This window comes from Mytilus trossulus, chromosome 2 (genome assembly GCF_036588685.1).
Source record: "Mytilus trossulus isolate FHL-02 chromosome 2, PNRI_Mtr1.1.1.hap1, whole genome shotgun sequence".
NCBI lineage: Eukaryota > Metazoa > Mollusca > Bivalvia > Mytilida > Mytilidae > Mytilus > Mytilus trossulus.
Window position 1 is genome coordinate 58,810,449 of NC_086374.1, and position 72,089 is coordinate 58,882,537.

General features: G+C 31.9%; 4 protein-coding genes across 10 annotated transcripts in view; 2 read left to right on the plus strand and 2 right to left on the minus strand.

The window, feature by feature from the left end:
• Window positions 1-7,020: 7,020 nt before the first annotated feature.
• On the minus strand, window positions 7,021-20,687 carry LOC134707646 (17-beta-hydroxysteroid dehydrogenase type 2-like; the record flags this gene model as incomplete). The annotated part of the gene is made up of 7 exons (XM_063567599.1): window positions 7,021-7,200; window positions 9,581-9,832; window positions 11,456-11,649; window positions 13,757-13,909; window positions 14,759-14,953; window positions 20,431-20,523; window positions 20,666-20,687. Coding segments are annotated over 7 exons (1,011 nt in total), but the record flags the coding sequence as incomplete, so codon positions are not given.
• A 9,020-nt stretch (window positions 20,688-29,707) lies between these two features.
• On the minus strand, window positions 29,708-37,843 carry LOC134705274 (D-beta-hydroxybutyrate dehydrogenase, mitochondrial-like). 2 transcript variants are annotated; one of them, XM_063564024.1, is made up of 7 exons: window positions 37,722-37,843; window positions 37,472-37,564; window positions 34,533-34,727; window positions 33,341-33,493; window positions 32,009-32,202; window positions 30,544-30,795; window positions 29,708-29,934 (listed from the first exon to the last, which is right to left on the minus strand). In XM_063564024.1, exons 2-7 carry the CDS (start codon window positions 37,539-37,541, stop codon window positions 29,833-29,835), a joined length of 966 nt encoding a protein of 321 aa, XP_063420094.1. In that variant the 5' UTR covers window positions 37,542-37,564; window positions 37,722-37,843; the 3' UTR covers window positions 29,708-29,832. The 2 variants fall into 2 exon arrangements, with proteins under 2 accessions (XP_063420094.1, XP_063420093.1); XM_063564023.1 differs by lacking the exon at window positions 37,722-37,843 and having other exon boundaries at window positions 37,472-37,711.
• Window positions 37,844-39,831: 1,988 nt separating this feature from the next.
• LOC134707644 (cilia- and flagella-associated protein 77-like) lies at window positions 39,832-50,329 on the plus strand. Of its 4 annotated transcripts, none has more exons than XM_063567597.1 (7): window positions 39,832-40,061; window positions 41,881-41,986; window positions 42,731-42,974; window positions 43,286-43,388; window positions 43,833-43,853; window positions 48,221-48,331; window positions 49,436-50,329. In XM_063567597.1, exons 1-7 carry the CDS (start codon window positions 39,966-39,968, stop codon window positions 49,562-49,564), a joined length of 810 nt encoding a protein of 269 aa, XP_063423667.1. In that variant the 5' UTR covers window positions 39,832-39,965; the 3' UTR covers window positions 49,565-50,329. The 4 variants fall into 4 exon arrangements, with proteins under 4 accessions (XP_063423667.1, XP_063423666.1, XP_063423665.1 ...); XM_063567596.1 differs by lacking the exon at window positions 43,833-43,853 and adding an exon at window positions 43,934-43,954; XM_063567595.1 differs by lacking the exon at window positions 43,833-43,853 and adding an exon at window positions 46,344-46,370.
• A 4,347-nt stretch (window positions 50,330-54,676) lies between these two features.
• Window positions 54,677-72,089, plus strand: part of LOC134707647 (FAD-dependent oxidoreductase domain-containing protein 1-like) — a 24,134-nt gene continuing 6,721 nt past the window's right edge. For 2 of the 3 annotated variants that reach the window (XM_063567600.1, XM_063567602.1), the window contains exons 1-7: window positions 54,677-54,753; window positions 56,781-57,176; window positions 57,711-57,840; window positions 59,719-59,818; window positions 67,261-67,355; window positions 68,391-68,566; window positions 71,761-71,906. In XM_063567600.1, the coding sequence (XP_063423670.1) occupies window positions 56,802-57,176; window positions 57,711-57,840; window positions 59,719-59,818; window positions 67,261-67,355; window positions 68,391-68,566; window positions 71,761-71,906 (1,022 nt within the window). In that variant the 5' untranslated portion in view covers window positions 54,677-54,753; window positions 56,781-56,801. Of the gene's footprint in view, window positions 54,793-56,780; window positions 57,177-57,710; window positions 57,841-59,718; window positions 59,819-67,260; window positions 67,356-68,390; window positions 68,567-71,760; window positions 71,907-72,089 lie in introns of all 3 variants that reach the window. The other variant, XM_063567601.1, reaches the window with a different exon arrangement.

Genomic DNA, 72,089 nt, shown 5'->3' on the forward strand with positions numbered 1-72,089 from the left:
TTGTAAAAATACAAAAATGTACTAGTATTAACTTTGGTCAACAAGAGTTACATGTATCTTAATAAATTGCCTGTACCAAATAAAAATGTCTTCCTATTAAAATGTTCCTGTCAAATATAACATAGCATACATTATAAATAGCAAAATAAAGTTTATTATCTCAGTAGTAGAAATAAAATATTGTTTTTTTGTCATAGACATAAAAATAAAAACGATATCTTACGTGTGAAACTATTCCTGTTGTTTTACTCCTAAAAAAATACAAAACAATTACTGGTTATCAATTACATTGTATCAAAACGAATGGCGAACGAGGACAAAAGATAAGGATCTGTGCCTTTCATCATATATTGATGCAATGTGATAAAATGAATAACTTAGTACTCTGAAATTGATAAATATATATTACACTCGTGGCTGTACATTGGTATGTCTGTCATTCGCTAGGCGCGGTCGTGAATTCGAGTGTTGCTTGGTTACATGGTGAAATATTTTAAGCATTTTAAGATAAGTATATCAATTTTATTCTTTACAATTTTTTTAACTTCTGTTATTTAAAAATACATTATTAATAAAACCCATCCTAGATACCAAGATTGAATTTTGTTTTTCCAACAGACGCGCGTTTCGTCTACAAAAGACTCATGAGTAACGCACAAATCCAAAAAAGTGAAAAAAGGCAACAACAAAAAAGAACGAAGTTAAAGAACATTGATGACCAAAATTCCTAAAAGTTTTGTCAAATACAGCTACGGTAATCTATTACTGAGGTAGAAAAGCCTTCGTATTTCGATAAATTTACATTTTTTGTAAAAAGCAATTTATAAATATATCTATATCAATGATTATTCATATCAGCACAGAAAGGGTGACCACCAGTGGCATCGAAATAGTGATTGTGAATAAACTTATCATAGATACTAGGATTACATTTTGTATTCACGCCAGACGCGCGTTTCATCTTCAAAAGACTCATCAGTGACGCTACCTCTTTTTTAATATAAAAAAGAAGGTTTATATCGTTAGTTTTCTTAATAATTGGTGTACAATAACACTGATTGCACATGGTTTTTTTTCGAAATATGAATCTAGAGTTTTGGTTTTTTTTTTATATCGACTAAAATTTGTTATCTCTAGACACAGCTGGGATTCGTTAATATACAGTGTATTTGTTGAGTTTAATTTTCAGTATTTTAGCAGACAGTCGATAGTCCAATGGATGTTTTAATGCATCCTTACTTACCGACTTGATTTTTGCATGTACTCATATGAAGCAGAATTCTACAAAGCCCGTTAGAGACATGCAAAGAAACAAAATGTAGTGTGCGCACAAAATGATATATTGTGCGCCCAATTTAAATATATGTTGTGCGCATAATTTAAGTAAACCCGTTTTCATTTGACCTTAACCTCATTTTATTTACCATTGAACAAGGTTCAGTTTCGTGGTTAAGTTGACCACTTAGATGACATATGTAATAGCTCTTCAATGGTTTGATGCATGAAACGCAAAGCTAATTATCTGTGCTTTGGTCTATTTCTCTGATATTTAAAGCATTCACATGAAATTAAATATATTTGATTTATGGAATGAATGTAATGTATATATATTTTTTTCTGGTCCGTATCATCTGACCTTGATCTTATATTCATGGTTTATTGGTCTATGTTAATTCCAATAATTCATATGTTGTATGTTTTTCGCATACGATGGTAAAGGTGTATAGTACAATTGTATTTCGCGTATAGAATAATTATAGAACCCGTTTGTCGTATAATGTTTGTTTCTGACATACTTTCAGCAATTGATTTATGAGATAAAAATGTGTTTTTCGCAAGGATTGCTGCCTGAAAAGGTTTTTCTCATCTTGACATCATATAGATAAAGGAAGATGTGGTGTCATGTACATTTAAGAATTGAATGCTTCTTTTTTTAAATTCGTTCGGTGTAAAAGCGTTGACCTAAGTACATGACACGAAACATCCTTTATTATCAAAGTCTATATAAAAGAGGGAGGAAAGATACCAAAGGGACAGTCAAACTCGAAAATCTAAAACAAACTGACAACTCCATGGCTAAAAATGAAAAAGACAAACAGAAAAACAATAGTACACATGACACAACATTGAAAACTAAAGAATAAACAACACGAACCCCACCAAAAACTAGGGGTGATCTCAGGTGCTCCGGAAGGGTAAGCAGATCCTGCTCCACATGCGGCACCCGTCGTGTTGCTTATGTGATTACAAATCCGGTAAATAGTCTTATTCGATAGGTTTAAGTTCGATGGTGACCTCGACATAATTCTAATCGTTTCTACCGTCACTGATGAGTCTTCTGTAGAGAAAACACGACGCGTCTTATGTAGACGAATAGCGATGAGTCTTTTGTAGACAAAACACGCGTCTGTCGTATTAAATTATAAGTCTGGTACCATTGACAACTGTTGGCATGTCGAAATGTTCTATTGTATTGTTTATTTGTGTATTTCACTGCTTTGAATGTTCTTACATTTATTTGAACTGTAATATTGTACCGCTAACATTGTTGTCATTTGAACATTACATTTCATATTGTCATAAAATCAAGTTCAACTCGCCATTTTTTCTTAAAATTTCCTGTGCCAAGTGGGGAAAATTGCCGTTGTCATCTTATAAATAAAAAAAAGAAGATGTAGTATGATTGCAAATACGACAACTCTCCACAGGGAACAAACATGACGCCGAAATTAAAACTATTGTTCACTGTACGGCATTCAACGATAAGCAAAGTCCATACCTATAGTCAGCTATAAAAGGCCACGAAATGACAATGTTTCAAACGATAAAACTAATGGCCTTATTTATGTACAAAAAATTAACGAAAAACAAATATGTTACACATAAACAAACGACAACCAATGAATTCCAGGCTCCAGACATGGGATAGGCACATTTATTCAGAATATGTCGGAGTTAAACATGTAAGAGGGATCCCAACCCTTCCCCTAACCTCGGACAGCCAGTGTTATAAAAGTACAAAATAATAACGAACATATAAAAAAAAAAGGCTTAACTCATCAAAACAACAAGTTGACGGGGCCGGGTACTTGTACATCCCAACAGTAAATAGACACTTGGTAAAGATCTGAGAGTATTCGCAGTTAACTGACAGCTAGTTCAAAGCAACTTACAACTTATAAAAAAAAATAAGACTAAATTATCAATCCGTACATATCCAACATCCAATGGATTTAGTGTAAAGACGTCATTAACAGTCAGACAAAAACATGACCTTGTGCAATGCCAAGATACAGATATCGACAGATTGTAGTTCCATGAATATGTGTATATATATAACATACTAGGAAAAAGTAAAATCACAAAAATACTGAACTCAGAGGAAAATCAATTTGGAAAGTCCATAATCACATGGCAAAATCAAAAAAACAAAACGCATCAAAAAAATGGACAAGAACTGTCATATTCCTGACTTGGTACAGGCATTTTCAAATGTAGAAAATGGTGGATTAAACCTGGTTCTATAGCGATAACCCTCTAACTTTAATAACAGTCTCATCAAATTCCGCTACATTTACCTGATGCGTTAAATAAACACAATTAATACAATAGTCAAAATATGGGTACATCAGTCATCATCGTATAACAATTTTAAAAGGAACAATTTAACAGGACACAAAAACATCTACTATCTACGAATGCATGGATTGAGTTGAGTGCCTGACGTCTGAAAAATTATATACGTCAAATAAATTTGTCGTTCAATGTGCATACAAACAATTTTAAAATTTACATAGGCAATGTACGCATACAGGGTTAAAAAATCAAAAGTATGTAAGAATAAATTACAAAAATAGATAGAGATTCAAACTAGTCGAAAAGTTATACATAGAATTTATGAGAATCCAAAACTTTTAAAAGGAACAATTTAACAGGACACAAAAACATCTACTTTCTACGAACACATGGATTGATTTGAGTGTCTGACGTCAGAAAAATTATATACGTCACATAAATTTGTCGTTCAATGTGCATACAAACAATTTTAAAATTTACATAGGCAATGTACGCATACATGGTTAAAAAATCAAAAGTATGTAAGAATAATTTACAGAAATAGACCGAGATTCAAACTAGTCCAAACGTTATACATAAAATGTATGAGAATTCCAAAACTTTTAAAAGGAACAATTTAACAGGACACAAAAACATCTACTATCTACGAACACATGGATTGATTTGAGTGTCTGACGTCAGAAAAATTATATACGTCACATAAATTTGTCGTTCAATGTGCATACAAGCAATTTTACTAGGAATAATTAGTTTTGTGGTTCTTTTTTGTGTGTGTTGCATTGTCATTTGGTTTTTGTTTCCAGTGATTCTGTTGTTTTGTTGTTTTCCTCGCATATTTGATATGTTTTCCTCAGTTTTAGTTTGTAACCTAGAGTTGTTTTCTCTAAACCTAATTATGACTTTCGAACAGCGGTATACTATTGTTGCCTTTATTTTGCCTATTTTTAAAGAAACCCTTAAGTATTTTTCCATTCTATCGCTTTGAAATAGATACATTAAATCCCCGTTCCGTGTGTAAGCTCCATGAATTTGAGCGCACAATAAATAATTTAATGCGCACAGTATAATTAAGTTTTGCGCACAATATGTTTAAGCTGTGCGCACAATATGCTTAAGTTGTGCGCATAAAATTTAAATTGTGCGCTCACTATATTTAAGTTGTGCATACAAAAAATTATATTGTGCGCACAATAATATATTTTAATTTTGTTTCAATGCGTGTCCATAGCAGGTCTCCTTAGAACTCATACCGACCATTCCTCAGGAATAGATTACCTTAGCTGTATTAGACCCCAAAAAATGGGCCTTTTTGGACTTCAATGCTCTTCGACTTCGTACTTGATTTGGCCTATTCGAGCTTAACTGGTGAATCTTTTGTAAACGAAACGCGCGTCTGGCGTTAATATAAAATTTCAATCTTGGTATCTATGATGAGTTAATGCCATAAGACAAAAAAGAAGAAAAACATTCATACTTCTTTGAAAAGTAAAATAACAAAAATACCGAACTCCGAAGAGAATTCTTAACAGAAATTCCCAAAGACAATGCCAAAATCAATAGTTAAAACACATCAAACGAACTGTCATATTTAATTTTCATCTATAAGTGATAGCACCATGACCAATATTAATACAAAGCCGCACTCACTAGGATAAGGGATGTAAAATTTCTGACTTATTGTAAAGAGAGTGTATCTCGCTCTAAGCACGTTAAAAAAAAACATCCAAAAACTCAGGAAAATCTAGAGGAGGTTAAATGAATACAAAACAGAATAAAAGAGGAGTGAATTCAGGCACTCGAGTCTATGTTACACAGCATGCAAACCCCGTCGTACATACTTACTCTTGCTAAACACTACTAAAGTTAAGATAAAGCCTTCGTGATAATGAATATCTCATTACTTGGCAGATCTCTTGCAAATGAAATTCAAACTTTATTATTTCGTACCTCCGATTGGAAGCACTTTTATGATGACAGTAAATAAACTCCTGACGATGAAAAAAAATCCTTTTATATCAATAACTTATTAAATATGAATATATAGCTCGAAGATTGTCGGAATTTGGACTTTGTATAATAACATGACTTATTTAGACCCAAAGAGAGAGAAATAACTATGAAATAAAAATTCAATCAGCTATCTCATCATTACTTTCGTATAGCGCCATTAAGCGGTGCGGTATTTTGAAATATGCAGTTGAGTCCGGATGTTCTAATGTTTGCGAAGTATCGGATGCGTCGAGTAGTGTCAATGCAATGCTGCCAGCATGTTGAATATTCTTCAAGGCATTTTTATGTATAGATATGTGACCTTTGCATGGTAAAACAAACGGTATATTCCTTTATAACTTCCCCTCATTTTCAAATTGCAGTTCAAATTGTTTGTCCTTCACTAGAGGAGTTTACCGTAAAAATTGTGGATGTTATCGTCCAGTGTATACAATTAATTTTTCCATTAAACAACCAACAATTAATATATCAGATTAACATAAGACATCAATCTTGGTATTCACTGTTTTAGACAATGTGAAAGCAAAAAAAAATTGATTTTAGCAATTTAATTGGATAACTTTTGTTGGTTCTTCCATCCCAACACTCCATGTATCTTACATTTACTTTGCATGATAATGGAAAATAGACAGGAAGTCGGCCAAAGTTTAACTAGAATGCTGTATTGTCAATAATGTACTAGCTGCTTTTATTTTATTGATTTCAATTACATGGGTCGATTTAATTTTTTCAATTGGTTTAAGGAAACCTATAAAATACTGTCTACCACACGAACATAAGTGTAATTAAATCTGTTTGGCGCTTTGATTATCAATACAACACTATTCTATTCTTCTGAAACGGTCAGTGAAATCCTTTACAGTTGTACACACGACGTATTTTGGGCTACTCAAAGTGGTCTATGAACAGAATCGTCACCTTTTCGGATTTTGCGTTTGATATAAGGCAATTTGTATAGATATACATTTGATGAACATATTTGTTTTGCGCTGATTTTTTTTACATAAATAAGGCCGTTAGTTTTTTCGTTTGATATGTTTTACATTGTCTTATCGGGGCCTTTTATAGCTGACTATGCGGTATGGGTTTTGTTCATTGTTGAAGGCTGTATAGTTGTTATTGTCTGTGTCATTTTGGTCTTTTGTGGGTAGTTGTCTAATTGGCAATCATACCATATATCTTTTTTTATATATTCCTTGTTCTTTTATATTTATTTTATATTTTCTAAGGTTCCTTGGAATGATGATACAGTATTGTCTGAACTGTTTGATCACAGAACTTAATAAGATGCACAAACTTATTCATGTGCACTCCAAGATGAATACACGAACATTGCAGTTAAGAAATCTGAGACGCATCCATGTAGGCCAAAAAAAAACATGTTGAAGATAAGATTGGTGTTGTATCAATTTATCTATTCATTAGCTGCTGTATTTATATATCAATTACATTATTAATGATTGTCATATTTATCTATAAATTTCTTCACTAACAACATCATATGTATATAGACTAATTGGTTTGTTCAGATATGGATTTATAACATCCTGTATGACGGCTTATGAAATAATCCGAGATGAACTCTGGCAAATATGGACAGAGGATAGCATATAGCTGTAAAATAAAAGCAAAAACATTACTTAATTGTTACAGTTGTTATTTCAAATACAAAAGACATGTCATTTCAGTATAGCACCCACCAAACAGAATAAACCATAAGCGACAATTGTAATTAATCTATCAGCTTTTATTGAAATGCATATTTGATTTTATTTTCAATGAACCTAAAATATAATGATAAAATAGAAGAGGTTTTTTTTTTTCCTTATTTTTTGTTTTTGGTGTTTGTATTTATACTTAATTTAAATACTACATTATTTTTTTATCATTTCGATAATCTAATGCATAATCTCTTATTATCATCAGAGATAATCGTAATCTCAAACTCAGTACATCGATAGAAAATACTGTACAGTTTTTCGAAATCCGTATCAAATTAAGACATAATACGGTGTGTGATATTAACCAAGAAAGTAATATCAGTTCTTAATCAATTATAATAATAATTCACAATCAAGCAATTTTAGATAGCATGACGAAGTACTACATGTTTGGGGTTTGATAAATAGTTATCAAAGGTACCATGATTATAATTTAGTACGCCAGACTAGCGTTTCGTCCACATAAAACTCATCAGTGACGCTCATTTCAAAATATTTATAAAGCCAAACAATTCAAAAGTTGAAGAGCGTTGAGGATCCAAAATTCCAATACGTTGTGCCAAATAAGGCTAAGGTAATCTATGCCTGGGATAAGAAAATCTTTAGTTTTTCGAAAAATTTAAAGTTTTGTAAACAGGAAATTTATAAAAATTACCACATTATTGATATTCATGTCAACACCAAAATGTTGACTACTGGGCTGGTCATATCCTCGGGGACGAAACGTCCACCAGCAGTGGCATCGACCCAGTGGTGTAAATAGTTATCAAAGGTACCAGGATTATAATTTAGGACGCCAGACGTGCATTTCGTTCACATAATACTCATCAGTGACGCTCATATCCAAATATTTATAAAGCCAAACAATTAAAAAGTTGAAGAACATTGAGGATCCTAAAATCCAAAACTTTGTGCCAAATACGGTCTCGTTAATCTATGTCTGGGATAAGAAAATCCTTCTTTTTTTTCGAAAAATTCAAAGTTTTGTAAACAGGAAATTTATAGAAATGACCACATAATTGATATTCATGTCAACACCGAAATGTTGACTACTGGGCTGGTGATACCCTCGGGGACGATTCGTCCACCAGAAGTGGCATCAACACAGTGGTGTAAATAGTATAAGCATTTGCAAACGGTATTGATACCAATTACGTTATACGACATACAGATTAGGGTTGTGATTTGTACTTGTTTGACTTTATAACTATTTTGATCTATTAACACCACTGGGTCGATGCAATTGCTAGCGGACGTTTTGTGCCCGAGGGTATCACCAGTCCAATAGTCAGCACTTGGGTGTTGGCTTGATTATCAATTATATGGTCGTTTTTATAAATTTCCTGTTTAGAAAGCTTTTGGAATTTTGGATCCTCAATGCTGTTCAACTTTTTCATTGTTTGGCTTTAAAAATATTTTCTTATCCCAGGCATAGATTACTTTAACCTATCAAACAAAAGGTTTATTTTTTTTAATTTTGGGTCCTCAATGCTCTTTAACTGTGTGCTTGTATGGCTTTATAATTGTTTTGATCCGAGCGACACTGATGAGTAGTATGTAGACGAAACGCTCGGCTGGTGTATCAAATTAAAATCCTGGTACCTTTGATAACCAATTAAGCCTTTGCAACCGTGACTGATGTCGATATATGCACGGATGTTTGATACAGTACAAGTTATCTGCATTTACTATTCTAGGTCATTCAACTCTTGTCATTTTAGTATTAAAAACATATCGATCGGGAGGATCTTGAAAAGAAATGAAATTAAACAGCATGCTGAGCCTTACAATTTGGTAAATAATTTGGTGCTTTTTAAGATGTATATTGAGTGAAAATATTTTTCTTTCAACATAAATACCAACAAGAATGTGTCCCTAGTACACGGATGCCCCATCCGCACTATCATTTTCTATGTTCAATGGACCGTGAACATGGGGGAAATCTCAAATTTGGCATTACAATTAGAAAGATCATATCATAGGGAACTTCTGTGAAGTTTCAAGTTGATTGGACTTCACCTTCATCAAAAACTACCTTGACCAAAAAAAACTTAAACCTGAAGCGGGACAGACCGCACAGAGCAGAAAACATAATGTATAAAAAGGAGGCATAATAAGCAAGCTTAGCAACAGGTGAGAAATTTATATTCAATTCGCACAAAATGCTCCTACCCATCCCACTCTTGAAAATCAAACAACATTTCTTTTTATTATGACCAGCTTTCAATTCAAAATACCACCTAGCAAAACAACTTGTATAATTATCAACTTACGACATATATGTCACACAAGCCAGTTCCACCAGCAACAAGATATCGTGGTTTAGGACTAATATTGACTAAGGCATCAACCATTACATCCATTATAGGAACGACATTTTCTTCCGCATTGGCGTCAGTATATTCTGAGTTGAGCCCTAAAAACATCTGGTACATCAAATACGGGTACTTTTCACCATAGGTTTCTTTCATTTCCGGTGTAGACGCATTCCACATGTCATCAATATTTTTTTTCAACCGTTCACACTATGATTAAAATAAAATCCATGTAACTATGTTAATGTTCATTATATTATTTCATTAATCATGTAAATAGTATGTATTTCAGCTTGGCTTAATAAGTTTAATCATTGAGTACCACCTTTGAGTGAAAAATGATACAATTTTGAATTAGTTAATAAGTAATCTTGTCAGAGTTTAATTATGGATTAGTGTTTTGTTATTTCTATTTAGTCATGGCGTTGCCCTCTGCCTTTATATTGCCATCTTTGATTCTGCTATTTATTTACGACGTATAATATCTAGAATTTTCATGTTATAACAATTTGTTTGTTAGGTCTTTCCACTTTTCTTAGTAAAGACATTTTGTATTTGTTCTGAATATTTTTGTTCCGCCTTGCGATTAATATTTGTATCGCAATATGTCACACTTAGATATTTCTTATATTGTATCGTACAGTGTTTTAAAGTTCACCCTGCTAAAATAAAAGTTTGTCAAAATCCCAAATCACTGTTAAACTCTTTCGTTACAAAAATGGATACGGACAAAATTATTATTATTCTGAATCTTTTCTTTATATCTCGGGAAATTTTGGTTAATTTGGATTGAATCGATTAGACGAAATTTTATAGGAGTTATCTACCTCAACCAAATACATGTGTCGGTATGGTTTTGCAACTCATATACTAGTACTTTGTGACTCTATAATATTTTGGTTTTAGGCCCCTGGACGTCCTAACTTAGAGAAAATGAGCTCAAGGTCTTGTTCTGCCTTTTCACTTTTCCTAGTTTTTCCATTTTCTCTGACACTTTTAAACATATATATAAAAGGACAAATTTTGTTAATACGATAAATTTCTGTTTCGTAATATTTCGCTTTGATATTTCTTATAATGGATCGTACAGTGTATTTTTGTTTTTAAATTTGATCTGGCAAAGCCGAATAATTTTCTTTGTAAGAGTTATCTCTCCATTTACTAATTGTCTTGTGTGTGCATCTCCTTCGTTCTCAAAAAGATATCAACAAAACTATTTTTCCTGAATTGTTTGTTACAACATCGGAAATTTTGGATTGAAGCGATCAAGTGAGTTCGTAACGAAAATTCAATTCCATTCCGAACAGGACTATTCACCGGGTTTGTAATAAAATTAGCAACACGATGGGCGCCATGTGTAATGCAGGATCTGCTTACCATTCCGGAGCATCTGAGATCACCCCCAGTTTTTCTCGGAGTTTGTGTTACTAAACCTTTATTTTAATGTTGTGTCTTGTGTACTATTAGTTATTTTGGTGTAATCAGGGGTGTACAGAATTTTACACCGTTGTTGAACATTCACACACCCTGAGGCGCATTTATTTTATTTATAACGAATATTTATTAAGTAACGAATTTATTTCTTACGAACAATTCCTTTACTGATTTTGAAGCCAGGATGTAAAATTGTAAAAATGGTAATATTTTTTCAATGTCCATGTTGCTGCACATTGTCAAATACCTTTTTACTTATTTTTGGAAAATTTCAGAAAATTTTTGTGTTCTTTTGAATTTTCAAAACAAAACAAAAATTTAATTTTTTTAGTTACTAAGCCAAAAAAACACCAGTTATTTATACATTTAATAACACGATATAACAAAACCTTGTCTTACCACTTCATCCGAAGCAAACCCAGTAGCATGTGAAAACGCTCCAGGTTCTATCATAGATACGCCCACGCCAAACTTTCCCATTTCTAATCGTAAGGAATCAGTGAATGTCTCTACTCCATGTTTAGTAATATTGTAGTTTGAAAGACCTGGCCATGAAAACCTGCCAGCTACACTGGATACATTCACAATTCTGCCTGAAAGAGATAAATTGAAGCAACAGAAGAATATCACTGTTCAATGGTGATAAATCGATAATGATGCCAGGAGAAATCCGGTCACAATTCAAAGCCGCTAAAGGGTGCAATCAACAGTATTTTTCTATGACGTCACATTTTTAGGGACCATGCATAAGTGACCCTTAGTGGTGGACTGATTAATAAAGATACTTGTATAAAACTTGATATCACTGGAATCAGAATGTTCTCTAGTTTATAATGAAATAAAAATAATGTGTACTTTTAATATATTAAAAACATTCCATCCAATGAACATAGGGGAAAAAAGCTCTAATTTTGACAGAAAAAACTTGAAACCAGGTCATGTGCACAGACATGAAGACATGATCCATGCACATTTTTCATAATCAAAACTGTATGAAATTTGTAGGTTTTTACCTGGCCTTTCAAAAAAATCTTGTTTCAGGGTACGGTTTCCTGCTCCGAAAAGAGCTACAGTGGCTGCAAATAAGTTTTCAATTTTCACTGCCAAAAAAACAGGATGTTTACAAAGTTGTCTCCCCTCAAAACATGTAAAGTTAATTTAATTTTTAAAAATATTTCAATCATTCAACCTGTTTTAATTGAAAGCTAATTAACTATTTTTTACAATCAAACACAAAAAACATGATACTTTTGTACCAATTGAGTTAATAAACAGGGGTTTCCCTCCATGGTTATTTTTAGTCAAGGAATAACCCTTAGTTTTTTATACGAAACTGTTTATAGCACCCAAAACAAATTAACACAGACAACTGAACTGAAACAAACGGAAACATACATAGAAACGGACTTTTTGATAAATACTGGAATACTTGTTACAGGACATTTAAGGGATCAAATGTGTTTTGTATGGCTAGCCAAACCTACCGGTTATAAGGCAATGTTTACCATACCGAGATAATACTACATTCCAGAATTACAGTACAAACAAACGCAAGAAAAATCAGCACAGAAAAATACATGAATAGAATAATATAATAGGACATTACAAAATGTAACCGCAGAATAAACGGACAATTTCAATACGTTTACGGCAGCGAACCAGTACGCACCAAACTGTTTATAAACGACACATCACGTGCGATCAAATGACGTATGTTTGTGACATGTTCATTATCACTGATAAATTTAAAAGACATAAAGATAGATGCAAAAATATAAAATTGGGATTGAGTTTAAAAAGGTATTCCTTTTTGTAATTTACAGACTGTCACTTCAAATGTACATTAAAAATTCCTTATACCTTCATATGTGATTTTTACCCAGCCTATCCGATGTTGTTTGTTTTTTTTTTTTGGGGGGGGGGGATTCGATCAAATAGGCGTCTTAAACTTGAGTTGAGGTAAGAGGATTTTTGTTCCATGTTGAATAACTCATTGTGACTTTGAGTGTAATGTAAACGCTGTTCCTATACTTTATACGTGTTTTAGTGCTTTGTCATGAATGGATAACAATTAACCTCTGTTATTTTTCTTCATTTTGTATTCAATAAATGCCTGCAGAAGGATCTGAAAAATGGGTTGATCAGGAAATGAGGTGGATAACATCTGTTGAAAACATGTAAATAACTCTACGGTACAATATGTAGCTTAACTTAACATGTTTAAAGGTCTCCTTAAACTTTGCTCAAAATCTTTAGTACTCTTTATATGCATCACATACAGCGTCACAGTTGCGGTCTGAACAGAAATTATATCAGATTTGTATTCATCCCGAATAGAAAAACGGATTTGTAATCAAATAAATGTCTATGAATGCAATCAGAAACTTTTACCGTAGATATATCTTAGTTAGTTTTAAAATTTTGAGCTATTGGAGCTTAGCTACCTAACACATCTCTACAGATTTCGGGCGTAAATGGAGATAAAAAGTTAGACGTTCATCCTCTCTCCATCTTCAAAACGGCTGTTTTCAGTCCGAATGCTATAAGCATAAATAGAAAATATAAGCTTTTTGTTCTATTTCACGAAGATATATTTCTTCCTTTGAAAGAAAAAATCAATTTCTTGTTTGTGTTTATGTTTATGTTTTAAACATCAAATCTTTTATATATAAGCCCCGAGTTCATGAAAATGGAGCCTACCTTTAGATTTTCGAATCATTGGTAGAAAAGCTTTGACGATTGCGATTTGACCGTTCAGATTAACTTCCTGACATTTTCTATAATGGTCTAGTAAACAGAACTCGATGTCTCCGGGTATACCAAATCCTGCGTTGTTTATAACTCCCCATAAACCTGTAAAATATAGATCGTTTCAATTCATAATGATATGATCACATGTCTCAATCAACTACATTTTTGGTAACATTTTCATTACAAAAGAAGTAAATTACCTGTGAACTTTTTTCCTGGACATTAGATTCCAAATAAAATATTTGAAATACTAAATGAAACTATTAACAATATCGCGAATCACTTTTAGACACTCTTTCTTATACGTGTTGCGTATTTTATTCTATGATCAACTTAAACTTACCATGTTTAATATGACGGGTGTCACTGTTGGAAACGCATCAGTTGCTGACCGTGTAGAATTTTGACCGCCAACTTTAAGCAAATGTTGTTGAAATACGCTTTTAAAATGTTTATGTTGTTGTTTAACAAATCTTAAGTCATAGATGTACCTAATAAATAATCGAGATATACGAACATAATGATTGCATGACGTGTTGACTATTCGCTCTATTTAAAAGGTTCGAAAAACACTTGGGAAACATTTTTTATGATCAGAACTTGAACCATCATCTAATGTCTTTGCAATGACCCTACTTTCTTGAAACAAAAATAACAAGAGACATCAGACTTACTATTTCCTAACACACATTTTTCATCGTTTGTTATTGAGGTACGGTACACCAGTTTAGTTATGGCTCATGGTTATCTACAAGTTATATGTTTGACACCATGTCAGTTCTTTACTACGGAAGCATAATAACAAATCATCAATTGTGTTGGTTTTTTTTTAATTTGGCGCTTACGACATACTTAGTAGTTTAGAATTGAAAAATTCTGTGTAATGCATTCGATGTCTCATTTGCGTATATCTTACAATTCTGAGTTTCATAAAATAATCAATAGATAAACCTGTGCCTATTTTTTGAACATTATCAACTGCATTCTGTATTTCGACTGATTTTGTGACATCTAACTGTATTAAATGCAGATTGGGTAACTTTCTATTCTTTAATTTGTTTGCTCCTTTGCAATTTATATCTAATACACCAGCAAACACTATAAAGCCATCTTTAGCTAATCGAACAGCGATGAAGTGTCCAAAACCTATAAATATAGAAAAATTAAATGGATATGACAATACTATTTTGTCAATGTTATCTTCTATGGAGTGAAAATTTAAAAAAATAAATAAATAAGCAAATGTATACGTTTGTATAGATACATCGATGTGTTTGAAACAGAAACGTAATCGACACAACCATCTCACTGCTTAAAACATTGTTGTGAAAGAGTGACGAAAGCTACCATTGGGCCAGTCAAACTCATAAATCGAAAATAAACTGACAACGCCATGGCTAAAAACGAAAAATACAAGCAGACAGCCAATAGTACACATGACACAACATAGAAAATTAAAGAATTAGCAACACGAACCCCTCCAAAACCTAGGGGTGATGTCAGGTGCTCCGGAAGGGTAAGCAGATCCTGCTCAAATTGTGGCACCCGTCGTGTTGCTCATGTGATAACAAATCCGATAAATAGTATAATTCGGTAGGTCACATTCATGAAAGGGAAAGGGGTTGTAGTTACGACGTAAGGAACATATCCGATATCATTTGTGAATCGGTTATCCAATAACGGTCAACCAACTCGTGGTGGTGTCCGTAAAATTTACGAAGGAATTATTTCAACTTCATCATTTGGAACTCTTGGTTTAATAGCTACCTTGTGAGCATCAACCCTTTATCAAGAAAATCATGATAGGAAATGCAAGCACGGGAATATCGTATCAATTGGGAGATATATACCCTGTATGCAGGTGCTGCTGGAATGTTGCTTCTTATAAATGGAAAGTTCACAATTGGAAAGCTGAAATCATCTCTTTTGTCGTATTTTTTTTAGTTTTCAACGGACCCTCATTGATATTATAGACATACCCGTATCGCATCCAGTAATGAGAACCGCTTTATTATTCACAGGCAAAAGTTCTATAAACTTTGATCAATATAACAGCTCGTTATTTTCAATACTAACAAAGAAATAATGTACACATAATAGCCAGTACAAATGCTGGTGGTTTAAAAAGATAAGAAAATGAACATTAACATTCGTTATATAATGTAGTCATCCTAATATCCGATATCTCTAAATTATTATACCTATCTCTGCATATCTAAAACCATGTCAATAGACTATTGCCCTTTATGCACTGTCTTTATCAAAACATAGTTAAGTTAGTCATGCTAGTGCAGTTGACCGAGAAAATGCAATTATTCAAAGATAAACGATGAAAATTAAATCTTAAACGTTATTTTTTTATTCGTAACAGCTACACACCAAGACAATTAAAAGAATTCATTCCCATAGTTATTAACCTTTAATTATATTACACATGTTGAAGACGATAGACAATCAATATCAATAGATAATGCATATTTTAAGGTTTTTCTTGTCGTAGAACACACCGAGGGGTGTCAGGATTGATCAAATGAAAGACCGACCGGAGGGAGGTCTTTCTTTGAACAATCCTGGCACCCCGAGGTGTGTTCTACGACAAGAAAAACCTCAAAATATGCATTATCTGACTTATATACCGTCAAAAATATTTATTAATTTTATAAAGATTTGTAAAACTTTGTATTCTATTTTACCGACAACACTGAAGTGGGATATTCCTTTCTAATGTGTTCAGGTTTTAATATGCCCTGCGGCTCACTTAGAATGTGAAATAAAACTCACTAAATAATTTAGATATAAACCTTTTAAAAATTATTATCCATACACAATAAAAATATTACTGTAACTGCATGCAGTAAGACACAAATGTTTAGTTACCATCCGATAACGGTGTATGACAATTAAAAGACACATTGTAAGTAATTTATTGTACCTCTTAGCTTATGGAAAAGGGGGAGGGGTATGTTTTTTTATATTTGCTATGTTATTTTTATCGCGGAAAAGTGGTTATTATTTTTTAACAATTTTACTTGAATTGAATGAAAAATTTAGAAAGATTGTCTTTTGAATAGCAATATATTTATTAAAAGATAATCAGGATATGATTATATACCCTCCGCACCCGCCCCTTTTTTTTTAGTTACATTAATTTTATTTAATAGAATATGATATTATATTATTAGTTGATCATTTGATAAAGTAAAAGGTATACATAAATTTAAAAAAGTAAAGAACTGACACGAAGACAAATATACATACATGTAGGTCACGGTATGATTTCCTATTCAGTGTGTATCGTTCAGAACATGCATGAAATATTTGCCACTGGACGTTAAGCAAGCAACAAAAAATCAATCAACCTATTCAGTTTGACCCAATAAGATTTCCAAAATCTTACACAGGAATATATCAAATCTGGATTTATTTTCTGAAAGTCTACATTAAAATTCATCTGACATATATATGATAATGTTTCTTTATTGTAACAATACATTAAGAAAACTTCACGTTATTTGTTTCTAAAAGTAAAATGTGGAACTACAATGACAGTTTCTTTTACACCTATCATCGATTGAACTTTTACAAATAAATTTCCAAATCGGCAACAAAAAACTATTAGACGAATAAAGTTTTGAAGTAGGTTATAGATTGCATGTTTATCAAGGAAAATAATGACCTCACAAAGGTAATTATTTTATGCCTTGGAGCATATATCATTGAAACATGGTATCGTCCGGGGCGATTCTGAAAAAGAATGACCTGTCGTTCTGAAAGAAAATAACTCCATATAGGTATATAATATATATACTGGTGTTACGTTTTTAACGTATGTATGCAGAGCTTATATGTTCTCCAATTTATAGAATATTCAGATGTTACAATGCATAATAAATCTAAATATGAATTATAAATCAAGTTAAATCCAACATGACAAGCGACAACAACAATACACAAACGTATATCGGCATTGGGCGGAGATTTATAGACAATTTTGTTTTAGTGTCTTCAAATATCAGCTGTATTTGTACGCAGCTAAGAAGAAAGGTGTATGCGAGCTTTTTACGAGATACTACACCTGTTTCGAGCCGAGTACAAATACAGCTGATATTTAAAGACACTAAACAGTTATTGTCTTTATCCTGCAATTAGTTCTGTATATTGTTTGTGTGTTGAAAGGCACAAAAACTAACATATTTAGCATTTATTTTCGATTTGTAATCCCCTGATGCCCACGTAGTAATATCAAAATCACACATTATGCTGAACACTGGTTCGCAAAAAAAGAATCTCGAACGGTCAACAATAATACATCGCTCAAGGTGAGTATTTATCTATTTTAACATAACAACTAATTTCAACAGTAAAAGCCAATAACAAAACACTGTCAAATTTGACACAGAAGTGTACGAGTTGTCCTACGCTTCAGACTTGACATTAACTAAACATGCAAGCTGAAATTGACATGGTTGATTTTGTAACACAATCATACACATTCAAGTTTTGAAATCGACAATTGCCTTCGTCATTGAAATGCAACTGGAATACACAATTTGAGGTCACACAGGTTCAAACAATGCTCTGTCCGGCAGTGGGCGGAGCTTTGAAGCGATATCTGTATAGTATACAGTTACAGCATAGCAATATCTGTAGGGCTGTATCTGTATAGTAGGACATCTAATTGCAGGATAAAAAGCGATATCTGCATAGTAACAGATACAGCCTAGCGATATCTGCATGGCTGTATCTGTATGATAAGACACCCAATTGCAGGGTGAATCGATGCATCAATATAAACGTATACATTTGCTTAACTTTTTAATTATTTTTTTTTTCTATTGATAAAATAACATTCGCATTTCTTTTAAACAATATAAATTAAACCCTTTACTTTTAACAGACAAACATGAACAGCAGAATTAACTACATTTTCCGTAGCACCAATAACCGAGTGAATGGTTGAATATGTACATCAGTAGACACATAATCTACCATGTAAAAATGTCAATTTCAGCATGTCAGCTGAATGTCACCTTCAGTTCAAAATTTTGAAGCGTAGGACATATTATACAATTATACAATTTAATCGGACAATGTTTTGTTTTTTTGTTTTAAGTTTACTGTTGTAATTAGTTGTTATGCTATAGAAACTATTATTTTATATCGGTCAAAAATTAGCTTCTCTTATTGGATACCAAGGGGTCACACGACATTCTTTATTCTACAATCATAATTTCTATCGGTCGTTTATAACAGACTTTAACATGTTAATGACCGGTGAACGTGGTACTCTGTTTAGGGGTTGACCCTTACAAAAAGTATTTTCTTGATTTTTATTGTATATTGAAGTTGTTGAAATAATTATCAATGTTTTCGTTAATTATAGAAAATTTTATTTTGATTGCATATCCTGAAAATGGTAGTGACTCATAGATATCACTATGACTGGTCTTCACTCTTTTCTATAGAAATCGTACAATAACTCGAGTTTTTTTTAAACAATTTGACATTTATATGAATAAGAAAAACATGGTTCCTCAATGAAAAAAAACAAAATAGTTATTGCAAAACTGGTCTTTATCGTGATTCATGGATTGCCCGTAGGACAGTGGTTCAGTCATTATCGCTGTCTTAATTAATACCACTGTCCTTTGGGGTGGTATATTTATCACGATAAGACTATTTTCAACATCTTTTGTAAATTATTTACTTTGAACGACGTATTTTTGTTGACCATTCGAAATTCTTTTTTTGCGAACAAAATTTAAAAAAGAAGATGTGGTATGATTGCCAATGAGACAACTATCCACAAAAGACCAAAATGACACAAACATTAACAATTATAGGTCAACACTTTCTTCATCTAAAAGTGTGAGTTTAAAATTACTAATGAAAGGATTATAAATAGAAATTAACTACAATAAATGTGAGTTTTTCTGTCTTTCAAAGCAAAAAATATATATAAAATTTATGGCAGGATGAAGACAATAACTGTGTAGGGTTTTTAAATATCAGCTGCATTTATACTCTTGATATCGTGGCACATTAATCTGCCTGTGGGGTGTGTATTGTAAATATGCAGTAAGTGAAATATGGACGTTAAATCCAATTATTCTTGTAAGGAGCCCAGCGTACCACGTTATCATCATGAACTTTCTTCATGGTACTTAATATGCCATGTATATTTCCTCCCTGGACACAAAAAAAAACATACAATATCAAAACTATTTCTAAAGCACTTTTTCTCTGTTTATAAATTAAAAAAACTTCTGGCCTATACAAGAAAGCTAAAGACTACGGAATTTTTAACAAAAAAAACAATGAGCATATCTAGTATGTACCGCTTTTGGTCCTATACTTTCGACTATATTTAATATAGTACCCTTTTAATAATAAAACAAAATACTGTAAATTCAGAAATTATTGCGAGGTTTTTATTATTGCGAAAAATGCGACATAGTTGGAAACGCAATAATTTAAACTCGCATTTTGAAATATTTTATATGAAGTAAACAGGATTTTTCTCAAAATCGTAAAAATTAAAATCGCATTTTAGTCAAAAATGAGAAAATCGCAATAATAAATGCACGCAATAATTTCTGAATTTACAGACATAATAGACATACCCGTATCGCATCCAGTAATAAGAACAGCTTTCTTGTCCACAGGCAAAACCTCTTTGAACTTTGAATCAACGTAACTGTACGTAATTTTCAATACTAACAAAGAAATAATGTACATATAATAGTCAATACAAATGTTGGTCGTTAAAAAAAATAAGAAAATGAAAATGAATATTCGATAATATACTGTTGTATTCATCTTTACATCCGATTTTGTTTGTCTATCTCAAAATTATACCTATCTCTGCATGTATAAAACAATATCAGTGCCCTTTATGCACTGTCTTTATCAAAACATAGTTTAGTTAGTTATGTTAGTGTACGTGACCGAGAAAATGCAATTATTCACTGGTGGTAAGCGGATGGTCGTAACATACAGTTACGACCATCCGAAAAAGGAATACGACTCTAGTAGTAAGTTTGTCTTTTCCAATTTTCGTGCAGTAAAAAGTGTGTTTTAGTCAAACCACTTGTCTTATACATATTAATCGCCAGTGCGTTGATATTGAAACAAAATTTGATGCATCAAAACATTCCAATTTTCGTCAAAAGTAAAATTCCAAAAATACTGAACTCAGAGGAAAATCTAATTGGAAAGTCCATAGTCACATGGCAAAATCGAATGACAAAACACGTCAAAACGAATGGACAAGAACTGTCATATTCCTGACTTGGTACAGGCATTTTTCAAATGTAAAAAATGATGGATTAAACCTGGTTTTATAGCGCTAAACCTCTCACTTTGATTACAGTCTCGTCAAATTGCGTTTTATTTACAATGATTTATTAAAATGATGCAACTATATAAAATTAGTCATTCAATAATTCGAGCGTGATGGTCTTAACTAAAAAAACAAAAACGTTGAGGATGGTCGTAACTCTTTATTAAATAAGACCGAATAAGGCAAGTCAAGAGTTTTAACCGTTTATTTTATTATATGAATATATTATATGTTGTATTTGTGATTTCTTATTTTGTTTTTACATACAACGTATAATAAAGTTATTTCAATCCGTGTAACACTTATCAATTCAAAATTTTAAAAACGTTTTTAAATATTAGTTGTTGGAAGTTTTATTAAAGTTTGATTTCAAATTTCAATTTTTTTTAAAATGTTTTGGACCGAATAAGGAAGTTCAAGAGTTTTAAACGTGTCTTTAGCTATATGAATATATTATATTGTATATGTGTGAAGTTGTTTTCACCAAATAATAAAAACTAAAACGGGTGAAGAGAGGGGTACCTTTCAAGTGCGTAACGGAAGAAAATTTTAACGACTCGAACGAAAGAATATAAAATGAAATTAACAGTCAATGTTACTTTAAATATTATGTATAACATTAACCAAGAGGCAAAAAGTTGTAAGCGGTTAAATTCATAAACAATGTTAATTATAAAACTTTGAATTTTTCTAAAAACTAAGGATTTTCTTACCCCAGGAGTAGATTACCTTAGCCGTATTTGGCACATCTTTATGGAATTTTGGGTCCTCAATGCTCTTCAACTTTGTATTTATTTGGCTTTTTTAACTATTTTGATCTGAGCGTCACTGATGAGTCTTATGTAGACGAAACGCGCGTCTGGCGTATAAAATTATAATCCTGGTACTTTTGATAACTATTTACACCACTGGGTCGATGCCACTGCTGGTGGACGTTTCGTCCCCGAGGGTATCACCAGCCCAGTATCAGCACTTCGGTGTTGACATGAATATCAATTATATGGTCATTGTTATAAATTTTCTGTTTATAAAACTTTGAATTTTTCTAAAAACTAAAGATTTCTTACCCCAGGAGTAGATTACCTTAGCCGTATTTGGCACAACTTTATGGAATTTTGGGTCCTCAATGCTCTTCAACTTTGTATTTATTTGGCTTTTTTAACTATTTTGATCTGAGCGTCACTGATGAATCTTATGTAGACGAAACGCGCGTCTGGCGTATAAAATTATAATCCTGGTACTTTTGATAACTATTAATTTCTCAAAAGTAAAGAATTCATTTTGAAACAAGAAACACAACTCTGGTTATTCTTCGTTAGGAATAAAAAAAAAGAAAAAGCATGAAATGTATCAAATCATTTTTAATTGCAAAATAAATGATTTTAAGAAAAGGCTTTTATTTAACAAATTGGATATCACATAAAATAATAGTATTCTTTTTTTTTTTTTTTTTTTTAGATTTTGCATCTATTGAAAAGATAAACTTTTTTAAAAACTATTTGAGTATGTACCTTCCAGGTGAATTTTTTGTTTTCATCTACAATTTAAAATTGATACATTAAGTCGAAAGAGCATTATTAAGGAATCAAAATAAGCTAAATATATTGATAGGTTATGGAGGTCGTTAACGAGACTAGACCATACCCAGGTCCGTACCTGAATTAAAGAAAATACGCTTTATTTTTAGCCTGTTTTGTTTTAGAAGTCGTATTGTTTTTTGTTTAATTAAGGTGATTATAAAGTGCACAGTTATGTCCAATGATGAAGTTCATGTATGATTATTACTCGAGGTTATAGCAAATCCTGAAAACAACTATTGGTTCCATGCCAAATTGCCTTCGTTGGAATTATGCAAACATCCCATAGAGCAAATAACACGGATGATTAATATCACAGCCGTGTTTTAAGAGACACTTACATGCAGGTCATAAATTAATTTCTTGAATGAAATCAAATTGGTAACTACGGATGGGTGCCGTTGAAGTCCACAGGAGTTTTGAGCGATAAGTTCTTGACATGGGATGTAATACTGAATCCATGGAGTTGCAATGAACCTTGTGTTGGCTTCGAACGTAGGAGGTTGTTGGTGTCTATTCACAATGAACTTAAAAATGGAATCAAATACATGTATGCGTAGCTTGTAGCCAGGATAATATTAAAAGATAGAACTGGTCTTTTAAAGCTGAATACATTCATACCATATAAACATATAACATACACATTATTTTCAACCTGCATATGTATTTGATAGTTGCAGCAGTACATTTAGTTCTAACCTTGTAATATTATCTTGGTTACAATCTTGTATTTAATCTTACTTTTAAATTCAGCTTGTGTAGCAGTGTAAAATATATATCAACAATATTCATACGTATGAGATTAACACAATGTTCATTGCGACATCATGGATTCGTTTTTCATTCCGTACCAATACTTCGAACTAATATCAATGATATACCACACTATATGATCGTTATATAATCGATAGAAAATTAAAACAACACGTCAAAAAGTCCAGGACTCCGAAGTGGATTTGTGGATTTAATTGCATCATGAACGACCAAAAGCCGTCCATTTGTTTAAATGTAAGTTCGTCCAAATCCTCCAGTTACGACCATCTTGGGTCGGTTACGACTATCATCCAAAATACTATAGTTGAATTTACGATCATCACACATTTTTTAATGACTTTTTAACGAAAATTGGAATAATTTTATGCATCAAATTTGGTTTCAATATCAACGCACTCACGATAAGTGTATATGAGACAAGCGGTTTGGCTCAAATGAACCCTTTACTGCACAAAAATCGGAAAAGAAAAACTTATTCCTAGAGTTCTCTCCGATTTTCAGATGGTCGTAACGTAAAGTTACGACCATCCGCTTACCACCAGTGATTATTCAAAGACAAACGATGAAAATTAAATCCTTAACGTTAATTTTTATTCGTAACAGCTGCACACCAAGTGTCTCTAAGTGACAATTAGTAGAATTCATTCATATAGTTATTCTCCTACAATTATATTCTACAAGTCCAAGACGATGGACAAACACCATGAAAGAACAAGAAATATCATAGTCATCTATTGATGTGTATATCTAAACTAGGGATGTCAACTAGTACTCGAGTACTGGAATATCGGTCGGCAGCACTGAGTAACGAATACTAAAATGATACCCGACTAATCGGTGTTCTATTAGAATTTTGTTGCTTTTCAAAGCTTTAACAAATAATATTTTTATTGAGAAAATTGAATACTAATTAAAATTAACCTAAATTAAAATGCATTTCGGGTGTTTTGGTTTAATTGTCATACATATTCTATTTGAGAACAGAGGTAGGTTTTGAACAAGAGCACCTTTCCTAAGGTTACACTTTTATCTGATCTTAGTCATTCCCCAATTTCTGTAGCGTAAGAGCAAATATTTTCATCAACAGGACTGTTACCGACTTTGACTCTGGCTTTTATATGTTTTCGACATGTTACCTTTTTTATCGTTGGACATTCTTGTACTCGATCGAGCAAAAGCAAAGTAAATAAGACGTAAATTCAAGAATTCAATCGGTAAAATTTAAAGGGACATTTTACTGTTTAATGCTTTCCATACATAACTAAATTATCAGAAAGCAACTAAACTTGTGATCTCACTTATATTGGTAGATCGTAATTGACCGAGTACCAGAATATCTAACCATACAGTAGGAAAACTGTCGAAAAACATATAAATTCCGGAGTGAAAGATCTGTACTATGATGACAGACTATTACGTAACAAAGTCGTAACGAGAAATCGTCTCGTCCCTGGCATAGTTAACAAATTATATTTCTTAATAAGCAAATCCGTTGCACCATCTGTCGACCCTCAGAAAATGATTATAATTATGCATCATTAAGTTGATCACATTTGTTGATCGTTAAATGTGTTGTTTACGGTTCCTAAATACTGTTGGCTGAGTAAATATTTTTCTAAAAATCTGATTTTATATCAATTAATTGATTAAATAATTACCAGGTAACTTAATTGATGCTATTAGTAAATCTGCTATAGAACTATTAACTCGTCCTAGGTAATAATTTAGGGGGAAGTCCGTGAGATAACACCCACAATACATAAAATGGGTATAATTTTGTGTTTCCATTTCGTAACTGTGGGGTTTTTTTTCGAGCGAGAACTCGAGTATACATTCCAAATCTAAACTAATAACATACTACAACTAACATTATATAATTCAAAAACCTATATAATACAACATATAACAATAAAAATATAGGGAAAAAAATGTATCTATCTATAACCTTTAATTGGGGGAAGTCACTTTTACAAAAATCTTCCTAAAATTAACAACAATTTTACCTTTTATTCCAAAAATAATCTCTTAACTTAAGGATGCGTTTGATACTTACAACAGAGTGTCGGGTGCGATAGATACCTGCAGCAGCGTGACAGCTGTAGTGGATAACAACAGCGGATTCTAGCTTGCAGTGGGTACCAGCAGCACGATTTTATAGATTATTCAGTTGTTACAATATGCATGATAAAACTAAATATGAATCATAAATCAAAGTCAAATCCAACATGCTATGATAGTAAATATGGGTCGCATGGTCTTCACCATCTAGTAATAACTTAATATTACAAGAAAATGTCATAAGAATAAAAGTTTGTCAACTAATGCTCTAAATTAAGATATTCAAATGCATTCAACAATCATCATTGTGATCTTTTAGTGTGAACAAGCATCTCCTGCTTTCCTGCTTTGGCATCAGTTCATTTGTAACGAATGTAACAGTCTGAAAACCACCTGCCTATAAGTTTTAATAAAAGAGGAACGAAAGATACCAGAGGGACAGTCAAACTCATAAATCAAATAAACTGACAACGCCGTTGCTAAAAATGAAAAGGACAAACAGACAAACAATAGTACACCTGACACATGACACAACATAAAAAACTAAAGACTAAACAACACGAACCCCATCATGACCGTCGACACCACATGTAGCGGTATATATATATAGCTGCTTCTATAAGAACGGAGTGACCACCAAATTTTACAGTATTATAGCTAAAGTTTCGAATAGTTGTTGCAATGTGGAAATGATTGTGTCCCTACTTTAAGGGCATACGATACAGTTTTGTTCTCGTATTTGCATTGTGATACAAATTCCCATATAGACAAAGGAGTAGGTCCGGTAAGACCTCTTTTTGGCCCCAAAATATAACAGTTTTACAAAATTGTTAAAACGTAAACTTTTAGTTATCTATTGGACAGTTGGATACTTCAGCTACATAAATATGGGCTGTTTTTGACAATGCAATGCACATATGTCGGGTTGTAGCACCATTAAGTCATGCTAAATTACTGAAATCATCAAAATTCTATCATTTTAGTTAAATTTCAGACGGTTTCTGGGTAAAACGAAAGTGGCCGCATTGGTGTTCATCCATAATATTGAAATGTCAGTTGTATTTTATGATAATACATAACATATATAAAGGTTGTGGATGAACACGGATGCGGCCACTTTCAATTTTGACAAAAGCCATCTGAAAAGTGACGTTTTTTGGCATATTTGAGAGATTTTTTCATATTTGAGCTTGAATCGGATCGTTTTTAATGACTAAATCAGTGAAAATCTTTTACATAAACTAATTGAATCAATTGAAATAGACACTAAAGTATTTAAAAAGTGGTCAAAATCTTTCGTCAGATGAAACTGAAATTTGAGGCCAAAATGAGTCCTTACCAGACCTTCTCCTTTTTTCCCAACAGCGAACGTTCAGATCACCTTTATTGAGCATTTACATAATTGTTTTCTAAACTTAAAAACCCAAAAAATTATCCCCACGAACTTACTTTTGGATACAAAACCACGACATTTTAATTCCACGAAAATTAATGTTTATACATATTTTAATGTATCTGTGAAGTACACCAAAGTAAACACAGAGTGGCCATGCTGATGTATCTAATGGGGGATATGTCCATGGGAGAAAGATGATATGCCCCGCTTGCATATAATATTATAAAGGAATATTAATCAAGCAGGGTAAAAGTGACACAACCCAAATTTGTACTTAATCTGTTTTTTGTGGTAATAATCATTATGTATAAGTCTCATAACATTTGCTGGAGTCAAACTTAAGGAAGAAAGCAAAAACGGAATATTCAGCCTTTTTTCATTTGTGAAGGGGCATATCCTTCTAGCCGGGTAAAAGTGAGGTTACCAATATTAAACTTTATCCGTGGTTGGTGGTAATAAGCATTATTTAAGTAAGCTTCATAACATTTTGTTGTGGCAAACTTACGTTAAACTGGAGGAAACTCATATTACAATATTTGTTTTTTTGTCTATGCTAAGCAAACGAACAAGCTTATATATATAAAATAAAAACTAGTTTATCTCGAATACGATAAGGCATGATTGATCTAATAATTTCTACATTGCTTACGTTACCTTGAAATGTGAAGGACTAAGTTTATTGTAAAATTTTCTATAACCCATATATTCTGGTACAAGTTTCAAGTACAATTTTGTTTTTTTTATTTTTAAAAGACTTAAACAGGGCTATGTAAATAGAAAAAAATATTATTAAGCACCTTTAACAAAATAACAATTAATGCAGTACACATTATAGGTAGTTAATTCCAAATTCCAGGGCTTGCATTTCCCATATATGATTCCAAGTTTTTGACCTACGTAAGTAAGGACGGACGGACGGACGATCAGACGATCAATAGTAAAACTTAATTACCCAACCGCCACGCCGGGGGGGGGGGGGGGGGGTAAAAAACAGGGCAAAATTACATGAAAGACACACAGTAAAACAACAGGTAATATCTCATGACGACATTTTCAAAAAAAGTACAGTAATTTAGGCTGTAGAACATAAAATCTACGTTCTCCAATACTCAAGTAAGCTTAATTTGGTTTATATAATTATTACCAAGAACAAATCAATAACATAATTAAGTGATATCTTACTTAAAAATAAGGAAAGGGTCTTTCAGAAGCATTAAAAATTCAGGACATCCAATAACATTGAATAGAATCATTATGTAAATATTAATGGAGCTTAGGCAATGTAGTTTTCATTTTGAATGTGGAGGTGATTTTTATAACCGCTTGTGATATTTTGTGTATATCGAATTAAGTAAATCCGAGTTGCAACATAGCAGAGGACGACGTAGATAGTTTTCTAAATACAAATACTGTTTTATCACAACGGTTTTCGTGAAAGATCCATCATCAATAAGTATTGTTTTCTCGAGCTTAGCATGATGAACTTAAACTTTTTTTTATTCTTTGAAATATATTTTAAATCAGAAATGTAAGTGAGTGAGTGTATTTTGCTCTCTAAACGTCATGAAATGTGCTGAATTTTAAAACGAGTCGTTTCCGGTCGGATAAATGTAATGTTTCGTAATGTAAAAGTTCGATGGTTCGGGTAGTGATAATGCCATGCTGCCAGTCGTTAAAAACTCCTTTGTAACAACTTTTTATGTCAAAGAGGTGTGTGTCTATCCAACTTGCCCTCATTTTCAAATGACAGTACAAATTGTTTGACCTTCATCAAAAGCAACCCACTGCGACGAGTCTGCCATTTAAATAAAGTGTATTCTTGTCCTGGACGTACATTTGATATTTTCCATTAAACAAACACCAATTTCTACTACTATATAAATTTGATAAATTTCGTACGACTCTTTTCGTCTTCAGTGTTTTGGAAATGTAAAAATAATTTTGGCATTTGAAATTGACATAGCACATGTTTTGATTTAAGCAATTTATTTTTATAACTCATCTTGTTTCTTTCCTTTCAACACGACATTTAGCTTGACTTGCAGCTCTTATATGATAATGGAAACATTGACAAGAAGTCAGCCAAAATTTCAAGTCAAGTATAATACTGCATTGTGAATAATGTGCCACCTGTTTTGTTCATTTTTCAATTGAATGGTTCGATTTTAATTTGTTTGTTGTTGTTTTTTTTCCATTGTTTTTAAAAAGAATCGTTGAACTTAAATTATTCGATCAGATCTGTGGGCGCTTCGGTCCATAATACAACGCTGATATATTCTACTGTAACAGTAAGTGAACATGCTTTAGATTTGTACACACCACGTCTTTTTTTTTCTTCATGTGAACAGAATTTTATCTTCAACTTTCTGCTGTAAGTCAACTTGTATAGATACACATTTGGTAAACATTACTTATATATTTTACCTTGATATTTTGGTATATGGATTTTGTTTGTGATGTATCTTGGATTAATGATACACTATTGTCTTAATAGTTATCAAAGGCACCATGATTATTATTCAATACGCCCGACGCGAGTATCTTCTACATAAGACTCATCAGTGACGCTAAGATCAAAATAGTTATAAAGCCAAACAAGTACAAAGTCTTAACTGTTTTAGCACGGAACTTTGTAAAATTCACACAATCATTCATGTGCGTACTAACAGGAATAAAACGAAAACATTGCTAGTTAAAAAAAACTGAGACGCACCCATAACAACAAACAAAAATATTTTAAGAGAAGATTGGAATTGTGTCAATATATCTATTTATTTGATGATATCTATCTATATTCATATATCAAATACGTTATAATTATCGTCGTGTATAATAGTTTCTATAAACATCATCCCTTACAACAGCATATGTATACAGACTATTTGGTTTGTTCAGCTATGGATTTATAACATCCTGAATGACGGCTTATGATAAAATCTGAGATGAATTCTGGCAAATATGGATTGAAGATTGGATAAAGCTGTAAAATAAAAGAAGAAAAAACTTAACAAGCGGGTAACCACGGATTAAAACGACATGTGTTTGTGTATATCTACTTCAGTACTGGCTAATAGGACAGAAACATAATCGATAATGGTGAAAAGTTAAATCACAAAAATACTGAACTCCGAGTAAAATTCAATCGTAAAGTCCCTAATAAAATGTCAAAATCAAATGACAAAACACATCAAACGAATGGACAACAACTGCCATAATCCTGACTTTGGTACAGGCATTTTCAAATGTAAAAAAAATGGTGGATTAAACCTGGTTTTACATCGCTAAACCTCTCACTTTCACGAAAGTTGATATATTTTATTGAAACAAATATTGTGTCTTACGTTCAATATAATTGAAGTAAAGTTATAAAATAGATTTGAGGTTGGTTGTTTTTTTCGCACCTTTATGTTGTGTTTCAGTTTTAAACATGATAAATTGAAAAAAAATATGACTTAATAATTATACATAACTAGCATATATTACTGTTTATTTGGGTTGCATATCAAAAAGTAGTCCATTTTCTTATGTTCAGCAAGTGCTTTTAAGATAAATACCAGCTAACACCACATCTTTAAATTTATTAACTTACAGCAAAAACGTCATACAAGCCAGTTCCGCCTGGAACAAGATACCGTGGTTTAGGTCGAATATTAACTAAAGCATCAACCATGGCATCCATTATAGGAACGAGAACTTTCTCTGCATTTGCTTCCTTGTAGTCGGCGTTGAACTCTAAGAACATCTTGTATACCAAGTAAGCATACTTTTCACCATAGGTTTCTTTCACTTCCGGCGTAGATCCATTCCACATATCATCAACATATTTTTTCAACTGCTTACACTATAAAAAATAAACTCAAATTCAAGTGTGTTGATTTTCATCATGTTAAACCTGTTTTGTATTGAAAGTAAATATTTCTGTTCGGTTAAAATACACTAAATTAACTCACATCTTTGAATAAAATATAATGCATACGAACTTTGTATACTATTTAGATTTATTTGTTATGAAACATGGTTACCCTTCATGTTTGGTCGTGTTTTGTGTGTGTCCTGTTGCTTTTTAAAATATTTCGATTTTGGATAATACATGTAATTTCTCAAGAATTCGTGTCATTTCATAACCTTGCCAGTTTGTATATTTCATTTTTGAGCCGTGTGTTTATTTAGACTGCTAATATTTGTAAACGTTGTGTGGCGTTTGTTGTAGATTTATAAACGCTAAATACAAAAGTAGAAACAGATACATCGTTTTATTAGAGTTTACTGACCCTGTTTGAACTTACAATAATGCATGCACATGTTGTTGGTAAACAGACTTTTTACAAACGTAAAAACAAATACATCGTTTAATCAGGGTGAAGTTAGAAACAAACTGTAGACGCATTTTTAGCGAGTGCATAGTTTGGTTAACTTTGCAAACGCATGTTAGAAACAAATGATCAAAACATGTGCGCGCTTAGCCGTTTGCATCGTTTGTGTTAGAAAGAAATGCACCCTATGTTAGGATCAAAACCTTGATGACTATCTAATCAGGAAATTATTTCAATGTTGCATAATTATTGAGACAAGCATTATTGCATTGGTAAGTTTCACTGATTGTAACTGAAAGTTTGAACATTTATAATTCCGTGACATACGATGACGTCACGAATATGAGTATCAAAATCCGCACGGTGCAGTTTTGTAAGTCTTAATTGGTGCATTTTTCTTTTATCTTGGTATTATTCTAAACACCTTTTTTGTTTCGGAATTATAAATTAATGATGATTTCAACAAAACAAATTATTGAAGTGTAAACCTGGTCAAAACTCTCACAATCTGATGTGAAAATTAGGCTGGCCCTTACGAATTTATATCACAAACCCTTGCAGGCCCGTACTCAGGAATTTCCAAGAGGGGGTGTATTTAGACTCACGAACTTGACTTTACCAGTCACAATTCGAACAGAACGTTGACTTCAACAGTGCTTATTTATTTCAAGGGGAGGGGTCGTCCGAACCCTCGAACCCCCCCCCCCCCCCCCCCCTGGCTACGGGTATGCCTTGACTTACCACTTCATCAGACGTAAATCCAGTAGCGTGGGAAAATGCTCCAGGCTCTATCATAGAAACGCCGACGCCAAACTTTGCCATTTCTAATCGTAAGGAATCCGTCATGGTCTCTATTCCATGTTTAGTAATAACATAGTTTGAACGACCTGGCCATGGAAATCTCCCCATTACACTGGATACATTCACAATTCTACCTATTAAAAAGAAATTAATATATGTCAAACAATTTTACGAAGTAAAATATCAAAATTACCGAACCCCAATGAAAATCCAAAGAATACTTTATCAAATTGCCAAAAAAAGCCAAAAGATCAAAACATCAATTAAGCGAATGGAAAACAATTTTCATATTCCTGACTTGCATTTCCTTACGTAGTTAATGGCGAATGAAACTTGGTTTAATAGCTAGCTAAATCTTTCAATTGTATGGCAGTCGCGTAGTTTTGTTATGATAAGACATATTATGATAAAGAAATAAAAATGTCATGTCTTCAGCTTTTTCCTTTAGTTGTCTTGTTTGGTTGCTTTCTTCATGGCATTTGAAAATATTGACAATTTACAAATGCCGTTCATCCAACCATATGCAAACTCACATCATAGTTCATGAATGCAGGATTTGATTAATTGGCAAGCTATAATACCTTAGGTTTAGCTTGTTGGCTATTGATGATGAATTCCTTGATCAGGGAGGGTCAGATTCAATGTCTATGGAAAGTGGGGTTTAATTGTCCATAATAATGGTAAAATGTGATTTCTAACAACTTAACTCATGATTTATTTCTCCGTGAATCAAAGGTGGAGCTTTGTCCCCTGTGCCTCCTAAATGCGCCACCGGTCAGATCCAAGCGCTTATGAAGTACTTCTTAATTTATTTATTTTTTATTATCATGCCAAACTTTGGGGCATTGTGTTTTTCGGTCTGTGTGTCTGTTTGTTTGTCTGTTTGTCCGCGTTCGTCCGTTCGTCCTTCCGTCTGTTCGTCCGTTCGTTCTTCCGTTAGTCTGTCCCGCATAAGGTTACAGCTTTCAGTCAAGGTAAGTTTTGATGCAGTTGAGGTCCAATCAACTTAAAACTAAGTACACATGTTCCCTCTGATATGATATTTCTATTTGTAATGCCAATGTAAGAGTTTCGACCCTAATTCGTCCACTGAACGAAGAAAATAATAGTGTGAGTGCGTCATCCGTGTACTCTATGAATACATTCTTGCTTTTTATGAAGAAAAGTTGGGTTTGTTTATGAAGAAATGAATAATTCCGTACATGTTGATAATATATGTCTATTCAGAATTTGTTTTTTAAAGACATTTTTTAACGTGAAAATGGACCCTACCTTTAGATTTACGAATCATTGGTAGAAAGGCTTTGACGATTGCGATTTGACCGTTCAGATTAACTTCCTGACATTTTCTATAATGGTCTAGTAAACAGAACTCGATGTCTCCGGGTATACCAAATCCTGCATTGTTTATAACTCCCCATAAACCTGTAAAATATAAAGCGTTTTGATTCATGTGCGACTTTCATTCAATCAAAAATAATCATAAATTAAGTGCGATAGTTTATTTATTTTTTTAATTTAGGTAAGTGCAAGAGATCAAATTATGTGATTAAACAATGTAGAAAATTCAAATAAGACTACAGCTAGAAAACAAATATGTGGTCAGTTTCATTGGGTTGCTACCTCACTGACATATATATACCCAATATCTTGACAATACTATTCAAAGTTTATACTATCTACTACTGTTACCAAGGTTGGTGCAATGTCATGGTACGTAACAATTTTATATATTTATTTTCATGATATAGGTGGTATACTCATGTACACAACAGCGTTGCTAAAGAAAAATAATTTACTCTTCATAAATATTTACGTATACACATTTACAGACTATAAAACAATACGTAAAATTAGTCTTGATATCAAGGTTAGGACTGTAGAATTATTTTTTTCCTTGTGTAACAGGACTACAAAGTGCTTATACATGTAAATGTGAGAGTGTTTTAATGACAGAGTATGGGTTAGTGCACTTTGAAATGTTTCTCAGTAAACAATCTCAAGGTCATTTTATGTCTGCGTGTTTACAAACTACAAGTTCTGGTGGAGGAAAAAAACATTGTTTGGTTTTGTGCATATATAACATATATTTCCTGAATAACCTTCCTTAAGTCCGCTACAGTAACTGGTCAATAATTTGGAAATACATAAATATAAAACGCCTGAAAGTATAAAAACCAAAAGGACTAAATACCGATAATGCATTTATACAAAGTACATCTTGATCAGTCAAGCACTACTCTATATATGTTAGACTTCACACTGTTATTGACTAATCAGTCCCAGAGAGTACCATACCTAAGGTATATATATACTTCTATAGTGCAACAGGATCCGTATAGGTCTTTTTAGCTTTTGACCTATACCTCACGATTCCAAGTTTCAGTCTTACAAAATATTTCATAGACCATTACAAGTGTGGACACAGATAAGTGTGGATCGATATATTATAAACCAATATTACCTCCGGATGTTTTCTGTACACGATTCACAGCTTCTTGTATGTGCACAGAATTTGTTACATCTAACTGTACTAAGTGCAGATTTGGTAACTTTCTATCTTTTAATTTGTTTGCTCCTCTGCCATTTAAATCTAATACTCCCGCATACACTATAAAACCGTCTTTAGCTAGTCGAATAGAAATGAAGTGTCCAAAACCTATAAAATATGGAACAATAAATGGATGATGTCAAAGTATTTGATGTCTTATATCAAATGCCAATAAAAAAAACAATGTGAGCACACGCATGTGAAAAAAATACTCAATATAATTCAAGGACTGTAGATCACTTTTTAATTTTAAATAAAATGAACAATTCCAAACTGCAGATTTAATTCTAAAATATGAGAATGAAATTGAAATTGTAGATGAAGCAAAGAGAGTATATATATAGTAGCTGGTGCTGCTATTGACCCGAACGAGGATTACTTTTCATTATAATCATCTTGAAAGACACATGTTTGGGATATCGATAGTACGGATAAAAAGACCCTAAAATTATTCGTTAATTGTAGTTCGAAAACTTTAGTTGAAGGCGTGTTGATAACATTTATTCTCTAACAGCATTAAACAGCTTTGGTTCTGGCCGTTTCCACGCGATATATATATGCCTAGACTTAGATACTTGTGATGACGGAATCCTAAGCATCTTAGAGGATAAGAATTGTGCAAAAATTAACATGCTTGGGCAGTGAAAAATATTTGAAATATATACTGTGAATAAGTTAAGATTATTAGGAAATAAAGTTTATTTGTCAAAAATATCTAATCAGTCATGGTTACGGTCTATTTTTTCAGAGTAAGAAGTTAACCATCAAAATGCCAGCTGTATTAAGGGCATACGATACAATAGAGATTCCTTGTTGATTTTTTTCTTAAAATTTTGATAGGTCAATTTCAATGTGTACGTTTCAAATATGCAAAGAAACGTTACCATTACTAAACCGAACACTGTGGGTAACGTCTTATATGGACTCATCATTGTGTTGAATCAGAAATGTAAACGACACATTGGTCATATATTGCTGCAGAAAGCCTTGTATTCCTTTGATACAATTACATTCTGTACAAGATACATAAAATTTCAAAATCTCCGCTTAGATATTTTCTAAGTACATGGTGCCAAGGAAATATGCATTGATAACCAGACTTGAATTCAGACCAGACTTATTTGCTAAAACCTGTACTTTGACCTGTAATTGTTAAGTATGTGTCATTTGGTGGCTTGTGAAGGGTTGACGCATTTACAATCATACCTCATTTTCTTTTTTATATTGACATTTTTTTTTAGGGACTCATGTAAAAAGATGTGGTATGTCCAGTTAGACCACAATAGTAACAAAGCATTACTGCTGAGTAAAATTGTGTTTTATTAAATGTGTTTGTTCAAATTATGATTCGTTTAAAATTTATATGAACGTTTACATTTTTGATGTTTTACTATGAATCGAGTCTGATTGACATGACCATTTTTTACAAACAGGGAAATAAATGTTTTATTAGAATCTTTTATCTTTTACAAAGAATTGTTGTCATTCATCAGCAAAATGTTCAGGTGTTTGCAAATCGACCAGAAAAGACAAGATAAGATAGTACAACGAGTTGTACTGCCATACAATTAAGGCGTTTATGATAGAGACTGATCACTAACTTGACAATGTTGTATTATCGTCTGCGCGATCACTAACGTTATTGATGTGTAATCTTTGATGGATCTATGTTTTACGATAGTTAAAATTGAAAATGGAAATGGGGAATGTGTCAAAGAGACAACAACCCGACCATAGAAAAGACAACAGCAGAAGGTCACCAACAGGTCTTCAATGTAGCGAGAAATTCCTGCACCCGGAGGCGTCCTTCAGCTGGCCTCTTAACAAATATATACTAGTTCAGTGATAATAAACGCCATACTAATTTCCATATTGTACACAGAAACTAAAATAAAAATATTTTATAAAAAATGCCAGAGGCTCCTGACTTGGGACAGGCGCAAATAGTTGTACATTTTGTATGTAAAGTGTTATTTGTTGAGAAAAATAAGCATCTGTTACACACATATGAATATGTAGTTTATTGTTGTATATATGTACATTTTGTAGTTTATTTATTAAGTATATTCGTCCATAGCAAAGTCATTGAGATTTTGTAAAAATGTCAAATTATCTGAAAGTTTCTTTTTATGATCAGTGAATGTTTTGCATTTATATAATACCTTCTTTAAGTAAAATTTTAAGGGAAATAAATGTATTACGTAATTTTTTGTACCTTCACACTAATATCACGACGACTCTAAAAGAGACATTGACAATTGTACAACCGAAAGAGTGCAGCGTATCTATATACTATGTTTGCTGCATGTCTACCATATTGTATAGACAGTCAAGGTCGTTAAAAAGTCCCATCATCACCATATTGGTTTTTTGGTCATGCTTGAAAATGTAGATGGGGTTTACAGAATTGAGAATAATGAACAAACAATCTACAGGGGGAAAAAAATGACCAAAAACATAAAGACTATAGAATAACGATGTGCTAAAATACAAAGAATAGAAAATAAGAGAATAATGGGCATAAGAGTATACATAATAGAGAAAATGAGTTAATCCCATAGAGATATAGATATATATGGTAATTCCTTTCTCCCGTCTCATAGTAAAAAAGGACTTATATTTAGCGCTGTGGTGTGTTTATAATTATAAATACGCTGCCACGTCCTAAAAAAAAGTGCTCTTATCATCTGTTGTTAAATAATAATACTGCTTATCTATATATTTAAGAAAGACTACAGTATAGTTGTTTTTATACACAAAAAATACAATATTGTATAAAATGTATTATGGTAAATGCAGTTCTTCACCATAATAACCTGTCTCTTATAGTTGGTATATAATAATAGACATACCCGTATCGCATCCAGTAATGAGAACAGCTTTCTTATCCACAGGCAAAAGTTCTCTAAACTTTGGTTCCATATAACTGTACGTTATTTTCAATACTAATAAAGAAATAAGGTACACGTAATAATTAATGCAAATATTGATCGTCAAAAATGATAAGAAAAAAAACATAAGCATCCGATAAACTATAGTTATATTCATTTTAACGTCCGATATTGTTTGTCTTTCTCAAAACTTATGTATACTTATCTTTACATTTGTAAAGTCAAGGTCAATAGTGTGTATACAGTCAAACTTATATCTGCCACATTTCTACATGCTCTATTTCATTAGGATAAAATGTGATCTCCGACAAATACAAATGACCCTGTAGAGTGAGATGTATTGAATGCATAATAGTGGCACGGAATGACATTGACCAAGATAAAGAAAAACTATGATAATAGTAATAATTATATTGAAAACCTGGTCATTATCGTCAGGGGTATTTCCTCAGACAGTTATAATGACGGAGACGACGAAAAGAGTGAAGACTATAAGTGATAACTATAACATGTACATGTATAAGTCAATGCCATTCATTTAAATGCATTTTTTAGTATATGAATACAAATAAAGATTTCTTTAATTTTATAATTGACAAAACTATATGGTAAACAATTCAGCAACTTCAATATAAAATTTTCATCATTTTCAACAGAGAAACTACGCCCAACGGTCAGTTCACATGTAAAAGTTCGTGAACGACCGATTTTCTGGTCCGTTTATTTCTAAAAAAAAGATGGATGGATTATTTTTACACATGAATAAAGAATGTCGTGTCTTCCCTTTTCATTCAGAAAGCTTTTTCTTAAACTATAAGAAATAAAACGTTTTTATAAGACGAAATATTGTTCCTACAATGCAAGATAAGTCACAAAGTTGATATGTAGTCTATAAGCTTAAGGCGTTTATGATTTTACATTAAAGGTTTAACAATTAAGATTTTATGTTTTGCAAGTTCGCATCTGTTGAGAATGTTTTACAATAGTCAATTCAAGTTTTTATATTTTAAATAATGTAATGTTAGAATTGATGGTATTCCATTCATATGGACAATTTCGCATTAAACAAAAACTCAAAAATACATAAATCAACCAAAAATTACCGAAAATATGTGTAATATGATAAAGGGATTGCGTCAAACTGCTTGATGATTTTGTACGCCGGCGTAAGCTTTTTTAACATTTATTTTTCAATTAAAATTTTTCTATAATTACAGAATCAAAATTTCAAGGATTTTTAGAGCCAATGTTAACCCTTCGTACTAAGATGTTAACGATATACGTGTACTTCAACTGTTCATATAATAACATCATAACGGAAACTGATATTCACGGCAATATAGATTATCATTTTACAACAAGTGCTGGTGTCTTGATTGTAGATCGGTTTGCATGTAAAAATATCATGAATAAAGAATCAATATAAAATGTTCTCATGCTTTTCGGTTTCTTTTTTGGGCTGCAGCTTTACAAATGCTTTATAAACACATATCGATGCAATTGGAATCCCTTAGTGCGTAAGTTAGGGGTTTTAGGAGATTTTTGTAGATTTTTCCCAATTTGTATGAGACAGACCTTGCAATCATAACTCGAAGGTTCTTTGCGGAACAGGGACATATTGTTTTATCTCTGTCCGTCCATCTGTCAGTCAATCACAAGATATTTGGTTCGGAGGATCCAAGTTACGACGCATACAAATCTATAAAGTCATTATTGCATTTTCCCCTGAATATATTCGATTGACTTATATGAATGCAACCCCAGTTTACCTGTAACCATTGACATATCATTCGCTAGATCTTTTTATATGAAGGGCCAGCTTGTGTACTCCGGATTGAGGTCAGTCTCTATCCTCATCGTCTTCAGTCCCTTTTTTGGGGAAATAAATGGGGTAGTCGCAATAATAGGAGCTCACAGATTGTTGTCAGGGGTGGTGTTCGGCGATTTCAGCTAGAAACTTTAATTTCTCGCTTGTACCCCTGATCTATATGGGACTTGTAACAGAAACTGTCTTCGTTATTGCTCATCATATGTTTGGGCTATGGGAACAATCATTCAACTTCCAGGGTAAGAAGTTTGGTGGTGTTTTTTTTTTTAATCATTTTTAGGGAGGAAATCAACAGATGTTCACTTTTTCCGGTAGTTTTGTAAAACAGAATATAAACTTTATCATTCAATGCTGCGATAGATTGTTGGTTTTTTTCCCCTTTTATGTAATCGGAATATATTTATTTATTTTAGTCAAAGTATTGCGCGAATGAATTATTAATTTGTATTTTTTAGCGGGAAATTATTAACTCCCTTTGTTTGTCTGTTTATAGGTGTCGTTCTACCGGAAGTCATGTTTGCTTGCTGTCACTATGACGATTTGATTTGCATGGCTGCCAGCTTGTTAACAACTGTAGAGTAGAGTGATTTAAATAAAAGTTTAATAGATAAGAACAAATTTTAAAGAATGGCGACTACATTTTCAAATCCATTTAACCTGACAGCAGCTGGTGAACTCGGCAATCATAGAGAATCAATGCTGTATAATGAATTGTTATTGAGGGTGAGTGTGACCGAGTGCTCTAAAATTTACTTTATCAGTTAATTCCACGGTTAACAGATAAAAATCAACATACTCGTGTATTTCACGCTCACATATGTTGTTCACTTCACAGCTGTTGATCTACAGCACAAACAAAAAATAATGATATGATAAAAAGAAAAAGAAAATACTGGACAGACCTGTACAACAATGTGGCTCAAATTTACAGGTCTGTGCAGGCTGTCCCTCTATTTTTCAAGGAGAGGTCCTTTAAAACATTACTAATCTTAGTAAAAGTAATCTACATGTTAAAGCAAAAGGTACATGCTATGTGATTCCTAACCCTACTCTGTCAATTTAGGTAAGAATATACAGGTTGGGAAACGAACCCCAAAATGAGGAGGGGGTAATGAACGCGGAAACATGTGAAATAAAAAATCACAAAAACGTAGCACGGAAAATAAAAATTTGGGGAAAACAAAGCACGAGAAATAAAATCATAAATATTAAGAAAAAAAGTACCAGCAGTTCTTGGAGATCATGTAGACATTGTTAATGGACATAAAGACCTTGTGGTCACCTTTAAGCGTGTGCTGCTTACATTTGATTTGGAAAAAAATATTGTTATGATTGACTTTATTACATGTATAGCATACATAAAATTATACAATAGAAAGTAGAATGGTAACAATATAAATGATAGACATCAATTTCTATTACATTACACAAGTTTCAAAAGGTACTATTACTCACTGACTTTGAGTTAGTTCCAATTTACTTTTTAATCAAACATGTCAAATGCGGAACAATGCAAGAACGAGAAATTAAGAGCACCGACACGGAACACAGAAAATAAATAAGAGAAAATACGAAGCACGCACATCGAACCAAACACGAGAAAACGAGAAATAAAACACAAAATGTTGCACAAATAACCCTTTACCACCCTCAATGAGGAATATCCCTTAGACAAGTGGATATTTTACTGTTGTAAATAAGAAAAAAGTTAAAAGAGTGGTCTGGGAATATTACAAAATTCTTGGACATGGTTTGATCATAAAATACAAGATAGAGGTATAGTTCTTTAAGGAAAGTTTCTTCAAGTAATATAGACATTTGCTCATTTGAACTATATAAAGTTTTTTTCTTCAAAAAAATATTTTTATCGATGCGCTCATAAAACTAAAAGGGATAATTATAATCATTACAATGATTACATTGAGCGGTTGTTCCCAACCTGATATAAGGAAAAGTTATTTACATGTATTATGATTCATGCCATTGTGTAAGCATTTACTAATCTATTGAAATTATAATGGAATTACTATTTGAGACATTAATGATTAAAGGGATTTGAAGTGTATGAGTATTTATATTTAGTGCACACACAAATGAGTATTTCAACTGTGATATTTCAATGTAAATATTACTTTCAATGCACAACAAACACTTGAGTTTTGTACTCATATTTAAGTTTTCAGTCTTTTTTCATCCAGTATTCATAACAGATTATTAAATGCCAAATCGTAATTGTATTTCGGAGTACAAAACATGCAAAATGCAATGTATATTTGTATATTGATTATTGAGACTTACAAATGTATATTAGTGTAAAGGTAGAGTAATATGTGTTAGCTTAGATAGTAAATGAATCATGGCATGATTTTATAAATGCAAGCTAAAGCCTAAATGTACATGTATTGTAATCTTTATTGTTGTCTCCCCTTGATATGCAGGAATATATTTAAAATTATTATCATGCTAAACTAGTATCAACTTTTGAACAACATTAAAATTATGAACTACCAACTTACTGAATGAGTTTCATATTCACTTTCAGAATGAACTTGGAAGACCAAAGAACAGGGCATATACTCAGGTCCCAAAAGATGGAAGTTTTGTGTTTGGTAGACCAAATGAAGAAAGATTTGGTGGCGCTGATGATGGTAATTATATTACTGATTATTATGCATGTATTAAATAGTACATACATGTACGTCATGTATGCTTTGTTTAGTGTAAATGTCCAGTACCTCATTTTTAAAGTATCTCATTTGGTTAAGAAATTAAAACTAAGGAAGAACTTTTCAAAATTAAATGTGCATTTGTACTGTAAATTGACATACTTGTATATGCAGAAGAACATGTTTTTTAAGCATATCAGAAAATGTGAAATTCATTTGACATCATAATCAAGTTTCTATAAATGAAGAATGTGAAAAGTCAAGGAAAGTGTAATCTGACTGATAAATAAACATACTAGTCATGCTAATGGTTATATATAGTATGTACAGCATAGTACATGTATGTCAAGATTTGGAAAAGGAGATAGTTGAGATATAAATTTAAAAAAACAGAATTTAATGCTGTTACATTTTTATGTTAGCTTCACAAGTTTAGAATCTCTTCATTTATTGCTGTTTGTCATATCTTCAGGCATTTGTCAAATTGGATATTTCTTTTAAAATTTAGAACATATAGATTTCCAAAAATATAAATCAGAAAGTATTTAAAAACAAATAAATTGTTTGAAAACTTCTTTACAAAAATTCTGAAAACAAGGTCAACCTAGTTTCATAACATGTATAATAATTAATTTATTACCATTGATCATTGTCTTGGTTTTGTGTAAAAACATAACTTATATTAGTAATATATTCATTTATGATGTAATTTTTTGTTTTGTATAGCTTTACATGGATGGCCAAGAAATCTTTCAACAACAACACTACCATTTAAAAGTAAAGATAAAAAATCAGAGAGAGATTTCATGGCTCTAAACAGGGCTGCTGTTCAAACTGGTTTGGTGACAGCCAACGAAAATTATGAATTTAGAGCAACCCATGATGTCAGAAGGAAAACAGCTGGTGATGAGAAAACAAGAACGAGAACAAGACGGATACCTCCTTCTATGGTGTTTGGAATTTCAACAAGGTATAAAAATGTTAAAGTTATGAAATTTGAGACTGTTTTCCTATTAACTTGTAATCACTAAAATTTACTCTTAACTTTCAAAGAAATAAACTTTAATAATTATATACATCAAATTGACTTTCATGACTTTGTATTGCTTGTTCTGTATAAAACCTTTTAATTAACAGCAGTATGAGCAATAAAATTTAAAGTACCTTTTATATCTGTGTCCCCGTCTAACGAAAAGTCCAGTAACCGATATGTTATTTTTTATGCTTGAGATACATTGTACATTGTATTAACTATTTATTATGGCTGTACTATTTTTTCAGACCTTCAACACCAATTTTTGATTTATTAGAACACAAATACCAGGATAAATGGTTACAAGACAGGCGTAAATTAGAAGTCTCAAAAAGACAAGAAGAATCAAAGGTATATAATACACAAAAAGTATTGGCTAAAAATTTTGAAAATTATAGAAAAAGCAGAAATTAAAAAATATGTTGTTATATTTATTATTAGTGTACAGCTGTTGTTTATGAATTTATATGCCCAATTTGATTTATACTAGGTTACCCAAACATAGTTATCATCAGCAGAATACATGTTTTTATAAACTTAAAATCTTAAATTAAAAGTTATTTTATTTGATACAAAAAAAATTATATATAAAATTTTAATTTTTCAATAACTTAGAAAATAATGCTTCTGATAAAATGTCAACAGATATAAATATGTTTTTTGAAAGCTCAAAATGTACACAAATGTAGTGATGAGGAAATTTATTTTTGGGTCAATGCTATATTGATCCTTTTTTTGGGTCAATGCTATATTGACCCTTAAGTTTTCAAATTAACTATAAGACAAGGTTTTTAGCAGGAAGAAGGTGGTTATCAGGTATGGTAAAAAAAATAATCGCTTTTATCATGATTTTGTTTGATGGAATTTATACACATATCTAATGTTCTTATGTTCAGAGTGGATGCAGTTCTGGAACAGTGAGTGTTAATACATCACAGATGTGATAAACATGTGTTCCCTTTGTACGTCAATTTCAGCCTTAATAGTGTAGAACATCATCATGGTGACTTACAGCAACTTTTGAAGTTATAATTTAATTTTTAATGTGAAAACCATTAAACATTTTTTTTATTAGATTAATACCTAGATCTTCATTTTCATCTATGGTCTTTTTCACTCTTCTTTTTAGGTAAGGGGTGATATTTTTAGCATTAAATGTTTGAAATTTAGATTGTAAGCCTTTTTTAAGTTAAAAGAAATCATCAAAGCCCTTTAAGGTGGTATGGGAGTCTAAAATAAAAATGATAGAATTTGTTCATACTTTGTCAAAATGTAGTATCTATTGATACATGTTCAAAAATATTATAAAAATGATAGGTCACCGTGCATTTTCTCAAGCTACAGGTTGTGACAAAATGACAAATTTAGTATGGATTATACAGGAAAAAAACACATTTTGTGAATAGAAACTAAACAAAATGATAGAATTGTAAAATAAATTAGGAAAAGATTGCTTTCATACAATGCTTTGAGAATATCAAAAGAAAAGATAGGGTCACCGTACGTTTTTTCCGGCTAAAAGACAAAATAGGAAAATTTCATGAAGAGTCCTTCAGAAAATGCACTGTTTTAGAGTTACCTCCCCTTAAATTGCAAATTTGAAAATATTAAAAAAACAACCAAAAATAATCTACCCTTGTAAAAATATTAATATTTATAAGTTATATTCTTATAAATTGGTTCTTTTAAATGAAAATTCACATTAAAAATCTGCATTCCTGCATCAAATTTTACTAACTTGATAGAAAATATGGACCTTATATTCTCTGTTTTTTACAATCCAAGATGGCGAAAGACACCCATACCACCTTAAGGAAAAGATAAGTACATGTGTATTTGTAATTGCTTGGTTTAGAATTTATATTTTAATTTTAAAAGTCCTTCAAATCTAAACAGTTTAAAATAATGAATATTTTTCAAAACTATACATTTAACATGTTTAAATGGAATTGAGAGATAATGCGGCTACTTCATTGCATAAAAGTTAAATTTGTTTGTCATAAATATTGGAAGTATTCTGGATATGATATTTGAATAAAAACAACACTCATAAAGACATCTTCAATCAAAACATATTTCAAAGAAGGCTTTTAATTGCTCATACGAAAATTTAAATAAGTAAATGTTGCTATGAAAATCTAGGAATTAAAATTTCAGATTTAAATAAACCCATTTTTTTTTCAAGGTAAAGCCAAAAATGCTGTATTATAAAGTTACCATTTTGATTTTTTTCTTCAGTAAAATATTTTCAATTATATATCAAATTTTCCAATTCTTAAAACTTCACGTTTGGATTATTTAAATATGCACTTCATTTCAGCATAAATTCTAGGATTTTATCTTATCTTTTTGCAATTAACATATTAACAGGTAACAGGTAATTGGCTGTATATACCTGAATCAATAAATATCAGGTGGAAATAGGGTTATCTTTCCTTTAATTTGCTGTAATTCAGGCTTTCATAAAATTTTGAATGGTGCTTTGTAAATGGCTTTGAAAGGATGATTTGGTAGCTTTTATGAGGGATTAATTGCTTTTTGGGTTGACTATATTTTACAAAAGTTCTCAAAATATATTTTACGTTTCAGAAGTATCAGGAAAATTCATTTTATTCAGAGTATTTTATCTCCTTAAAATATCAAAATCCTAATTAGACTACATCTAGGAATGCAGGATTTCAAATTCGAAAAATTATTGAAAATTTTATCCTCAAATTGAATTACAAGTAAAACATATGGTGTTGATGTTTGTTCAAGTGGATCTTGTTCTCTACATCAAGCACAGACATCATTTGTTAAAAAATTAAATGTTTAAAACAAGATGTAAGGGAATTTCTTTATTTTCACAAAATGAACAGATTTACAAAATTGAATTTGAAGTTTTTTTCTTTTTTTTTTTTTATCATACATTGTATACATTTGATTTTTCCTGTCTGCAGTAAAGGAGAAAAAAATAGACAAAGTTTTTTTTCCAGCTTGAGGGGAGACAACTCTTTACTGAGCTTGAATCTGTACCTTTCAAAATTAATTACCTCCACCTTGTTTGTACATCTTAAACTGTTTGAATCTCTTCCCCGTGTTTGTTTGTGGTATACATAAAATTAAAAGAGTTCCACACTCTTTTGGTTCATTATACTTTTGCACATGTATAAATTCGATCACAGTATGTTCTTAAACTTATCATCACATTTTGTAATTATTTATGTTTGTAGTACTGGATTATCTGAGTGGATATAGTGTATATTTGTAGTGAATTCTTCACAAATTACTTATATATTTTATTTTTAAAATAACTTTGTTTCACAGAAAAGACAACATTTGAAAGATTTGAGGGTAACGTGATTAATTGCACAAATAATAAGACCTGGCAAATCTAGAATGCCTATAAACGCATGAATTATTATTGTGTAATACATAAATATGTACCTTAGCTATATTTCATACTGTGGATTCATAATTGTTCGTTGGGTACCAAGTTTTGTGTAATTCATTGGTTCCTTTAAACCACAAATTTAAATATTCAATGAATTACAAATTTTCTATAAGATTGTATGCAGACTTTAATAGGAAAACCACAAAATCAAATATCTATAAAAATGAAAGTTTCCTAAATCCATGAAAAATTGGTACCATCAAAAACAATTGAATCCACAGTATTAAAATGTATAATCATGGTCAAAACTTTATAAAAAAAATTTTTATTTCATACAAAATCACATAAATCTTCTAAAAAAACTTTCAATTGATCTTTTCTATTTGATTTTCATGAAGTACTTTCAAATGTATGAAATATCTAGATTTTTTATTGAGTGAATAAAAAGAATGCTCCATGATTCCTTAATGTAGAGAGGCTCTACATCTCTCAATCCCTGAATGCATGAACTTTAATTAAAGCAAGTGTCCATTTGCATGCTTTTGATGGACAGAGGTTGTCTCATGAAAATTTTTTCGTTTTATAGAATACATTACAACCTACTGTAATAAAAAATTGATAGAATTGCTTAAAAAGTCCAAATGACTAAAACTTGCCTACTCTCCTCTTACTGCTTATCTGCACATTTCAAAACATTTGTAAAAAATATTACAGCTTTTACATTGATGCATATAAATAAACTTGACGTATGGTGACCTATAATTGTTAATGTTTGTGTCATTTTGGTCTTTTGTGGATAGTTGTCTCATTGACATTCATACCTGACATCTTCTTTTTTATATTGACTTGGTATTTGTGCTACATGTACCCACAATTTACTGAGAATTTAAGTCACTGATTGTTTTAAAACAAGGGAAAAGCAGTATAACATAAAATTGGCCATTATATTGGTGATATTTGATATACATTCCAATGAAATCAGTGAAAGTGTTTAACTGTACAATTGTCATATTCTTTTCATAAAAAGACCAGAAGAATAGTAGGTGTTTTTTTTATAAAATCCAGACAAAATTGTCAAATATTCTGTTTTTTTCTGTTAAATTCTTCTAGGATTAGATTCACTTAAATAAGTAGAAAAATGCATGATCTGTCTGGTAGATGAATATAGATATATCCCAATTTCTTTGTTTCTGAACCCTGATCATTATCCTTTATATATGTCTGTCTAGTTGTCAAATCTTCATTTATGTTTTACTATAAAAAGTTTTAAAAGAAAATATATTTTTCTTCATTTAAAACACAGAAAGAATCCTTGCTGAACCTTAAATTTTAATGAAAATGTTAAAATACATTTGTATTGAAAAAACAACAGTATATGATTTTCGACAGAAAATGATGAGAAAGGTTAAAGTTCAAATATATTTTAATGTTAATCAATATTCATTGAACAAAACAAGAGAAATTGAAATTTAAACTAAGAAGAAACAGTAAACATCCTGACAATAATGTTCTAATTATAAGAGGATGTTTCCCAATTAAAACAAAAAAATCAAAGTTATAGATTTTAAAAAAGTTACACTAAAATGTTCACATGAAGATGGCATACAAGAATTCAAATAGTGAACATTTATACATGTATATGGACCGACACTGAGCAGTCACTAAACGTGTCATTTATTAGAGCATTTAGTATATATATAGCAATCTTATATAATATCCTGCATTTGGTTTATATTTATGTATTATTATATTTCATTTGTTATAATTCTTGATTTTCCCTTTTACTTAAACTATTGTGTTCTTATTACAGCTCAGGAGAAATCCTAATTGTGTATATGAAACCAGAGCTTCTTTACTAAGAACCTATCAAAATCCTGTAGAAGATGCTCCTCTATGGCAACTTCCAAGATTTAAAGACAAGGTATGTCAATTGAACAAATAGTTACCCAATCAGCATCATATTTAGAGAGTTTTTCAGGGACCCATCCTCTTCCCCCCTCCTCCCCCCCCCCCCCCCCCCCCCTAATTTATTGTTGACACATAAATTTCAGTTTTAATGATATAAAATAATCATAGGGTCACCGACTTCGTTGTTTGTCTAATAATAAATTTGTTACATTGTTGGTAGTGAAAAACGTCAAAAATCAACGTTTTACAGCCTGCAACACGATAACGTTACGATTATTTCGACGTTTTGTTGGATTTTTTCACAAGGAACGCAACTTTGAATGGTGTTTACCATAAAAACAAAGTTGGTGACCCTATCTTTATTTTGCATCATTATAACGGAAATTTATGTATCAACAACATATAGTTTTTTAAGAAAAATCTATGGAGTAGAATTAGAGATTTGGCGATTTTAAGACAAATTTTAGAAGGGTTTTCACCGATTTTATGTGCTTTCTATACAAATATTCACCCTTTTTGTAAGAATTCAATCAGTTATATTTCAAATGATAATTGAGATAAATGCATTATTTGTTCGATTTTCAATTGAGGTTCATCAAGCCAGAGTTGTATGCCAAATTTTACTGTAATCTGTGACATAGCCCATTTACTGTAACTTGACCTTAATTGTTATTTTTAGTGCATTTCAACCAAGTTATATCTTGAAATACCAGGGGGAAGGGAAGAATATTATATTCATGCACCATTATAATACTTGAACATAAATTAAGGTCAACTTGAATTGGTTTTTGTTTGTCATGTATATACAACTGCTTGATTCTTAGGTGAAAATGGCACTTAATTAGTAATTGTAAGATAGACCTACATAAAGGTTATCAGTTTTATTGTCCACAATTAACACATTTCTGAGTTAGTCTCCAGTTAGTGATGGTTGTCAATGGTTGTCTTCATTTACTACATTTTTAAGGAGGAAAAATACAGACTGCCTTAAATTCTAATGGTAATGTCGGCATTTTAAATTGTCTTTCTTTGTTTATTTAAGAAAACATGAAATACATTTGCATCTCAATTAATTTGTAAGATACAATTTTAATTTTATATTTTTTGTTTTCTATAGGCAAAACCATCTCTACAGACCTTCAGATCAGCTGGAGCTAGACGTTCAGCCTATGGAAATTACCAGTCAGACCAAATAGCCAGACAGGGAGACTTTGGACATGGTGTTTATGAACCTGCCTGTAACTAAAGATATTATTTCTAAAGTCAATGCCACCTGTGATATATAACTTAAACATCTCAGACGTGATAGATTTGTTCACAATGTTATTATTTTATGTACCAACCAAAATTGTGTCTCTATTTTTAAAATAACAGTATTTTTAACTTATTGAACTATTTTATGTATTGTGCATGAAAATTGTAAATAATTCTATTTGTACTTAAATTTTTTAAATTGCTCTCTGTATTGCTGTATTGTGGAGTTTTTAACATATTATGCTAATCGTTAGACTTTTTGCATCACTTTTGTTAATTTCGGATGCATAAAGTTGGGATTGTGCATTACTTTTATGAAGTGCATACTTAAATTATGTACCATTTCTTAAATTAGATCAATGTTATGTATATACATGTATTTGAATTCTCTGTATATACATGTATTTGAATTCTCTGTATATACATGTATTTGAATTTTACCAATTGCTGTAACAGTTTCTTTTAATAATATAAGTATAATATATAATTCATCCACAGTCCAAGAGTAACTAGAATTATTTAAAAGAGAAGATTTTGTGAATTAAATACTTATTCATTGATATGATAAGCCCATAGGAATAAATATACATTTCCAACTTGTGTTCTGAGAATGCCATATTGTTTTACTTCACTACAGCTAGAATGGGCACAAATAAATTGATCGTGTATATAAACACAATTGTTTGTTAAAAATTGTACAATAATTATTTATTGCAACACTTTTATGTTGACAAATCAATAAATGGTGAAGAATTGAGAGTTATTTTTATATTTAATCCAACCTAATGCAGCATAGGTGTTGCTTTTCTGGCAGTAATTATTGTTAAGTTTTCTTCTTAAAATAAGTGGACTAGTTTGATAGGAACTCCTTGTCATAGATCAATTATATTCTTAATAAAGTTGAATTAATTACTATCAGTACATATTATTTTGATCCCATATCCTTTAAAGCATTTTGATGACTATTTTGAAGCCCTGCCCCAAGCAATGTTGCTGTTCCTTCAGATTTTCTTCTGTGCTTAAATATAAGATGATTAGAAGTGGACTGGTAGGAATGCCACTGACAAAACCTCCATCCAAGTCGCAATTAGTAAAAAAACACAACATTATAGATCAAAGTTCAGTCTTCCTCACAGAGCCTTGGCAAGCTATAAAGTGCCCAAAAAAAGACAAGTGTAAAACCATTCAAACGGGAAAACCAACGGTCTAATCTATATAAAAATAAAGAAGAAAAGCAATTATGAATCGCATCAACAAATGATTCCTGACTTAGGACAAGTGCAAACAAATGCAGCAGTTTAAAAATGTTTTAATATGTACCAACCTCCACCCTTATTTGAAACAATAGTGTAACGTCACAACATAGAAAGATAAAATATGAATTGAAATGGCTTTACTAAGTTAGAAGACATATAAATACAAGGAATATACAGTGAAACAAATAAATAGATCTCTCATACAATGTAAATTCTAAATCAATAGAATAAAGGGTGAATAAATAAAGACAACAGAAATTTACAACCGTGAGGTTTTAAACAATTAAAAAAAAACAACAAAAAAACAATAATACATTGCATGTATCTAATGAACCCTTTTAAAACTTTTCTTTTTTTGGTTCATCAATTAACTTTACTTTTTGTGATATTGTCTGTTTCTTAGTTTATATCATAATCTACTTTGCTGTCTCAAGGACTGCATCAGTGAAATAGAATTATCTCAGAGATCTTCTTTAACCATGATGGTTCAATCGGGTATTGACCTCATTCTCTCTACTAGGAAGTGTGTCAACTATCTTGAACAAGAGACATTCATTTTCCTGTGTTGTATAAATGTTCAAATGCAACCCAGTCCATATATATGGAATGGGAAGACAGAGCCTCTAAGAATCTAAAAAAAAACATAAATAAGATAAAAAGTGGAAACTGTAGAAAACCTTCCATTTGATATACTTGATGGTACAGAGAAGGGGAGATGTTTGGGTATGGAAAGCTTGTCCTGGAAATAACTAAAAAAAAAACCAGGATTAAATTGAATACTCTGTCCCTCAAACTGCAGCAGGAAATAAATGCTTCTAGAAGTGTTAAAATAAATGAATAATTGTTCTATCAACAAGTGAAAATCAGTATTCCATCTTCCAAAAAAAAATTCATGACCAAAAGAAAATGCAGCAAACTGTAGTAAAGGCAACAACACACGCTTATAAAAAATACATAAAAGGAAAACCACAATTTACTCTTAACTAACTAGAAGTATGTACAATTTCATACTAAGAATTTGTATACCATCTTAATCATGTTCCTTTGCTTTTTGTGCTTTACTGCTGTGCGTGAACTGTTATGCGTCATAAATGGATACCCCACTTTCTCTTTTTCTATATAATCTGTGCAACTACATAAATAAACAATGTACTAGTACTTGATGTAGACTACTATACAATAGCTATATATATAGTAATTTATTAATATAAGTAAGTATGTACTGCCTGCGATATCAAATTAATTTGACAGAACCATTTATAATTATGCAGTTAATAGTATTTGAATACTCTAATACAAGTGTTTACCTTTACCTACTAGCAGCATGTTAACCAATCGGTAAAGAAGCCAGATAGCTTTACAAGAGACATGTATTCACATGTCTTTCACTGGCCCTACTTAGAGGCATTGAAGATTGAAAAATGCATATGGTGTTGGATCAAAATAAAAATATTTGGTCAATTTCCAAAGCGTGTGTGTGTCTCCCTCGCGATCTAATCTTGTTCAAGCTAAAGGTTTCTGATCTTTCAAATCCTGCTCTTGAACTGAATGATAATTTATAATTAAACAGAAAATAGAGTGTTGATTCGAGTTGTCTTTGGCCTCAACACTTGTCGAATTATTTATGAAAGTGTCCACCAATGCGTTTTTAGACATGTTAAACTTTTCAGTCAGATTTTCTTGAATATTATTTATAATTGCTTCAGTTAACAGAAAACAACACTCTCTTTTATGCATATAGGGAAATGTCTAAAATCGAACTATTGAATGAATTGCCAAAGATCAAACATATTTCATTCAAAGTTCAAACATATTTTCACTGAACTAGTATATATTTGTTAATGGGCCAGCTGAAGGACGCCTCCAATGCGGGAATTTCTCGCTACATTGAATACCTGTTGGTAATCTTCTGCTGTTGTGTTTTTTCTATGGTTGGGTTGTTGTCCTTTTGACGCATTCCCCATTTCCATTCTCAATTTTATTCATTCAAAGTTGAAACATTTTTCATTCAAAGTTCAAAAATATTCTACCCAAAGTTCAAAAATCTAATATTATGAATGGAATGGGCTCGTGCTATTGTAATGCATGTTGTTGCTTTAAGTTTAATGTCATTATGTTTAATAGAAGTGTTGCTTATACTGTTTAGCTTAAATCTAAATGAATTAGTGTATGAAATAAAAATATTTTTTACATGTTTCGACGTCCCCGAGGGTATCATTAGCCCAGTAGTCTGCACTTCGGTGTTGACATGAATATCAATTATGTGGTCATTGTCATAAATTTCCTGTTTACAAAACTTTGAATTTTTCGAAAAACTAAGGATTTTCTTTTTCCAGGTATAGATTACCTTAGCCGTATTTGGCACAACTCTTTGGAATTTTGGATCCTCAATGCTCTTCAATTTTGCACTTGTTTGGCTTTATACCTATTTTGACATGACCTGGTAAATGGAAGGAAAATACCATATTCTCTGCATGTACTTACTAGCTATATATAAAGTAAATCTATTATAATAATTGTTCATGTGTTTAGTGTTGAAAGATGCCTGAAATATTTGTTACTGGACGTTCAACAAACGACAATACAAATATTCATTAAAATAAGTAAACGTCAGTCATCAGAACCAAAGATCGACACAGTAAACAGTAAGCCGGTATTAGAGGGACGACATCAAAATATCAATGTAGAATAAACAATAAAAAAAACGTAATTCAAATAGTTTGGGGGGATGGGGAGGGGGTCAAATTGATGCAAGTTTTAATTGCTTATTTTACATAGATTTTACACATATCCATATAAGTCATTAATGCCATAATGACATTTTTGGGGAAAAAAGGGGGAATTGCACTAATTACCTATGATAGCCGGAATCTTACTTTGTAAAGTTATGCTAAAACATTTGGAATTGATACTTAGATTTTATCTTACTAATAAAAAATAGATTTGTTAGTTTGCTGTGAGAATTTTAACGAGCTTGGCACGATTGCGACTAGTCTTGTTGTCCGCCATAAGTTAATATAAATATAGTACAATGTATGTCCTGCAGTCATTTTTTTCATTTTTTTTACTTTAAATTGTAAACGATATACACGTAGACAACTCTGATCAGATGATGCTACATATGGGACTTGCATGTTTGACCTAAAATCTCACCCAATTTGATCAACGATCAAATACCAATTTTAGTCAGAAACTAAATGTATGAAAAGCTCTTTCGAGCTTATATTTTCTATGTTGTTTTACAAACCTATAGTCCCTGGTGTGGACATTGCATATAACTTACAATTTGTTTGCATGAACATTCCTTAATTTTGTTAAAAACGTTTATCAAAAGTAGTGCAGTATATATAATGGCTCATGCAGGGGACTCGATCATGACACTGGATTTTTTTAATTTTTTTTATCGAAAAAGCATATTAAATTTTGCTTTACCAAGGATTTGTATAGTTAGACCGTCTTACTATACAAATCCTTGGCTTCTTCCAATAAAAATATTGTGATCCAAAATTTGATGAAAAAACTATTCTGTTCAAGCAGGTGACAAAAAAATATATTTCTGAATCCAGATTTTCCCATGTATATAAACATACCTTATCATGCTTATAGCGTGGGATTTAGAACTTGAAAAAAACCTGAATACAAATGTTTAAAAAATTTTGGACTCAAAAATAAATACTCCAATAAAAACTGACACCACGAAAATAGTTGAAGTTGGCATAAAAACACTAACCAATCAACCAATCAATATAATGGTTAATAAAATTGTTTCCCCCCGTGCACCATACATTTATGAATACGTATTCTGTACAATTTCTATCCGTAGTTGTGCAGAATTTACGATTTTATTACTGGTATCTTGTTGACCACTATCTGTTAGCTCAACATTTCAATGTTTATTTTGTAAGGGCCAGTTGAATAACAGCATGTAAATATTTTTGTTTTAAAACTTAATGAATTTAATCTGGTAAATTTTCACACAAAAGTGCATTAACTATATCATGTCACGCAAGTTGTTAACTTAAGGGGTTAAAATCATTTTTCCCCTTTCTGGTGGACGGTATCATAGTTTTATATAATAATATATTTTCCTGAACTTTTTGCTATAGTAATATTTCAGCCAAACTACACATGACAGATCGGATCTTAACAGGTTACTTTATTTTTTGGCTGATAAGCCTTAGCTCATGTGTAGTGTGTTACATATTGACGTTTTGCACTTGAATTATGAATACCATTGATGACCATGCTAATAAAATTAAAATGTGTTGATCATCAATAGTCCTAGATTACTCTGATGTCCGAGGGCTGTTTATCCAGACAAGCTGGGGCCGTGGGACATCAGAGCTTGTCCCATATCAAAAAGTAGATATTTTCCCACCCAAAATAGATGTGCTACTTCCTCGCTTCTGGAGCCAACTGAGAGCCTTGGAATTATATAAATCGGGCATCAATCTCTTCAGTTTTCATTTATCTCTTCATTTATGTATGTTTCACTTACCTGCCAAACCTTTAATTTTCTATATTTTAACATTTTTCACAGAGACCCATGATTTCTCCATTTTTGACTTTCACTTTCAAATGGATGTCAAGTTACGAGAGATTTCGTGGCCTCGAGACTCAAATATGCAAATATTTATATTTTGTTACCTCCTTTGTAGGAGATCAATGAATAACATTTAGACGCAACCACGTTTTTTCACCTCCTTTACAGGAGATCGGTACCTAGCATTTAGTTCCGACCACGATAACAATCGGCAGCTCTCGGACATTTAGGTAACTTACACGGTACAGTGTAAATGAACGAGGTGTTACATTATGGTCATTTGCACTGTTTTCTCGTGGTCATGTGATAATCTTTGAAAATGAAAGGCAACATGGAGAAATCATGGGTCTCTGTGAAAAATGTTAAAATATAGAAAATTAAAGGTTTGGCAGGTAGGTGAAACATACATAAATGTAGAGATAAATGAAAACTGAAGAGATTGATGCCCGATTTATATAATTCCAAGGCCCTCAGTCGGCTCCAGAAGCGAGGAAGTAGCGCATCTATTTTGGGTGGGCAAATATCCACTTTTTGATATATATGGAACAAGCTCTGACGTCCCACGGCCCCAGCTTGTCTGGCTAAACAGCCGTCTGACGTCAGAGTAATCTCGGACTTATCATCAAATGATATACTCATACAATGTATAACCTTGTGTTGATTCAATGCTAAACATATGGTTTTATAGAAAATCCAAAGCCCTTACCTTTGTATTCTTACATTTGTCAATTCGGTGCTTCATAAAAAGAGGATAAACGCACATGAATGCAAAGCACTAGTGCTACATAAACATATTTACACTTTTGGTATTTAGCTGTATCTTGCCTCCAAATGACCTTAGATAGACTCTGAATCACCTTTTGACGTCAGGCAACAATCTCTTTGAAATTGTGACATCAAAAATTTTAAATTATTATGTCAAAGTTTACGGGAACATGTGTGATATAACATAATGGTGGACAAATTTGCATACAAGTGTAAAATAAAATACGTCTATTGTAGCAGCGATTTCCTTTAATCATGTTAATAAAACAAATTAATAAATTTAGATATTGGTTAAAACAAATTTAAATATGGACCATGTACACCTTCTAGGCTGTGCTCACCTTTAGAGAACCAGCATGATGTCTTTTTAAAAACAACAAGAAAAACATGATTGTCGGGGTCAGCACTGTCAAAAGACATAAATTTTGTCTCCTAACAATAACTTTATTATTAGTATATAGAAATCTTAGAAACTTAAACAAAAGGTTTATAACCAAAAAAGGAAGGTTGGGATTGGTTATTGGGGTTATGGTTCTAACAGTTTAAAAATACAGAACTTTTATATAAAAGTCAAATCTAGTTTCTTGTCAGTAAGTTACAAATGTATCTGTATTATTCTTCATGTTCTTTAATTCTTATTTCAGATTTATTGTTCCTGTCTAGAAATGTTTAGTAAATATGCACCTAGACTGAGATGTAGATGTAACTCACTAAACAAATCTGTATCTATAAGATGCTTGAGTGACAAAAGTTCTGATCCAAATGACCCAGAAAAAGAAAACAAAGTTGTTGCTGAGAAAGAGTATAAAACCCCTGCAGCTGGTACCTACCACTCCCCATGGATTATTTTAAAAGAAGAGGTGAAGAGCATCACTGGAGCTTTTACTACAGGTCATGTGACTCAAGCAAGGAATGTAGTTCCTAGAGAAGCAGATATATTGGTCATAGGAGGAGGTCTGGTTGGAAATTCTGTGGCATACTGGTTGAAGCAAAGAAATCCCAAAGGTGTAAATGTTACAATAGTGGAAAGGGATTATGGTGTAAGTGAAAGCTCATACTTAAGCTATAAGCAAATAAAAAAAGTATATTTAATTTGTTTTTCTTCTACCAGAAAGCTATATCTGAAGTGATTGTATTTTTTAAATATTTCAGATAGACTATCATGACTATTTATCATGGTTATAGTATTTATCATTTATATATATAATACATGATATAGGGCGACATTCACAACTTTTGATAATGCTTTTAAAGCCAAATTTTTTTGTCCGTAAAATAAGTTGGGGTACGGTTAGGTTTGCAAATTTACGGTACACATAGGTAGCTAGCTTAAAAGAAAACACAATAAGTTTTTGTCTGAGAAATAAAATAGGTCAATCCAAAATGAGACAATAATTAATAAATAAGTTTGATATTATAAATAAAATATATAATCAAGTTCAACAAATCACATTCATTTGTAAATAATCATGTTAAATGTACTGTAATTGCCTTAATTTTCACTATCTTTTTACTCAGCTTGGCTTCAACATTTTAGAAATGAAATAATTCAATGTTCTGGTGCTTTTTTGTAGTACACAAGAGCTTCTAGTATGTTGTCAGCAGGGGGAATACGCCACCAATTTAGTCTTCGAGAAAACATTGAGATGTCTATGTTCACAACAGATTTCATAAGAAACATCAGGGAACATCTTAGTGTATTAGGTAAAAAAAATAGTTATTATTATGGAACATCGCATTGTATTATATAACATTATATATGATTCTTGTACTGAATTTGATGAACATCAGGTAACAAACACCTCAGTGTATTTGGTAAAATGTAAGGTTATTTCCATTTTCCACATGAATGACACAAAGTAGGGGGCATTAAGTGTTACTGCAGTCAGGCTGTCCAACCTTTATTTCATCTGTCTGTCCCAAAATTAGTCTCTTTGACCTTATACACAATGCTTATGACCATAAAATGTACATCAGGTTCGAATTTGGTAAGCTTCACTTTTACAGTTCTCTGGTTTACATGTTTAATGCAAGAGGGGGCAACGTCTGTGTCCCATGGACAGATTCTCCATTTATTTAATCTTGTAACACAATTACATCAATCAAAAAGATTTAATATGAAGTTAATCTTAAAAACTTTCCAACCTACATTTAAATGATATTTTTAATTTACACCTTAATCATGTTATTTTCATTTAACAATTCATGTTGGAGTTATGGAACTTTTACCAATATTTTTCTAGTTTAAAGCACAATAATAGTGTGGACTCTATTCAGCATGTTCAGTGAAACTATTGACAGAAGCCTTCAGGGGCAGATCCAGCCATTTTAAAAAGAGGGGTGTGTGTTCCAACTACATGTCCCAATTCAAATGCATTGATTGTCAAAAAAAAGGGGGGGAGTTCCGACTTCTCTTGTAACACTATGACACTTTGCATTGTGAAAGCAGCTATAAATCTTTCTGCAAGAAATCTTTCATATTTGGTAAGATTGTTTGCCATTATGCATAGTTGACTTTTCTGTTTTACTTTTAAACAATTGCCTAGGTTGAATGTTCAAGTTTGAAATTAGATTGGTTGAGGGGAATCACTTATGGTAATATATATTGATATTTGGTATGCAATTGGGTAAGCATTTACACAGCTTGTTTTTCAATGTAGATTATTTGACCTTTCTTCTTCAGTCATGGTCTTTGGTCTATGAAACTTTTGCATAGTTTCATTTTAAAAATTATGACAAGAGAACCAATTATAAGTAAATGATATTTGGGAGGCAATTGTAAATGTATTAGCATTGACATATCTTGTTTACAGGGAAATTATTTGTTCAGGTCTGTACCTTCAGTCATTGTTCATTGACTTTATTAGTTTGATATCTTACAGTCATGACAGTACTGTATGCTAAACATGCTTTTAGTATTGCTATTTTGATTTCAACATTTGCATTTAATTTAAATTATCAAAATTGATTAAACACAAATGCAAGACATGCCAATTGCAATGTGCAAATTATTTATTTATAAAAATGTTAGCAGTACATACACCTTTTATTTCTTTTGATTTACCATAATTACTGAAAGCTAAATACTTTTTTAGACTAAAAAAATATGCTGTTTTATTTTGTTTTAATACTCATATGACTTACTTTAAAGTGTTATATGTATATATATAATTTCACAATCCACAATCATGCCAAAAAAATATAAATTTGGGATAATATTTCTTACTAGTCTTTACTGGTGTTCTTATAAGGTTAACACATGTATTCAAGTGTAATCATCAATATAAAAAAGAAGATGCGGTATGATTGCCTATGAGACAAATCTCCACAAGAGACCAATTGATACAGAAATAACCAACTATAGATCACCGTACGGCCTTTAACAATGAGCAAAGCACATACCACATAGTAAGCTTTAAAAGGCCCTGAAATGACATATCTAAAACAATTCAAATGAGAAAACTAGTGGCCTTATTTATGTACAAAAAAAAGTTTATTTGTTATCTGTTCTAAATCATGAACCTCCTGCTGTCCAGTTTAATCATCAAATTTATTTTTCATACATTTTGTTATCTGTTCTAGACCATGATCCTCCCGATGTCCAGTTTAATCACCAGGGTTATATGTTCCTTGCCAATAAAGAACAAGCAGAGAATCTGGAAACATGTGTTAAATTTCAGAGGTAATTTGTATAAATAATAAAGCCTTATCATGTTCATAGGTATCAAAACTGATACTTATGGGTCATTTGTACTTCAGGTGTAAAACCACGAATTTAGGGATCAGTCAGAAAAGCTAAATGACTGATGATCATTGTAGAACACTTTTTATACGACCGCAAATTTTGAAAAAATTTTCGTCGTATATTGCTATCACGTTGGCGTCGTCGTCGTCGTCGTCGTCCGAATACTTTTAGTTTTCGCACTCTAACTTTAGTAAAAGTGAATAGAAATCTATGAAATTTTAACACAAGGTTTATGACCATAAAAGGAAGGCTGGTATTGATTTTGGGAGTTTTGGTCCCAACATTTTAGGAATTAGGGGCCAAAAAGGGCCCAAATAAGCATTTTCTTGGTTTTCGCACTATAACTTTAGTTTGAGTTAATAGAAATCTATGAAATTTTGACACAAGGTTTATGACCACAAAAGAAAGGTTGGGATTGATTTTGGGAGTTTTGGTTTCAACAGTTTAGGAATTAGGGGCCAAAAAAGGGCCCAAATAAGCATTATTCTTGGTTTTCGCACAATAACTTAAGTTAAAGTAAATAGAAATCAATGAAATTTAAACACAATGTTTATGACCACAAAAGGAAGGTTGGTATTGATTTTGGGAGTTTCGGTCCCAACAGTTTAGGAATTAGGGGCCAAAAAGGGACCCAAATAAGCATTTTTCTTGGTTTTCGCACCATAGCGTTAGTATAAGTAAATAGAAATCTATGAAATTTAAACACAAGGTTTATGACTATTAAAGGAAGGTTGGTATTGATTTTGGGAGTTTTGGTCCCAACAGTTAAGGAAAAAGGGGCCCAAAGGGTCCAAAATTAAATTTTGTTTGATTTCATCAAAATTGAATAATTGGGGTTCTTTAATATGCCGAATCTAACTGTGTATGTAGATTCTTAATTTTTGGTCCCGTTTTCAAATTGGTCTACATTAAGGTCCAAAGGGTCCAAAATTAAACTTAGTTTGATTTTAACAAAAATTGAAACCTTTGGGTTCTTTGATATGCTGAATCTAAAAATGTACTTAGATTTTTGATTATTGGCCCAGTTTTCAAGTTGGCCCAAATCGAGGTCCAAAATTAAACATTGTTTGATTTCATCAAAAATTGAATAATTGGGGTTCTTTGATATGCCAAATCTAACTGTGTACACGGTGTATATTCATAACGCTTCCTTTCCGATAGAATCGGCGTTTTTGCTTCCTTTCCGATACTTTAACGCTTCCTTTCGGAGTTTCGATGACGACATCGCACAGGATCACGATATTAAAATGAATAATAATGCCGTCAAGAGGTAAGTTAAATAAAAATATGTAGCTCACGGAACATTTGAATGTTTTGTCTTAATTTTTACAAAGTTGATTTCATTAGGAAAATAATATAAACCAGTTCAAACAGTTCCACAATCTCAGCGTCGTTGACGATGACAGATAAAATATACATTTGTTTGCTCAGAAACTATTTTAAAAAGCATACAGCATATTGATTCGCAAGCTTTTCATTATATTTTAACTTATCAAATGGTTTTTCCTTGTCCCGCTAACCTAAAACATCCGTATAACTCTTTTTTCTTTAAAATCAAGGAAACACTTCCTTTCCGATACATCAGTCCCAGCGTCAATTTTGGAAACGCTTACTTTCGGAGTCTAAGGAAACGACTCATTTCAGATTCACGTAAATGTAATGTTATTTTCAAATAAAAATGTAGCCGTGCGCACAGGCTAAGAAATAAGCACGACTTTAGCTGATTGTTTTACGATATAAAAAGTATAAGATATAAAATTTATAACATTGAGACAACATTTCATTAATATTGAACATGATAAAATGTCACCGTAAATGATCATATTTTCAGTGAGGGCTGCACCTCCCATATCCTTTCTTTTACATAAGCAACATTGCTAGGCACAACTTTGTATTTTGGCATTATTTAAAGAACAAGGGCAGATTATCAATGAAACCTATCACGTGGCATTTAATAGTTATTAATTTTCATAAGTGGGGGCCCACTGACTGACCTAAAAGGGGGCCCGCTCTAGTCACACTTCGAGATTTCCTATATAAGCCAAAAAAAAATTCTCAAAAATGGGGGCCCGGGCCCCCTGCCCCCTAAATCCGCTTCTGAGAGTAAAAGACTAGTCGACCCCCGGGGTCTGAATAATGTGTTCGTCGTAAGTTGACTTGTCTATTATTCGAACTGTTACCTTGTGAGATAGCACGTTTAAATTACGGCCTAGTACAAAGCGGGGTTCATATTCATTTCTCATTATCATGTTTTCTTCCTGAATATGCACGTGACTTACTTTAGTTTAAACATATTTATTTATAGTGCTTTGGGAAACAAGCTATTGCAACTTATATTTAAAATCCCTCTTCACTTTGCATCCTACTTGCCACTGGACGTTAAATAACCCTCCATCTATCGTCATCTGGAGACTCGTCATTGAAGGTCTAATCGAAAAGTTAAAAAACGTTTTTAACACATGACAGGGGTAAAATCTCTTTGTTCTTACTGTGCTATAATCTGGATAATGCACAGCAAAGGTCTGCATTATAGCTACCTCAGATATACTGCACAGTTCAAATATATTTTTACCTTTAGGAGTGGTTCTGGGATTTTGAAAGGGGCGTTATTCTATAGATTTAAAATAATATCGCCGAGTGTAGCGAGACTTAAAACAATATTGACGATTTTATGCTAAACACGATATTTTATCCAATCCAATGGTGAACCACCTATTCGCCCCTACCTCTGAATTCGCCATCGGCCTTGAAATTACGACATAGTTGAACTTTGTACAAAACATCGTAGTTAAAAAAGAAAAATTTCTCATTCCGTTTTTTTTTACCTAAGCTGGGACAATTACAATAGGTAGTTACAACAACTTTTGGTATGCCCTGTTTTTAAATTGAATAAAACAATATAATTCTTTTTACAGGAACCATATTTTCGACAGTTTTTTGTGGAAACGAAAGACACAAAGACAAGCTTAAAAATCGGATATTTCAAAGCCTCAAGAAGTGACTCGTGTATCATAAATGTGATGAGAGTTAAATTCTTCCCACAACTAGACTTGTGTGGTTCTCTTTGAAAATTATTTCCGGTACCCAAGCATATTATAAACAAGAATTAAATGGATGCTATTACTAAAAAATAGAAAAGACGAAAAGGGGAATTTAAACAAAAACAAACCCTCTTCTATTAAATAATTTGTTCAGTTGGAACACAAATTTTAGAAATGGTGATTGTGGTATAAAGAAAAGACAGCTTTCTAATGGACACTTTGTATACAGAATAACCATTAATTTCTATAATTTCTAAATTTATGCAGATCATATAACAATGTGAAAGTATTAATACATTGAAAAGCCGTGTATTTAATACGCAAACACTAGAACTTATAGTATCTACCCTTGGTGACTTCTGCATAGAGGATATTAGAATAGTCTTTTAGCTCTTTGTATATTTTTTTCTCCCGAACAACAGGTATATATAAAAAGAAGATGTGGTATGATTGCCAATGAGACAACTCTCCACAAGAGACCAACTTGACAGTCACACATACATTAACAAATATAGGTCACCGTACGGCCTTCAACAATGATCAAAGCCCATACCGCATAGTCAGATATAAAAGTCCCCGATAAAAAAATCAAATGAGAAAACAAACGGCATTATTTAATTAAAAAAAGGAACGAAAAAAAATATGTAACACAAAAACAAACAACAACCACTGAATTACAGGCTCCTGACTCGGGACAGGCACATACATAAATAATGTGGCGGGGTTAAACATGTTAGCGGGACACCCCCCCCCCCCTAACCTGGGACAGTCGTGTAACAGTACAACATACGAACGAAGTTATAGAAATAAGTTGAAAAAGGCCTAACTCATATAGTTTTCATATTCGGACATAGGATGAGAGGTGGACCTATATTTTGTTTTATTGTATTTTATATATATATATCTGTTTTTTTTCTCTCACGTCATGATAAGTAATTTATAAACTTATCAGTGCAGGGACTATATCATTTGAGAGATCAACTGTACAATGTATCAGACATTTAAAAAGAAAACATATCTGAATTTATCTAGTACTACCTTGTAAAATACAGCACTTTTGATGTCATTTTTTGATTAATCTAACATACACAAAATTATGCAGAAACTGTGTCGGCCTATTCCAGAGCTTCTAGAGAAAAATAATGAGGGGTGTCACGGGCTTTGACTAAAGGTCTTGTAGAGAAGAAACAGGCGCTTCTTTTGCGCAAGGTATCGATGGCCATAGCTCTGTTCAAAAATCTGAAACTAGATCTCAAAATTTAAAAAATGTCAAAAAAACAGGGGGGTTGGCCTATTTCAGGGCTTCTACAGAAAAATAATGAGGGGTGTCACAGGTAATGACTATATACTAGGTCTTCAATAGGAGAAACAGGCGCTTCTTTTGCGCAAGGTAACGAAGGACGCTTTGTTAAAAAATCTGAAACTAGAGCTCAAATTTGAAGAGAAAAAAAATATTTCACGTATTTTCGTGTTTTGACGTTTTATTTATCGTTTTCTCGTGTTTGCCTCAATATGCGTGCTTCGTGTTTCCCCTTATTTATTTTCCGTGTTTCGTGTCGGTGCTCTTTATTCAATCTCGTGCATGTACCGCATTTGATAAAAAGACTGTGTGTTATAATACCTGACCATACCTTCTGTAACTTGTGTAATCTAATAGAGAGTGATGTATATTGTTACCATTCTACTTTTGCAATATGTATGGTATAAATGAAGTCCATCAAATCACTATGAATAATATTTGTTTTTAAATAAGATGCAAGTATAGCGGGCACTAAGAGCTAGAAGACCTTGCATATCCATTTATAATAGCTGCATAATCTCATATTACGGTTCTGGTACTTTTTCCTGATATTTACGATTTTATTTCTCGTGCTACGTTTTACCCGATTTTTATTTTTCGTGCAACGCTTTTGCGATTTTTATTTCACGTGTTTCCGTGTTCAGTACCGCCCCTTACCACAATCTTCAAATGTTTTTTTTAAATATTTTTACAACAATGCTGATCAATGCTTGTGTGAGATCTATCGTTTTGACTTTTAATAATACGCCCCGAGACATCAAAATGTTTAGACATTAGTTGCATATATCCACAGATCCACAGTCTGACCGTTGGTATAAACATTTTTAATTATCTGAAAGGATGCGTTTCCTAGTAACTTTAATCTTAAAGGAAGCGTTTCCAAACTCTGAAAGGAGGCGTTTTGGTCGATGCTCAGAAAAAACGCAGTTATTGCATGCATTGAAAGGTTAGGAATCTTACAATATATACAAAATGAAAACTCCGAATTTATTTTATAATCTAATTAATTGTATATTGTGTTAAACGGTCAATTGTTCTTGCATTCATGACTTTTATTTTTGATAAACTTGTTGTACTCGTCGACGCTGTTGTTGTGTAAACCCGTATGCTTTCTGTAATTGATTGTAGACATTAGCAAATCTCATTTTGGATACTTGTTTATGTACTTTGTTCCGTCACCTATCAATTCTTTCAAGAATATTAGTATTTCATTGGTAAATTAGAGTAAAAGGACACTACCATTCAATCGATGTAATCATTTCCTGTGTACAGTATCGGAAAGGGTGCGTTTTCTGACTCGGAAAGGAAGCAAAAACGCCGATTCTATCGGAAAGGAAGCGTTATGAATATACACCGTGTGTGTATGTAGATTCTTAATTTTTGGTCCAGTTTTAAAATTGGTCTAAATTAAAGTGCAAAGGGTCCAAAATTAAACTAAGTTTGATTTTAACAGAAATTAAATTCTTGGGCCTCTTTGATATGCTGAATCTAAACATGTACTTAGATTTTTGATTATGGGCCCAGTTTTAAAGTTGATCCAAATTAGGATCTAAAATTATTATATTTAGTATTGTGCAATAGCAAGTCTTTTCAATTGCACAGTATTGTGCAATGGCAAGAAATATCTAATTTCACAATATTGTGAAATAGCAAATTTTTTTTTAATTAAGAGTTATCTTTCTTTGTCCAGTATAGTAAGCAAGAAATATCTGCAAGAATTTTTTTTAATTGGAGTTATCTTTCTTTGTCCAGGATCAACTTAAATCTTTGTTATATACAATATACAATGTATATTCACTTTTTACTACCAACTGATAAATTTAAATAATCTTTACCATTCAGTGATAACAAGCAGTTTTTTACATCTTAATATTTTATGATGTATTTAAATGAGTAGTAATTGTTGCAAACTCCATTAGAATATTTTAATTGAAATTAGTTTTGGAATAAGGGAAAGGGGGATGTGATTAAAAAATTGGGTTCAATTTTTCTCATTTGAAATTTCATAAATAAAAAGAAAATTTCTTCAAACATTTTTCTGAGAGGATTAATATTCAACAGCATAGTGAATTGCTCTAAGAGAAAACAAAAATTTTAAGTTCATTTGAATACATTCATTCTGTGTCAGAAACCTATGCTGTGTCAACTATTTAATCACAATCCAAATTTAGAGCGGAATCCAGCTTGAATGTTGTGTCCATACTTGCCCCAACCGTTCAGGGTTCAACCTCTGCGGTCGTATAAAGCTACGCCCTGCGGAGCATCTGGTTGACTGTTAATTTTGAATAATTAAAAAAAACATCATGAGAATTACTGATTGAGTGTTAATTATAAAATAGATAATGATAAGAATGGGGAATGTTTTAAAGAGTCATCAACCCGACCAAAGATCAGAAAAACTGACAAAGGCCACCAATGGGTCTCCAACACAGCAACAAAATCAGCACTCAGAGTCAGGCTTTAGCTGGCCAAACTCCAAAACCTATAAATGATCTAAATTTAAAACATACAAAACAAACAAGTATATACAATTTCATTCATTCAAATAATTGTACAATATCCCTAATGCGCCTTGAAATGAGGAACTCAAAAGTCACGTGTGAACAAAAATTCTCTGTGTAGTGATATTTGACACTTTTCTATATTAAACAAGTGACTGAGGTTAACCATTTGAATTAATTTAGAAAGTAGGGGAACACAGAATAAATGTGTAAAATCTATGGAGCTATTAAATGTGTTCAAAGTATTAAATTTTCAATGAACGTATTGTAATAATGGGTTTTTTACCATGAAAAGCCACTTCACAAAAGGATACTCGGGGTTTGCTAATTTACGGAAAAAGTTATCTCACTTTGTATCCCGAAAATTTAACCAAATATGTCAAAATGTCTCAGCTTCGAAACGAGCCATCACACATATCCAAGTTAACGATATGGACTGAGCAACAGAAGAAAACGTTACCATTACCACCTATGGAGAAACTAATACGCATCTATACCCAAGTAGCTATGAATATTATATTACTTGTTTTTTTACAGAGAACTAGGTGCCAAAATAGAACTGCTGTCAAGAGAGAAAATATCACAAAAATTTCCATGGGTAAACTTAGAGGGTATAGAAATGGCATCATATGGTATGTATTATTTATTTTTACTGTGAACATGGTAAATACAAATATTTCATCATACTGTAAATTTAGAAATAATTATGTTCACTGCTGCCTAAAATTGTGATGATAATGATAAAGTTTTGAAAAATTGTTTGTCTTATTACATGTAAGCTTAAGTGTTTTTGGTCAGCAAAGAATGTACATGTAGCACGTATAGGCATTATATGTTTTATGGATCATTTGAGTCTGATACTTACAATTAGTATTTTTTCCCTATAAATGTGTATAAGAAATTTTAATATGAACATGATAAAGGTGCACACAAAGTTTCTTACTGTGTCTCAATCTTGTTTGAATTGTATGTATCAAACATTATATTAACTCAATAATAACCAGAACATACCTGCTGCAATACAGATCCCTGACTGAATTAAAGTACCTACAGTTTACTTTAAACCTGGATTTTTAGTATTCGTAATTATAATCTGATGGAGTTGTGATGATTATCATGATAATAAGATGCACAGTTTTTTCTTCTTTCAAAATCTTCTGTTTGGACCCATCCTGGTTTCTTACTTTAACCAGAAACGTTATGTGACAATGATTGAATTTAGTGATGTTAATCACTGTATAATGACAAAGTTCATGTGTCACACTAGTGTGATTATGACCCCTGTATAAATCTTATCCCAAATACACCGTTTGGTGGTGCACCTGACAGGGGTGGAACCTACAGAGTATGTACTAGTTGACATCTTTTGGTATCAGTAGAGAATTCAAACCAGAACTTATTAATCATTGGAAATATTCATTATATGGAAAACTAAAACCGTCTTTACTATGCAATGTTAAATCTACAGGCCATGCAGGCCCAGAGCTCAATTTTTGAAAATTTTTAGTCAGATTCTGTTGACCTGAGAGCAATTTTACAAGCCTGGGCTGCCTGGTATGCCACTCAGCGTGAAGACTGCTAAAAGGGCCTAGAATGATGTAATTTTTAATCAACACCAATGTCATATATTAATTATTTTAGTATTATAGATACATATACATTTGTAGGAACACAGGGAGAAGGTTGGTTTGATCCTTGGCTGCTATTGAAAGCATTCAGACAGAAGAATGTTAATAATGAAGTCACCTATGTGAAAGGGGAAGTGGTTGGGTTCCAACAGACTAATAATCCTGGCAGCCATATTGGAGCCGCAAATGATATCCAAACTCTCAATAATATTGATGTAGGTATTTCACAAATAGTTAATTTACATATAAATTTGTGATCTGACCGTTCCAATTAATGTGTAATTGCAAAAATTTTATGAATGAAAATAACTACTGTAATCATGGTAATTATAAGTGCCAGTTTTATTATTGCAAACCTTACATTTCTGCATTAATAACTTTTTTACAAATTTTTTTTTTTTTTTTTTTTTACTTATTCATTAATAATTCCTTTACAGCTAATTTCCTAAAGCATGTAGAGCAAGACTTTAGTTAGCTTGCTTGCTTTGTTTTTATATTGGACAATCATTAGGATACACCCAATTAAATTCAAATATTTATATATAAACTGGTTAAACTATGCATCTATATATTGCTTATTAGTTAAAGATGTAAATTTTATTTACAAAGCTTGTATAAACAATTATACAAACGAAGCAAGCAAGCCAACCAAAGTTTTGCTTTACATGCATTAGGAAATTAGCTGTAAGTCATTTTAAGTTGCTGGAGTCTTAACTTTTTATAGGACCGCAAAATTTGAAAAAATTTTCGTCGTATATTGCTATCATACTGGCGTCGTCGTCGTCGTCGTCGTCGTCGTCCGAATACTTTTAGTTTTCGCACTCTAACTTTAGTAAAAGTGAATAGAAATCTATAAAATTTTATCACAAGGTTTATGACCACAAAAGGAAGGTTGGTATTGATTTTGGGAGTTTTGGTCCCAACATTTTAGGAATTAGGGGCCAAAAAGGGCCCAAATAAGCATTTTCTTGGTTTTCGCACTACAACTTTAGTTTAAGTTAATAGAAATCTATGAAATTTTGACACAAGGTTTATGACCACAAAAGAAAGGTTGGGATTGATTTTGGGAGTTTTGGTTTCAATAGTGTAGGAATTAGGGGCCAAAAAAGGGCCCAAATAAGCATTATTCTTGGTTTTCGCACAATAACTTTAGTTTAAGTAAATAGAAAATAATGAAATTTAAACACAATGTTTATGACCACAAAAGGAAGGTTGGTATTGATTTTGGGAGTTAAGGTCCCAACAGTTTAGGAATTAAGAGCCAAAAAGGGACCCAAATAAGCATTTTTCTTGGTTTTCGCACCATAACTTTAGTATAAGTAAATAGAAATCTATGAAATTTAAACACAAGGTTTATGACCATAAAAGGAAGGTTGGTAATGATTTTGGGAGTTTTCGTCCCAATAGTTTAGGAATAAGGGGCCCAAAGGGTCCAAAATTAAACTTTGTTTGATTTCATCAAAATTGAATAATTGAGGTTCATTGATATGCCGAATCTAACTGTGTATGTAGATTTTTAACTTTTGGTCCCGTTTTCAAATTGGTCTACATTAAGGTCCAAAGGGTCCAAAATTAAACTTCGTTTGATTTTGACAAAAAATTAATCGGTTGGGTTCTTTGATATGCTGAATCTAAAAATGTACTTAGATTCTTGATTATCGGTCCAGTTTTCAAGTTGGTCCAAATCGGGGTCCAAAATTAAACTTTGTTTGATTTCATCAAAAATTGAATAAATGGGGTTCTTTGATATGCCAAATCTAACTGTGTATGTAGATTCCTCATTTTTGGTCTTGTTTTCAAATTGGTCTACATTAAAGTCCAAAGGGTCCAAAATTAAACTTAGTTTGATTTTAACAAAAATTGAAATCTTGGGGTTCTTTGATATGCTGAATCCAAACATGTACTTAGATTTTTGATTCTGGGCCCAGTTTTCAAGTTGGTCCTAATCAGGATCTAAAATTATTATATTAAGTTTTGTGCAATAGCAAGTCTTTTCAATTGCACAGTATTGCGCAATGGCAAGAAATATCTTATTGCAAAATATTGTGAAATAGCAATTTTGTTTTTAATTAGAGTTATCTTTCTTTGTCCAGAATAGTAAGCAAGAAATATCTAATTGTAAGAATTTTTTTTATTTGGAGTTATCTTTCTTTGTCCAGAATCAACTTAAATCTTTGTTATATATACAATGTATATTCACTTTTTACTACCAACTGATAAATTAAAATAATCTTTACCATTCAGTGATAACAAGCAGTTTTTTTACATCTTAATATTTTATGATGTATTTAAATGAGTAGTAATTGTTGCAAACTCCATTAGAAATTTTAATTGAGATTAGTTTTGGAATAAGGGAAAGGGGGATGTGATTAAAAAAATTAGGTTAAATTTTCTCATTTGAAATTTCATAAATAAAAAGAAAATTTCTTCAAACATTTTTTTGAGAGGAATAATATTCAACAGCATAGTGAATTGCTCTAAGAGAAAACAAAAATTTTAATTTCATTAGAACACATTCATTCTGTGTCAGAAACCTATGCTGTGTCAACTATTTAATCACAATCCAAATTTAGAGCTGAATCCAGCTTGAATGTTGTGTCCATACTTGCCCCAACCGTTCCGGGTTCAACCTCTGCGGTCGTATAAAGCTACGCCCTGCGGAGCATCTGGTTATAATTGATTTGATGCATGCTTTATACATATTTCGGTATATTTTTAATTTTGTAATTTCGTGTGTGTACGACTTTGTGTACTTTTGTTTTAACATGTAAAGGGCTTAGAGTAATTGTATTTTTATATAATGCTCTATAAAAATGCCTTGTAATAATAATAATTATAATAACATTGATACAATAATTTCTGAATTTACAGTATTTAAAAATCATACTTATATAAAGGTAGGCTAAAATCTATACACAAAAAAGAGCAGGTGAAGCCAAAACACACTATCAACAGTATCTTGGGATGATTTTTAGCCTTATGTCAGTTATCTCTCTAGGCTTAAATTGAAACACTTGGAAAGACATTTTCATTTATTTCTGAGACAACTGAAGCAGTATAATATTCTTGATGAATATAGTTACCTGTTTGACAAGTTATATCTTTGATGAAGAAAAAAAAAAGGGTTTGCATTAATTTATTATTCACAGAGTAACTATGGCAGATAAATTCAAGTTGACCATACATCCTTGATGAAAAAGTACAAAATACAATACATAAGAAAGTAAAGGTTACCATTTGAAAAAAGCCAATATATTAGAAGGAACATTCTGTTGTTGATGTTCTAAATCTATTTTTTTTCAAAGAGTTGGGACAACCTCTAAGGCTGACTCACCCAGTATCCTTTCAACTGAGTATGTCTTAATAAGTGTGTTTATTGGTCTTTTTTATTAATTATTCATTGTTTTAGATAAAAGATGAGGAGGGAAATCTTCATCAGATGCACTTTTCATTGGTCATAAACTGTGCAGGACCATGGGCTGGAGAGATAGCAGAAATGGCAGGAATTGGATCAGGGCAAGGTGGCTTATCTGTTCCTCTTCCTGTGGAACCAAGGTTAGGATTGTAACTTTGTTTTTATGAGCAATGTGGGAACCAATACTGAAATTGGAAAATACTTCTCTGGAATTCAGTCAAGGCCTTTTCAGGGGTTTATTAAGCTCAGTTATTTAGTTATATGTGTTTTTATATTTTGTTTGGTCATCTTTAATTCTGTCCTTTTTTTTATCTAATGATATA

Excerpts from the sequence above, each read along its gene's own strand:
- LOC134705274 (XM_063564023.1), bottom strand. The coding sequence starts at position 37,667 with ATGAATATAACTATAGTTTATCGGATGCTTATGTTTTTTTTCTTATCA. Across the intron at positions 33,494-34,532 it reads TGTACAGAAAACATCCGGAG|GTTTATGGGGAGTTATAAAC; the intron begins GTAATATTGGTT and ends TATATTTTACAG. Across the intron at positions 30,796-32,008 it reads GATTTACGTCTGATGAAGTG|TGTAAGCAGTTGAAAAAATA; the intron begins GTAAGTCAAGGC and ends TATTTTTTATAG.
- LOC134707644 (XM_063567595.1), top strand. The coding sequence starts at position 39,966 with ATGGCGACTACATTTTCAAATCCATTTAACCTGACAGCAGCTGGTGAA. Across the intron at positions 40,062-41,880 it reads ATAATGAATTGTTATTGAGG|AATGAACTTGGAAGACCAAA; the intron begins GTGAGTGTGACC and ends ATTCACTTTCAG. Across the intron at positions 41,987-42,730 it reads ATTTGGTGGCGCTGATGATG|CTTTACATGGATGGCCAAGA; the intron begins GTAATTATATTA and ends TGTTTTGTATAG.